Source organism: Cavia porcellus, unplaced genomic scaffold, assembly GCF_034190915.1.
Source record: "Cavia porcellus strain 051 isolate PalLab524CR breed Dunkin Hartley unplaced genomic scaffold, mCavPor4.1 scaffold_26, whole genome shotgun sequence".
Lineage (NCBI taxonomy): Eukaryota > Metazoa > Chordata > Mammalia > Rodentia > Caviidae > Cavia > Cavia porcellus.
In genome coordinates, this window is record NW_026947509.1 from 3156882 (window position 1) to 3227118 (window position 70237).

The 70237-nt window shown below is 47.4% G+C and overlaps 2 protein-coding genes across 16 annotated transcripts; one reads left to right on the plus strand and one right to left on the minus strand.

Annotated features, from left to right (window-relative positions):
- The first annotated feature begins 4918 nt into the window (after positions 1–4918).
- On the plus strand, positions 4919–30308 carry Tmem63a (transmembrane protein 63A). Of its 14 annotated transcripts, XM_063236656.1 has the most exons (25): positions 5558–5676; positions 7743–7894; positions 8290–8488; positions 10475–10554; positions 12714–12780; positions 13631–13668; positions 14626–14768; positions 15496–15547; positions 15806–15914; positions 16528–16598; positions 17962–18042; positions 18226–18349; positions 18422–18555; positions 19072–19209; positions 20424–20577; positions 21852–21884; positions 22423–22529; positions 22645–22731; positions 23314–23376; positions 25381–25543; positions 26440–26545; positions 27528–27695; positions 28151–28266; positions 28544–28606; positions 29528–30308. In XM_063236656.1, the coding sequence occupies exons 3-25, from the start codon at positions 8303–8305 to the stop codon at positions 29705–29707; spliced, it is 2463 nt and encodes an 820-aa protein (XP_063092726.1). In that variant the 5' UTR covers positions 5558–5676; positions 7743–7894; positions 8290–8302; the 3' UTR covers positions 29708–30308. The 14 variants fall into 14 exon arrangements, with proteins under 14 accessions (XP_063092725.1, XP_063092730.1, XP_063092724.1 ...); XM_063236655.1 differs by lacking the exons at positions 5558–5676; positions 7743–7894 and adding an exon at positions 4919–5002; XM_063236660.1 differs by lacking the exon at positions 7743–7894 and having other exon boundaries at positions 5454–5676; positions 28485–28606.
- A 1120-nt stretch (positions 30309–31428) lies between these two features.
- Ephx1 (epoxide hydrolase 1) lies at positions 31429–56006 on the minus strand. Of its 2 annotated transcripts, none has more exons than XM_003461369.5 (9): positions 55801–56006; positions 41413–41600; positions 39797–39977; positions 35089–35316; positions 34594–34723; positions 34173–34381; positions 32711–32819; positions 32070–32195; positions 31429–31836 (listed from the first exon to the last, which is right to left on the minus strand). In XM_003461369.5, exons 2-9 carry the CDS (start codon positions 41593–41595, stop codon positions 31635–31637), a joined length of 1368 nt encoding a protein of 455 aa, XP_003461417.1. In that variant the 5' UTR covers positions 41596–41600; positions 55801–56006; the 3' UTR covers positions 31429–31634. The 2 variants fall into 2 exon arrangements, with proteins under 2 accessions (XP_003461417.1, XP_013006908.1); XM_013151454.2 differs by lacking the exon at positions 55801–56006 and adding an exon at positions 44901–45102.
- Positions 56007–70237: the final 14231 nt, after the last annotated feature.

Consider the following 70237-nt stretch of genomic DNA (forward strand, 5'->3'; position numbering starts at 1 on the left):
TCATTCTTTCTTTCCCATGTACTCTGGCCTCCGTGATGAATTCATTTTCTGATTTATCTGCAGTCTTTTGAATGATTTCAGAAACAAAAGGTCCATTTTTACTATGAATAGAGCTCAGTAGTTCAAAGCTAGAAATAATGTAAGCAGACATTTAATTATGTGTCACTTTCTCAGTTCCAGTAGGATATGCCTCTACCCACTCAAAGAAGGTGCCTACAAAGACTAAAAAGAATTGAAAAGTGCAGGTTGTTTTTAGCATCTAAGTGAAGTTGATTTGCCAGTCTTCAAGGGAGCTTTTCTCTCTACTGTCCTCTTTTCTGAGGTGGCTTGCATCTTTGTTTAGTCCTTCGCACAGTATTTTTAGGGTGTGGCCTTTTAGGTAGTGATGTACCAACTCTAGCTGTTGAACTCCATATGATGTGTGTTATGCCTTAGCATAAAGTTTGTCTGCATTTTGCTTGTATTTAGAGATTCTGCCTGAAACTGAGATTAAGGGTGATGGACTAATTAATCTTGCAGAAGAAATTTCAAGGCAGCCTAATGTTAAGGGCATGGCATGACTACTGTCAGAGGCTTCTAGTCATATTTATGTTGAGAATCAAGAGCAAAGAGCTCAGAACAATGATTTAAAATGTTTTGAGTTTGGCCAGAAAGGAAGCTCCAATAAAGTTGCAGTCTGCAAAGATGGAACAGAGGAAAAAGTAGTCACTGAAAAGATTATCAAGAAAAAGCCAAATATTTCTGAAAAAGACAACAGAGAAGATGGCCTGAGGACATTACAAGAACCGGAAAGATTCCAGCCTTTGCAGCCTCAAATTGCAAAGGTGGAAGACTTTGCTTTGAGACAGAACCCCAGATCACCTTGTTCCAGAACGGTAATGACCTAGAGAACTTGTTTCTTGGGATTGTGTTCAGAGTGCTCAAATGATCCAGTCACTCAACCCCCACAGCCAAGAAAAAAGAAAGCCTGGCTACTGCTCCAGCTGGCAGCAGACATGGCATCATCCACATGGTGTTGGTTTAGGCGTGTACAGAATGCAAGAGTTGTGGGGTCAGGAGGTTCCTGTCCAGTTTTCAGAAGAAGACCTGGGAGGCCGGGCAGTGTGCCCCTGAAAGGGAAGTGTGTGAAGCTATGAGTGTGAAGAAAACGTGCAGTGGAGACCCCAGAAACTTGGAGAAGCAAGAAACATAGGTCATTGAGAAAACCTGAGAAAAAATAAGGAAGCAGAGGGAGCCCATATGGGAGTTACAACCACCAGCGGTGCTATAGCGGCAAAGTCATCCAAGCTCTTTGGGGTTCACATCTTACCACAGATGGCCTCAGATACTGGACATAGAACTATAGAATTTAATGTTTGCCCTGCTGGGTTTTGGATTTGCTTTGATACTGTTCCTTTCTATTCCCATTTGGACCTTTTAGAATTGTAACATTTACCTTGTGCCAGTGTGTGTTAGAAGTGTTTAACTTTCTTTCCATTTGTATAGGGGCTCGTAGGTAAGTTACCCTGAGTAAACTTCAAACTTGGACTTTTCAGCAATGCTGAAACTGTTAGGACCTTGGAAACTCTTAAGAGATGTACTAAATGTCTTTTGCATAAAGAGGCATGCACAAATCTTTGAGGACCCAAGGGTGGAAGGTTATGACTTGTATCTAGACGTGCCCCTCCCAAGACTTTCAGCAGTCATGGGTGGGGTTTTTCAGAGGTGGCTGGATCTAGGGTGTGTGACCCTGGAATTAATTTGTGGTTCAATGCTAGGATTAAGAGTGCAAGGATTAAGGATGTGAGTGTTACCCACCCTTAGGAATAAGGGACAGAAATAGTTTTGTCATATATTGACTTCTGTCTTCTGCTGTGCCATGAACTATTTCCCCTCTGTGATGTTCTTCTGCCATGCCACCTTGCCTTGGTGCCAGCCAATTGTGGATTAAACCTCTACAAATTATGAACCAAAATAAACCTTTCCGCCTTTAACTTTGGGTGTTGGGCATTTTGTTTCAGCAATGAGAAAAGTAACCATGATGATCCCCTTCTATCAGCTGCACACAGAGGTTCTATGGGGAAATCATTTGGCTCTGAAAGATGGAAAAGAGGCCTCTTTATTCATCATCTGTCTGTGTGTCTTTTCTCTTCCTTCCTTCCTAGTCCCTTTAATGTCACACATACATTTTTTCAGACAGTGCCCTTCTTCCTTGCAATATGCACATTTGTCATGCTCTAGGAATTCTCCTTTACATTTGCCTGAGCTATGTCCTTTTTCTCCCTTATAGTGTCCTTTCAAGGTCTTGAAGATTGTAGTCAATCTATCTCACTTTTCCCTTGCTCGCTTTCTTACTTTTTGAGGCAGGATCTCACCACATAGTTCAGGCTGGCTTTGAGCTACCTGTTCAAGGGTGGCCTCAAAGTCTTAACAATCCTCCTGCCTCTGCCTCCAACTGCTGGGGTTACAGGCATATGACACTATGACTGGAACATTACATATTTTAAAGGCAGTATTTACCAAGTGAGTTGGACTCTTTCCTCTCCCTCCTTCTTGTTTTTGAAGCATTCTATGAGTGTTAGGGGAACATTGCTTTACAAGGGTTGTGTTAATCATCATCATATTCCCTGCATCTTCTGGATCAATAACTGTTTGCTTCCAATCTCTGGTAAATGCTTTCTAGAAACACTAAAGAGCCTTCATCTGCCTTTTGTTAATGTTCTTGTTTCTTATTCAAACCTCTCATCTTAGATACACCTTTCCTAAATCTTGGCAGAATGTACTGCCTATAATAATTCAATAGTTATTCCTACAATGCTGGAGTCCTCAATCAGGATCTACAGATGGGACAGCCTATATAGGATCAAGGTTTCTTGTAAATTTCTGTTTAGAAGTTCCATGCCTCCTCAATGGTCTTGTCTGTCACTAGCTTTCTCTCTTCAGAAAAGCCGGCCACTTCACTGTCCAGGTAGAGCAGTGAGAGGTAAAAATGGAAACAAATCATTTTCCATGGACCATCCCTAGATGAAAAATCAAATTCTTCTGGCTTAACAAGTCAGAGGTTGTGAGTTGAGGATAAGTCCAGTAATGTCTACCAGTGGGTCATCCTTGTTCAGATCTCTGCTTGAATTCTGCCTTGGATGATAGGAAGTTCTCTGGCCAAACTTGAGCGTCTTATTAGATCCTAAAGGGACAAACCATTCCTGCCCTGAAAATCCAGGGGCCCTTTATCTTCCCCAGGGCCAGGAGGTGAAATTGCCTCTACATTCACTGGGTGTGGGTTAAGAGCTCTGAAAAAGTTAATTTCCTATGGGCAGGGCATGGTGGCACACTCCTGTAATCCCAGTACTCAGGATGCTGAGACAGGAGGATCACTGCAGGTTTGATACAGCTTAGGCTACAAAGTGAGCCCAATGCCAGCCTGAACCACACAGTGAGACCTTGTCTCAAGAAGACCAAATAAATAAATATATAAAAAGTTAATTTCCTTTTCATTTGGAGTTTTATCATCTGGAAGCGGGGGGAATCCTTCCTTTTTCTCTGAACCAGCACTTTACCTGCTGCACCTTCCTTTCTAGGGTCTTCATGATTCAAAACCACGAACGTCTGAACATAAAGAATTTCATCCTTATTTATCTGATTTTCACACAATGACAGCAACGCAAAGTGGTGTAGTAATTTAAAGAACCATTGGATGGCGACCTCTCCCCAGAGTCTAACACATACTTAGGCCATGCAGTGTCACAACAGTACATTGTATCACCTTTTCTTTGTCATAGTATTCTGGTGATTATTTGTTGAGTTACTCAGTATGCAGCCAGGAGGCTCCTAGATGGTACTGAAGTTCAGAAATAAAGGCAGTTATAAAACGAAAAAGATCAAAGAAACCAAACAAACTAAAGGAGCCTTCCAAAACGACAAACCAAGTCCCTAGAATTTTTTTTCTACCTCTGAATCTCTTCTCACACTAGTCAGTACCCAAAATGACCTGTAGTAAATTCAGATAACCCTCAAGTGATCCCAAATAATCTTCATTCCAAAGAAACCACTGAATGACCCAAGGGAAGATCTAAATGGCTATTCCTTTATCCCCATCACACGGTGGAAAAAAAGTAGGTCTCTGGAGTGTGAAACCAGCCAGACACCATCGGCTCCGTAGACAACCTTTTCCTTTCACCAATAACAGTGTTTAGAGCCAGGTGTGATGACACACATCTGTAATCCCAGCACTTGCAAGGCTGAGTATCACTGCAGTGAGTTTAGGCCAGCCTGGGCTAAACAGTGAGACTCTCTCTCCAAACAAAAGCCAAAAGTGTTTACTGAAACTGATGCCACAAACTGGAAAGGGACAATTCCCAGGGTAAAAGGCTGTCCCCTGCAGCTACTTTAATGTTCCTATAGTCGGTCCTTTTTCCCAAGTGCCTGCCTCCTCCCTAGATGGAACCAGAAAATGAAGACATTCAGAAGCCAGGACTCACTTACCCGTGGGTGGCTGCACCAAAATTGTTACCAGCCACCAAGGTTTGATCAGACTTGGCCAAATCAAAGGGACCAATTGGGTGAAAAAAGGAACAGACTTTATTCAAAACTGGCTTCAAGGAGATGAGAGGCCTCATCAGAAACCCACCATTTCCCCATGTGTATTGGCTCTTTTAGAGCAGGAGTAAAACATGAAAGACCACACGTGGAAGAGAAGTCAGAAACCCGGGGGTGCGCTGAGAACAGAATGCAGAGACCCGAGCTGGGCACCCAGAACACGTTCCGGTCTGCTCCGAGGTACACGGCCTGTGCGCCACGTTCTAACCCTAAACCAGTTCCCAAGTGTGCTAGCCACTTCAGTTTGCCTCGCGACTGCTTCTGCGGTCGAGCTCTACTGGAAACTGAGGACTGGCCTAGACAGATCTCACAGCCTGAAACCGGAAAATGCTGGCGGCCCCGCCTGGGACTCCGCCCGCGCGCTGCGCCTGCGCGCCCGCCCCGTCCGAACTTGGCCGCGCGCGACTGCACAAGTGCGCTTTCACGGGTAGGAAAGCCTCCCGCTGGGGCGCCCCGGAGCGACCGGGGTTGGGGGTCGGGGTCGGGGTCGGGGTCGGCGGATGACCGTACTTCCGGGCCCGCGCTCTGCTCTGGGCCGCGGTGCGGTGCGAATGGGGTCTCTCCAGTTCGAGAGGCGCACTCCTCGCTTCTGGGGCGCGGGCAGGGAAAGCTTGCCGCCAGCGTCTGGAGTCGCGCCTCTGTTCGCGGGTGTCCCCTGAGCGTCCACAGCTCCAGGGCTCAGAGGCGCTGGCAGAGGCTTGGGAGTTCCAAATGGGCACGGTATTATAAATGACTAAGTTATTCAGAGGAGCAGGTCAGGCCGTGCAGGCACAAGGACGCCTGGTGGGTACCAGCCCTTCTTGGTGGGACTTAACAGACTGCCTTAGCAAGGGACACACACCTCCTTCCTGCCCCGCCTGTCCCCCCTTCAGCTCAGCCTGCTCCACCTTCAGTCTGAGATAGAAACCAGACCTCCTGTTGCTTTCACGACTTCTCTGCTCAGGGCTGGAACCCAGCCATCCCCCAGAGAGGACATGGGGCGGGGCCTGCGTAGTCAGATGTCCCAGTGTAAACAGGGCCCAGTGCTTGACGCCATCTCACAAGGGGGCCATGGCAGCATCCTCGCACTTGTTTCATCGAGGGCACCAAGGCACATACTGGGTAAGTGTTGGGTCTCTGTGGAGTGAAACAACTGCACAGTGTGCTCTCACACTCACCCTCAGGGTCTTGTTTAGGCCCAGGGCTGACTTACACAGAGGTGACAGTTCTGGATCCCTAGAGCTTGCTGTGCAAACTTATCCTGATTGTGGCTTAGCAGACTTAAAAAGAGGAAGTTGATATTAGGCTGTTTTGGGGGCCTTTTCAAAGATTTTCTTTGTGATACTGAGTATGGAACCCCGGCCTTTCATGTGCTAGGCAGGCTACACCCCCAGGCCCTGATTGCTGGCCTAGCCCCTACACCTCTCTTCTAGCAGGGCTGGCCCTGCAGATGTGCCCCACCTGCCCTCTCACAGGGGCAGACCGAGGACCTCCCTTCAGAGCAGGGACAGGGATGTTTCTTTCACCAGGATCTGACTTCTTGCCTTTCTCAGCCAAGATTTGAGCTGGAAGACCCTGAGGAACTTTGGGCTGCAAGCTGTACCCTCACCTTTTTCCTCACCCAAAGAGGGCACAGGGTAGGCCAACTGGGTAAGGGGACCCAAAGGCCCACCTGGAACTGCAGGCCAGGCTGGATGCTTGCTGACTGACTGTTAATTCTTAGCAAATTTTGATTACTACACACACTAAGTGTAGCAATACCTTGGAGGTACGACTAGGCAGCAGATGAAGGGAAACAGCCTCCCCCCTGACTGTCCTAAACCCAAACACAAAGCAACACAGCACTGCCTACCACACCTTCCCCCCCCCCCCGCACCGAGCAAGCTCCCCTTTCCAGAGACCAAAGACCAGGTTGCTCCATGAGCATCCTATGAGGGTGGTTGTTCTCCACTCCACTGTGCAAGCCATCTTTGTTCTGCTGTGTTCTGTCTCTGCTTCTAGGGCTCGAAGGAATTAGGGTGTAGAAGCAGCCCGGAAACTGTGTGAGGCCTTGCTTGGGCACAGCCACAGTGCAGGGTGTGGGGCCCTTGGAGAAGGGAAAAGGTTGGGCCTCTGGGTGCTGGGCTTGGAGCACAGCGGATGGGGGACCTGCTCTGGGAGTTTAGGGGAGAGCCAAGGCAGAAAGGAACCTCTAGGGCAAAACCAGAACATTTGGTCAGAGATGTTTGGTCAGGGTGAGGACGGAGGATGTCTTAACCTAGAACCCCTTTTAGCCTGAGGAAGGTGGCTCCAGTGACAGGCTGAGGCCATCGAGTTAGGGAAGCTGAAAGGATGTGGGTGGCAGCAGAGCCTGGTGCTGTGGCTGAAGGTACAGGCTGCCATTGCTGTCACTGGAGACAACTCACTCCGGCAACTTCTCCAACAACCTGTCCTTGGTCCTCCCATGACTGGTCGGTGTGGGATCAGGAAAGGGGGGCAGGAGTGTCCTGACATTGCTGGGGTGGGTTGTCCCCTGAGGTGGTGCCCTGGGCGTGGTCTAAAGAAAGGGGGAGACCAAGAATTTCTGTCCTAGAGGTGACTGCTGGGAGCTGCCCAAGTCTGGTTCCATGGTCATGCCCCACCACGTGACAGTGACTTGGCTTCCTGGGCAGCCCTGCTGTGCTCTGGCTGCAACCCTCATCTCTGCACATCCTGTGTGTGGGGGTATGGGATCTTCAGCTGGGCAAGTGCAGAGTCAGTAGGAGTTAGGCCACACCAGGAATATGAGATCGCGTCTCTGGGAATCCCGGGCCTCTGCTTTGGCTCCCCACACTTTTCTTCCTCACCCCTGAGGGAAAGAACAAACTTAACAAGAAATCTGGGTTAATCAGGCTTGGGAGGTGGAGTTAAAGGAGAGGGGCTGCACATTCCCCTGGTTCCTCAGCCACAGCATGGAGGCAGGGGAGAACCTGGGCTCTGAGTCCCAGCCAGGGGATAGACACTACAGGGCCAGAAGGACAGTCCAGCACCCAGCCTGAGACAAAGTTTGTTCCAGATATGCTGACCCTCTGAGAAGAAAGGCACCAGAATGAGGGGCTGAAGTGGGTTCTGCCTGCCCTTTGTGCCCCCCAACTGCTTCTGTTTTCTACCCTCTGGGTGCCCCCTTCCCTGCCGGGCTCTCAGTGAATTTGCTGTGCTATCCATGGCAGGAGGAAGAGGTGTCCTAGGCAAAGAGCTGTTGGAGACAAGCCTTGCTTCAAGCAGCTGCATATGGTGGACAGGTCCCTGGTCCCAGCGTGCCTGTGGGCCCCTCTCCCAGACCCAGCTGTGGCGTTCTCAGAACAGCAACATCTTGCCTGAGGTTTGGGTGGGCCTCCAGTGATCTGAGTCTGTTCCCTGGGCCCCTGGGGCTCCCACAGGAAGTTGTTTCCCTGTGGCAGCAGTCCTGAGGCTACAGCAACCTCAGCTTCTCTCAGTCAGGAGCCCCACCAACTCTGTACTTCCCTTTCTCACCCGCACTGGGGTGTCCCTGTGCTGTCCTGGGTGGGCCATTGCTTGATCCATCTGAGCATCTCAGCTCTTTTCATAATGAGGATACTGTCCCCTCATTCTGCCAGCACATGGAGTCCAGTGCTCAGCTCTTCCCCAGTTCTGTGCTTCTGGATCCTGCACCCCACAGCCCAGAAGTCACCAACTCTTGACTGGGGAAACGGAGAAGTTTTGCGTGCTGACTACCTGTCTCATCTTGTTCTGCAGAGGGGGAGGTGCAATGATTGAATCCCCATTCCTGGAGCTGTGGTGGCCCAAGACTGTGTCCCTCCGGGAGCGACTGGGCCTCAGGAACAAACCCAATGACTCCTACTGCTACAACTCTGCCAAAAATAGCACCGTGCTCCAGGGGGTCACCTTCGGAGGCATCCCCACTGTCCTGCTCATCGATGTCTGCTGCTTCCTGGTGAGACCCTTGTGAAGACATCCCCTCTTGTCTGTGTGTTTGAAACCAGCACCTCTGGGGCACTCTGGTGGGAGGTCAGACACAGCTCTACTGCTGATAAGCAAGTCTCTCACCGAGCCATATGGTAGCTGTGTCTGCCCTGGAAAGTAGAGGCACAGTGACAGTCCTTCCCTCAGAGAGTGTCAGAGTTTCGGCAGGTTGTGCGTGTAGAACCAGAGCTGCTTTTGTTGTATGCCTCTTAACTGCAGAGTGACTGCCTGCTTTCTCCAAAGCTGAGGAGGTGAGTCCAAGGGAGACAATGGGTGTGGACGGATCAGAGCGGGATGCTATTCCCATGTGGTCACCTCTTGTTTTCACCACACCACTAGCCTGCTGGTGGCCAGATGGGGAGAAGGTTAGTCCACTGTAATGTGTGGTAAATGTGGTGGTGTCTGTTTGGATGTGTTTTATTTTGCTGTTTTAGATAGATAGAAAGAGTCTGACTTTGATGCCTACGCTGGGCTTTAGCTCCTGGACTCAAGCCATCATCCTCTCTCAGCCTCAGCCTCAGCCTCCACAGCAGCTGAACCTATAGACATGTGCCACCACACCTGGCCTTGTAGGGGTGACTTTATTTTTTTTTTTTCTTTTGCTTTTGCTTTTGTTGTTTGGGATTGACCTGGCTACACACTTACCAAGCATGAGCTTTGCTATTAAGAGCATTAAAGGGCTTACTGTAGACCCAGCTCAGGCACCTATGGAGCAGCCTTGTGTTTGTCCACCCTGAGACTTGCGGCCTTCTAAAACATTGGCCACCTCTAGAGTCTCCTGAGAAGACCCTGTGGGGCACAGGACTTTGGTACTATTCAGGCCCTTTGCATTGCATTCAGAAAAACAAGACCTACCTTTAAACTTCATTTCTGGGCCAGAAGCTCAGCTCTGTGGTAGCACCCTGCCTACCACATGGGAGATCCTGGTTTCCACACCCAGTCCTGCAAACTTAGTAAACAAATCAGGTAGTCTCCAGTTTCAGTTTAGAGCTGGCAGGGTTGATAAGGAACATGTCCAGCTGTACTTGTTGAACCTTGAGGGAAGGAGCAGGGAGACTGGGGAGTGGTGAACAATAGTCTAGAGCCAACAGAGGCAGAGACTTCAGGCCCCTCCTGCTTCTGGGGACATAGGCCTGCTGCTCTTTCCCAGCTGCTGAGTGGACACAGGCCAGAGCACCAGGAACTTGCAGTGTTTTATTTCACACATCTTCTGTGCTGTCATTTGCACAGTACTTTAAAGAAAACTAAACTCAGCCTGAAAGCCAGTCATCTCTGCTCTGCTAGGAGGTTGAGTACCTGGTTCTGTATTGAAAATGAAGCTCTGAACTGAGCATGGTCGCACATACCAGAGATCCCAACACTTGGAAGGCTGAGGCAGGAAGATCATCAAGAGTTTGAGGCCAGCCTGGGCTACAAGACTTGTGTAGTCTGAACTGCGTAGTGAGACCCTGTCTCAGAAAAACTCAAATAATAACAATAATGAATAATCATAATAAGATGAAGCTCTAAAACTGGGATTGTTGGTGTGCACTTATAGTTCCACCTGAGGCAAGAGGATCTCTTGAGATCAAGAGTTTAGGCCACCCTGGGCAATAAAATGACCCATTAATTTAAAAAAAAGCTCTGTGTGAGGAGAAGAGCGACTGCTTAAGGCCAGATCTTGCTTTCCCACTTGAGGTACTGTATAGGTCAGGCTTGCCACCAGGCCTCATGGCACCTGTCCTGACTTAAAGCAAAGGGCAAGTTCACACGTGTGCCCTGGGATACTCCCATGCTAAGTGCCACAACTTGGGAGACAGTGAAAAAGGCAAGGGGAGGATTGGCCCACTGAGCTGTGTGGTCTGAGGAGACCCCCATTACCTCTCTGGGCCCAGGTGATTTCCTTTGGTTTGGGTAGGTGGACTTTGCCTTTCAACCTATGCAGTGCATTTCTACTTGATTTCTTTACTGCTTTTAGTTGTTAATCTTGGCGTTTTCCATCATAAGAAGAAGATTCTGGGATTATGGCCGCATTGCCCTGGTATCAGAAGCAGACAGGTAAAAAGACATCCTAGACTGACTGTGTGCATGTGTGGGAATGTGTCAGAATGCCCAGGCAGGACCTGTGTGGGAGGGTGCATCTCCAGGTGAACCTCCCTCCCTGCCCATCTGCCGTGGTTGCCTCCTCTAAAGACAGAGTGCCTTGCACACTTTCCTGTGCCCCATTCAGTGGAGGAAACAGCTCCCAGGGCCTTGGTGAGCTGCTGAGGTGCATGAGGGCCACCACTCTCATGGAGTTGACTTGGAGTCACTGACTGGGCGGAGGTCTCTGCTCTGAGATTTGTAGAACCCTGGGGCTATGACCTAGGACCATGGCACCCCTGTTGGGACATTTGATGCTTTCTGATGCCACCAAGCCAAGCAAGGCACAGGCTGTCATGGGAAAGGGCTTGTGAGACTAGGAGGCCCTGAGCTTCGTCAGACTCCAGGCTCATCACGTTTGGTGTGGCTGTTCACCTGTGTGTAAATGCTTCAAAAATTACGATTCCTCCTGTTTTATGCTGTTGCAAGCAGGATGGTGGAGCCAGAGGCAGGAGAAAAGCACAAACTGCCTAGCATAGGCAGCTCTACTTCACAAGGTGCTTTTATAGGGTGTTCAGAGGAAAGGATCTGATTAAAGTACCACTGTTTAAAGTGTCACAGTGCATCAGCTCACAAATGAGGGTTCTGCCATATCTGTCTCTGAAGTGGGGCTCATCTTATTATCAGTAGTGGTCATATTTTAATTACAGGATTGTTTTCTTGTCAGTGGTTCATGAAATCATATGCCTGACAAGCGTTGATATCTTAGGCTTGATAATATACAGAGTATTTTTAAGTGGACTTACTCTGTTCACAGAGCCTGATGGGTGTCTTGTATTATTAATTTTCCTTTCTGTCGTCTGGGTCAGAAGAGGGTAATTTGCAAGTGGGCTGCTTCCCTTGGATACCACAGCCATTTCTCAGGCTGCTTCTCTGAAATCCAACTGTTTATCATCCATGGTCACCACAATAGGATAAAATAGTCCTTGTCCTATTTTGACTTACCGTGTTGGAAAATATGCTGTGAACAGCCTTGTTTTGAAGCCCAGGCCTAATCCCAGCCCAGAGGCCAAAGATATCAGCTTGAAGTATCTTCTGATGTCTTTGGACCTGTTGCTGCCCTGTGTGGAAGTTTTACTCCACTTGGATCTCTTTTCCTAAAGCAATTAATCTTTTTAATATTTAAATTTGAAAGAAATCATTAATTTGGACTTTATCAACACTTAAAACTTCTGTTCCTTGAAAGACACTATTTAAAAAAAAAAAAGAAAGAAAAGGAAAAAGCCCAGGCGTGGTGGCAGTCACCTGTATTACCAGGATTTTAGAGGCTGAAGTACAAGGATCACATCAAGTCCAAGGCCATCCTGGGTTACGTAAGCTCAGTGCCAGCCCAAGCTATTCAGCAAGACCCTGTCTCAAGAAAACCAAAACCAACCCAAGAGAGAAAAAAAAAATATATATATATGACACAAACTGAAAGAAAAATTTCACAACATACAAAAAAATAAATAAACCTCGCAGCTGGATGTGCTGGTGCAGGCGTGTAATCCCAAAATTCAGAAGGCAGAGCAGGAGGATTTTGGTGAGTTTGTGCACAGCCTGGACTACATAGCAAGTTCAAGGCCAGCCTGAACTATGTAGCAAGACCATGTCTAAAAACAGCAGCAACAACAACAAAAACAAAAAAACTAAACTTGCAATTCAATAGTAAACCAAATAATACAACTTGTCAGATAATTAGAAGCTTATTTTTATATTTACTCTTTAGTTTTCTCTTTCTTTTTTCAGCATATATGTCTGTGATACATAAAAATATCTATCACGGGGAACTGGTGCATCTCAGTATTGCATCTTCACCCGTTTACTTCCTCTTCCCTGCCTTCTGTCTCCCCTCGCCCCCAAAGCCCCTTCCCAGCTCTCAGATAGCTCCCGCTTTCCTATCATGTGTCTAGTATATTGCTCTTTAAATTACTTATACTTTATTTCTCATGCAGTCATTTGTTTTTTTGTCCCAGTCGCTGAGATTTGATAAAATTGATCCTGAGTTCTCAGATTAGGCAGAAAAATACTGGACTAATTTTTCCAACTTCATTTTTTCACATTTGTTGGTCACTTTTTTTGTTTTGTGTCTCTAGTAAGCACAAATTGCAGAGATTGTCGTCATCTTCCTCCTCAGAGCAGCAAGACTTTGAAAATGAGCTGGTTGGTAACCAGGGTGCAGTGGGGCGTGGCTGGGCCGGGGATGGGTGGTGGTTGGTGGTGTACCCTGTGACATTGGAGTGACCAGAACTGGACAGTGTTCCCCTTCACATCAACAAAGGCCCCTGAACGTGACAAGGACCCAGGAGAGACCCAGCCAGTGTACCTGGCATTCAGAGACGTCATGACTCATAGGCAGAGAGGGCTGGGAGATCCAGCCTCCCCCATGTATGTGTCTTATCCTTGTGGCTTTGCCTTGTCCTGTCTGCTATAGCCTGGCTTAGCCCTCTCCCCAGCACCAGGTACCCACCCAGTAGGTGCTTAGTCATTGTTGGATCCAAATTGAGATACTTGAATGATGAACAGGTATTTTCTTTCCCAACAGGATAAACAGGCTAGCTTTAGAGAGTAGAAACTTTATAAGATGTGAAGGTCAGTAAGACCTACACTCACCCTTCTGTTTCACTAAGGGCATCATCTTAATTGCAAGGCATCATCCAGTTGATTAAGCTTGTTTCCTCTCCTTATCCCCGCTTTAGTCTGGTCCTTTAGAAACAATGGGACAGCAGCCCCCATCTCCAGAGCACACTTAGCTTCAGCAACTCTGGATCCTAGTTTCATGATTGGAAGCCTCACATTATCAGAATATAGAGGTTCAGAGAAAGGTCCAAGCACAGGGCATGCTTTGCCAAGGCCCAGGGTCAACAGGCTCTGGTATCTGGACAAGTGACAGCTTGCCAATAAAGGATGGAAATACTATGTTTATCTAGCAGGAGGCTAGTGGTTAGTTCATTTCAAAGCCAACTGCCTCTCAGGTTCCAGCTACTGGATTCTAATCTCCCTTTGTCTGCAGGGATGCTGCCCATGGCTGATGGCCATCTTCCGTCTACAGTGAGTACCTGGAGCAGTGACTGTGGGTGGGCGGGTTCGGTTGGGCTGCCTTGTCCATGCACTTGTCCATTCAAGCAGACAAAGCCAAGAAGTGTGCTCCTCAGGCATTATGTGGAAACAGAATAAAAGTGACTGTTAATTAGCCACATGAGAGGGTGGCTAATTTAAGTGAGAAGATGCTACATAGCTCTGTCCTGAAGGGAAGTAGCAGGCAGGACTTCCATTCCCAGGCACATTTCTGAGCATCTTCTTGGCCAGGCACAGCATTGAGTGTCTGCTCACTTCTTTAGCCTGCTAGACAGTGAGGGAGGTAGGCAGTTTGAACAGAGGCAGGAGAAGGGGCTACTCTCTTGTCTCACCTCTTGCACAGCAGGGAAGCCACATGTAGAAAGGATGAAGGAGCATAGCCCCTTCCCCTCTAGCAGGGGCTGTGTGAGACATGAGTATCCACACCCTGGTGGACACAGCACTTCCTCACACAACACTTCATAGATAGGGAGCTTGGAGCAGGCCACCTCCATCTCTGGGGCCATGGCGAGGACCTGGAAGGAAGCAGGAATAATTAGGAACACTGACATTTGAATGACTAGAGCACAGACTTACCTGCAGGGGAGATGGAAAGAAGGTGGCCACAGGCCTCATACCTGAGCTGTATTCCAAAGGCAGTTCTCCCTGCTCTGTTCCTCTAGAATTAAGAAGGGTTGTGGGCTGCCCATCTCCAAGCACCCAGATCTTTACGGTCACACAGATGTACCAAGTGCCAGAAGGTAGCAAGTGGCCCATCCTGAGCCTCCAGGATGGTCTAGGGACCGTGAGTGTGGACAGTCTTTCTGGATCTTTATTTCTAAAAAAATCAAAAAAGGAGAAATGATAGCCCACAGTCTCCTAGGATTGCTGTGAAGTTTAGATCAAATAATCTTGCCTGCTATAACAATTTCTTCTGTGTATATTGACTAGTGATGACCAAATCCTGGAGTGGTGTGGGCAAGATGCTATCCACTACCTGTCCTTCCAGAGGCATCTCATCTTCCTGCTGGTGGCAGTCAGTGCCTTATCCCTGTGCATCATCCTGCCTGTGAACCTCTCAGGAGACCTGCTGGGTAATGGTCCATCCTCATATCTGTGTATTGGAAGGGGGCAATGGAGGCTCATTGTAGTAAAGTGGAGCCCCTGAGTTAAGCCCCGTTCCAGTTGGGAGACAGTCTTGGGATGACTGACAAGGTCCTTGTCACTGAGTAAAGATCTGGAGGAGAATGAGCTCCAAACCCAGGATTACAACTGGGACCCCAAGACCACTTTCTGGTTATATCTAAACAGGATTTCTAAAACCCAGAGGTTGAAGTAGTTTCAGATGGTGGTTTATGTTTTCCTATTCTCACCCAACTCAGAGAGCCACAGTTTCTGGGCCAGGAGGATGTCTGTGATGCTCAGTTAACATCAGTGTGTGGAATTGTATCTCCCCACTTCCCAGTGCCACTGCAAACTCATTTGCATGCCTAGTGATTACATAGCTTAACAGCTTAGGATATTTTGAGTTTTATCAAAGCAAAAAAAAAAAAAAAAAGAAAAGAAAAGAAAAGAAAAAAAACCTCCAATGTAGAAGAATGTGAGTGGCAAGTATGCCTTAGTGTGACAAGTTGAAAAGTTCTCAAGGAGCACCCTGGAGCCCAACAGTGGCCCTACATGCACCTCCAAAAGGATCATGAGTGTCAAATGTCCTCACTAGTCTGGGCACTGTCTTCCACCTCCCCAGAGCTCTCTCAGCCAACACAGTTGTGCTCCTTCCCCATCATGGCCCTAGAACTTCATTTCTGTGCTTTTCCACAGACAAAGACCCCTACAGTTTTGGAAGGACAACCATAGCAAACCTGGAGACCAAGTGAGTGTGGGTCCTGGTAGAGTATTGTGGAGGGGAGAATCGACAAGGAAACAGAGGTGGCAGATAGGTGCACAGGCCAGGATGGCCATACTGGTGTCTGGACACCTTCCCAGCCATTGGGCACCCAGTCTGTGGGCATTACAGAGGTCTTAGGGTACAGGAAGGCCAGTGGGTCCCGGCCTTTCTTTGGTATTCACTGAGCCTTTGTAGCCATCTGCTATAGTAGAACCATTGGTCCTGCCTCCTCTGTCCCCTCAGGAATGACCTCCTCTGGCTGCATGCTGTCCTTGCTGTCATCTACCTCTCCCTCACAGTGGCCTTCATGCGGCACCACACCCAGTCCATCAAGTACACAGAGGAGACCCTGGTGAGTTGGGGTAGGACTTCAGGGCCCTACACATGCTCAGCAGACCCTGTAGCCTGGTTTGCATATTGAGCTTCACTTGGCATCATCTTTTGTTTTTTAGTCATCTAATGGATTGTTTTAAGATTTGAACATTTGCCCCACATTCTGTAACTCACTCTTTGATCTGTGGGGTTATACTGGACTAAGGAAGTTTAGGTTAAGGGCCTGTGTCACCTCAGAGGTGCAGTGCTTGATCAGTGTGTCCAGCCTTCAATCTGCCCCAGCACAGCAGAAGAGAAGGGACACAGAGGCTGAGGCCAGCCCCTCTTTTTGTGTCATGTCTCCAACCCCAGTCTCCTCTGCTCTTCCTGGCAGCCCATTTGAGTCACTGTCACTCTCTAGGTGTTCCCTCACCTCCTGTCCCCCCAAAGGATTCTCACAGAGCTTTGGAGATGGAGTGTTTGTAGCTGACAAAGGCTGTAAATACAGTAACGTGCTGTATGTCCTGCAAGGCCATGGGGCAATAAATTGCAGGCTTCTATTTGATTTCTGGAGACTGCACCTGGAGGAAAACCTGGGCCACTTGCAAGGACTTGCCTCAGTGACTTTGTGACCAGATGTGTTTCTCTGGCAGGTGAGACGGACCCTGTTCATCACTGGACTCCCTAAAGATGCTAAAGAAGAGAATGTGGAAAGGCACTTCTGGTAATGGGACTAACAGAGTCTCAAGGTCTCACTCTCACTGTGCAGCAGTGAGTCCCACAGGGCAGGGACAATAGGTAGACTCCTGTGAGATCTGAAGGTATGTGGCTTCTGTACCTGAGTATCAAATAGCAGCCAGGTTCAGGTGCTGGCCAACTGACCAGCCAGGTAGCCTGTCTTTCACAGTCAGTGCTACTCAACATGATCTGTGCCAGAGGTTGGTTCAGTTATAGTGTGTGTAAACACATTGAGAATACATGGGTAAGAAAATGTTTCACTCATGTTCTGAGTATTTGCTCTGCACAAATAAAGAGCTAAGAACTGGACTACAGCCAGGAAAGACCTTGGCAGTCAGTGGGATGGTCCTCTTTCTTTCCAGCAGCTATCAGCTAAGGTTCTGGCTCTGTTTCCAGAGCTCCTTTCTAGCCACCCTGAATCCTGTCATCTGTCATCTGTTCTCCAATCCCCTCACTGGGACCTCATGTATGTGTGATCTCTCACTGAAATGTGAGCTTCACAAGGCTCAGATCTAAAAACGCCTACAAAGTACTACATGGAGACTGTCATGGTTCTGGAATTCCCAGGAATCTGTGTCCAGTTTTGTGTGTGGTATGGGCATTGCATGGTACCTGCTGACATGGACCTCAGAGCTGGGCTGCTTGGATTTTTTGGCTTCTGGCTCTGACATTCACCAACTGTGTGACCATGGGCCTTCATGGTCCCAAACCTTACAATTTATGATCAAGGTTGTATAAGGAAATGTATATAATAGTACCTAGCCAGTAGCCAGAGCATACGTACTTTGTTGATTCTCACAATGAACACAGACATTTTCTGGGCTGAGGGTCTCTTGCTGTCTTAGATTCTAAAAATCTCTGACCTTCAAACAGATAGATACTGAATCTGAACGAACAATAAATCTCTTCTTTTGAGTGGTTAGAGAGGATAATGAGCATGGAACTGAGGATAACACCCACAGCTAAGATCCATTGAATACCACTGTGCTAGACCTCAGCCGTGAGCAGTACATCTGATGGAAAGCTGACTGGGCATATATATGCTTCTCACTATATATGCATTTCCCCTCATGCTATTCAAAGATGCCTTTGGGGGATTGGAAATTAACTCAGAGGTAGAGAGCTAGCTTAGCAAGAGCAAGACCCTAGGATCCATTTCTACAGCCCTAAAAAAAAAAGTCTGTATTAAACTTCAAAATTCCCCCACTTGGGGAATAAGTAGAAGAGAAACAGAGGACACTGACAGCACAAAACAGACAGTGCAGTGTGTACATCCTCTCATGGAGGTGAGTGGGGTTTTTCTCCTGGGCTGCTTCATCCCACAGCTGCAATTTGCCATCCTGCCACAGGGATGCATACCCAACTTGTGAGGTGGCTGATGTCCAGCTGTGCTACAACGTGGCCAAGCTAATGTACCTGTGTGGGGAGAGGTAAGAGACAAGGCCCTGCCCTGAGTTTTCCCAGCTTCCTGACCAGGCTGGACTTCGCCATGGGAAGGAGGGAAATTAGAGCGGAGCGCTACACTGTGTTGAAGGCTGATAGCCAAAGTGATGTGGGCATCTACAGATTGTGACATGCAGTCTGCCCATTCATACCCTCTCCAACTTCCACAGAAAAAAGGCTGAGAAGAGCCTGGCCTACTACACGAACCTTCAAGAGAAGACAGGCCAGCTGGCCCTCATCAACCCCAAGCCATGTGGCCAGTTCTGCTGTTGTGAATTGTGGGGCTGCAAGAAGGTAAGCAACAAGGCCTTCTTCAGGTTTCCTGACCCACGGGACCATGTCACCCACAGCTGTGTCTCCTGGCAGGAGGATGCCATCGCCTACTACACACACCTATACAATAAGCTGCTGCAGAAGATCACGGAGGAGGAGTGCCAGGTCCAAGACCAACCCTTGGGAATGGCCTTTGTCACCTTCCGAGAAAAGTCTATGGCCACCTAGTGAGTGCAACCTGTCCAGCCTCCCTCACCTGACTGGCACCATGTGGATCATCCTGTAGGACTCAGGAGGGCTCCAAGGTTTCATTGTGGACACCCATAGGTGCTCTAGGTCCCCATGTTAGCACTCATTGGGGTTCCAGGGTCTTACTGTGAGGGCCCACAGTGCTCCAGGGCCTCAAGATATGCAAAATGAAGCTAAGGTCATGACTAGAAGAAGAAAGATTGTCACATCAGCCTCTTAGGGTGCAGTGTGTAAATGCACATGATTGGGAACTAGAGGCAGACAGACTGATGCACAACCTGGTTGCTGAACCTGCAGAGATATGACGTGTCTGTGGGAATGGTGGGGACAAAGCAGTCTGGCCTGTGAGCTAAGCGTGACCTCTCCTGCATATAATCGGCTTTGTAAAAAGAGCAGCAATGAAGCCAAGGCTGCACGTTCCCTGCCTGTGCCATTCCTATGCACAGGGCTGCAGCAGGCCCAGGCTCTGACTTCTCGTCTCTGCATCCTGGCAGCATCCTGAAGGATTTCAGAGCCTGCAAGTGTCAGAGCTGTCAGTGTAAAGGTGAACCCCAGCCGTCCACCTACAGCAGAGAGCTCCACGTCTCCAAGTGGAGGGTCAGCTTGGCTGCCTACCCCCAGGACATTTGCTGGTGAGAGTCAGTGTGGGCAGGATGGAGGGTGGCCTGACTCCTGCAGGGGCCAACAGTCACCTGGATACCAGGCGTGACTTTACATTCAGTGGAAATCTCCACAGAGCTTCCGGGGTGCTCTGGGTCAACCCGGGGTATTCAGAGCTTCTCTGAATGTTACTCCACCAGGCAGTACTGTCCAGGATAAACCCAGGGGGTACAGAGTATGTATATCACTTAGATTTCCTTGTACCATGTTAGCAAAGAAAGGAAATCAGGGGCTGGGGATTTACCTCAGTAGCATAAGCACCTGCCTTGCAAGCAGGTGGTCATGAGTTCGATCCCTGGTACCGATAAAAAGGAAAAAGACCAAAAAAAGAAAAGATAATAATAAGTGTCTCCCCACATATCCCAGTTTTAATATTTTAGCATGGAATTGGAATCCTCTTTTTTCTTGGTAGTATGAGGATGGAACACAAGCCAGGCCGATGCTCAACACCAAGCTACAGCCACAGCCATAGCCACATTCTCCTTTTAATACTTAGTGTTCAAAATCTTTCACCATTTTTAGGTACACCAGCCATGTCTCATGTGCTGAATGGCCACCTGTACCTGCCATATTTGACAGCATGCCCTTAAGGCAGGCTGGGGACCTGCCAGTGCTCTGAGCTGTGTCAAGGGCATGAGTGAGATTGGGCACAGCTGCCTGCCCATGCTGCCTTGGTTCCTCTCCACTGAATTTGAGCTCAGCACTGACTGGTTTGCTCATTGCTTCACAGGGTGTCCCAAGCATGGGACTGATGTATCCGTCAGTTCCTGGTGGAAATGTGGGGCCAAGGCTGGCTCTAGCTCTGCTCATGCCCCACTGTCCCTGCCTGTCTCCCCCTTGACCCTAGCCCATGGCCTATTGGGAGGAAAGTGATGGGAGGCACATGGCCCTGCAGATAGCCAGGAAATGGTATGCAGAAGCTGTCTGTTCAGTTTGGGTCTTGTGGCATCACTTTGGGGAGGCTGTGTGCTGGGCTGTAGCTGCCACCTACACATTGGCCTTGTGGTAGCACAAGGTCAGTGCAGAGGATGTACCTTTCCCCCTAAGTCCTGCATGAACCCCAGCCAGATGCCTGGGAAAGTCTTCTGGCCTGTGTGGATCAGACCTGACTACCTCAGCTCCAGTACAGCTGGTGCTGGTGGCCTGTTCCAGGGACAGAAGCTTGTGCGCCATTTCCTCTCTGCAGGCAGAACCTCTCCATCCAGGGCCCCCATTGGTGGTTACGGTGGTTCAGCATCAACTTCACCCTCTTCGTGGTGCTCTTTTTCCTGACCACACCCTCCATCATCCTGTCCACTATGGATAAGTTCAATGTTACCAAGCCCATCCACGCGCTGAACGTGAGTGACACTGGCAGGAAAAAGGCTTAGAGTTTGGGGAGGACGGGACAGAGGCCTACAGGACCCTGAACCAGAAGGCCCAAGCACTCAGCTCATCTGAACTTCTAAGGCAGAAGAAGGCATGACCATGTTTATTACCGTGCCTTAGAATAATGCAATATATACCTGCTCAATTGATGCAATCAAACTAAAAAGTAAGGATCTTTTGAGATGAACAAGGTATTTTAGTCCAATAAAATATTGAACATATATTAAACATTGAGGACAGTATACAGACACAAGGGGCTTATAATTACATCAGGTTATAAAATAGTCTCTGAGCAATGGGTCTAGTGACATTGCCAGTGACACCTGTATGCTAGCCACTAGGGAGAAGGGATGGGAAAGACTGAGAAGATGTTTCTTGATTGGGGAGGTATGGATGATTTCTTTTGTATTTCAGTTTCTGAGAATCTTCTTAGGAACTCATTTATTGTGCATAAATATTGAATGGTTTTCAAAGCACCTTAGAAGGCTAGGTATGGTGCTGTGCCCTTATAACCCTGCTACTCAGGAGGCTTAGGAGTTCTACACAGCACAGCAAGACTCCATCTCAGAAACAGAACTAAACAGGCTAAGGTGAATCAAGGAGACAACAACTACACCAAATGCAAATGAGCATATGTAGAAAGAGACATTGGTTTCTCTTCACAACCTTGTTGAAATGCCTCTGTGAATCAGTTATTCTTTCCCGTTACACTTGGTACTTTGGTAATGATCCTCCAGCAAGGCACCCTGGGGCCCGGGTCCTGACTCACAAATTCTTAGCCTGAGTTTTTATCCCAGAACTAGATTTAGAATACCTGTCACGTGACATCTCTGAGCCAGCGTGTAGTTGATACCCTTATCTGACTCACTATATAGTAAATATTGCTAAATTATGCATTAGCTGTGAGATTTCAGTTTGCAGCAAGAATGCCATCATTTCTGTGCCAATTCTTTGTTTTCCCCTAGCGTTAAGGGTTGAGCCAAGGGCCTTTGCACTGAGCTACGTCTCTAGTGCTGCTTATTTTTCATCTTGAGATGGGATGACCCAAAGTCAGTAAGTGCCCCATGTTGGACTCAGACTTGCAGTTCTCCTTCCGAATCCTCACAGAGCACTGAGATTCCAGTCTTGCACCACCACACCAGTAGGGAAAAGGTCTGCTTCTTCGCTCCCCTTTGTCTGTTTTATATGAGCTACATTCTTATTTCACATTTGTGATTCCAGTTTGTCTTTCTGTAAAACAAAGCAGGAATTTAGACTGGTGGCGGAGCTCAGTGGTAAAGTATGTGGTTTTCGTTTTTTGTGTTTTAAGTTTTGTTTTGTGGTGCTTGACATCAAACCTAGGGTCATAAGCATGCTAGGCAAGTCTACCTCAGAGTTAGCTCCCGCTCCAGTTTAGCTTTCAAAGAGAATATATTGTTATGTGAACTAAGTTAATCAAATCACAAAATGACAATATCAGCTAGAACCAGCATAAACATGATTGGGGGCCACAGAGTGCAGAAAAGTACAGCTGGCCTACTGGCATGGAGAGGAGCCTGGCCAAAGCATGCAGTTGACCCTAGATATTAGCCATTGGTTTCCTATAAGAAGTAAAGACTCCTGCCCAATCTGGTCTGTCACGTAAGTGCAGCGCACTGTACCCGAAAGAGCTTTCTTTGATTTAAAGAGCTATATAGTACCATAAAGTGCTATTGTTTTTTCAGCTGACATTTGATGTCTGTGCCCGCGTGATGCTGAGCCCTGGCCTAACAGACCACAGCCTCAGTGCCATGCTCCACAGACCCCCCACTCTCTCTCTGCTGGGCCTTGTCTTCCAGAACCCAATCATCAGCCAGTTCTTCCCAACCCTCCTCCTCTGGTCCTTCGCAGCCCTGCTGCCCACCATTGTGTACTACTCAACGCTGCTGGAGTGTCACTGGACAAAGTGAGTGCTGAGCCTGGAGGACTCTGGACTACAGCTGGGGCCTTGAGCGCAAGACAGGCCTCACTAGGCACCTGGAGCATTTGGGACTGTGAGTGCTCACTCTGGCTTCCTGCAGGTCGGGGGAAAACTGGAACATGATGACCAAGGTCTACATATTCTTGATCTTCATGGTGCTGATCCTGCCCTCCCTTGGCCTCACCAGGTATATCCCACCATCTCCTGCTCTAGGTTCAGAATCAGGGCCACATCTGTAGAGCACTGCTACCAAGGGAGTGCAAATGGTTTTGCAAACAGGTCTGGGGCCTGTAGTAACCAGCGGGAGTGCAGTTGTGCTGACCTATGGATTGTCCTAGAAATATGATCTTTCTTGAGGTAGGGAGCTAGCTTACACAAGTTTATTGAAGACCTCTCCTACACACACACACACACACACACACGCAGAGTTTCGTAGTGTGTAATCATAGTTATGTTTAACTCAAGAAGGACAATTCCCTGAAAGCTGCCCTGTGAATCACACTATGTAAGTGACATCAGAGAAAACAATGGTAGATTTCAAAATTCAGCCTCTTTTCATAGTGGAACAAAAGCGAATATGTTGCGATCACATGGTGTATTAGAAATAGACTCTGAGACTTGATTTCGCCCAGCATCAGAGCATTTCTCTACCATGCACCAACCCCTGTGTTCCATCCTTAGCACCACAGAAGTAAGAGAGGGCAGAGGGAAAGTCCAGGAAGATAGAAAAGAAAGAAATAAACTCTTAGAAGATTCGCTTGCTTTTCAGCCTGGATTTTTTCTTCCGGTGGCTCTTCGACAACACTTCCTCAGAGGGATCCATAAGGTTGGAGTAAGTATAAGCCAAGTCGGGTCCTGGAGCCCTTCTTGGTTACATACCATGGTGGTTGTGCTTCAGACCAAGCTTTCTGATCGGACATCATGCACCAAAGCTACCCTATTCCAGAGGAGCCAAATGCACATGGGCCATTTTTAGGACAAACCTCAATTACCGACACTGTCAAGTCTTTGAAACTTAACAAGCACAGCCACAGAGGTGAGAAGTGCCTGGGCTCAGGGATGCCAGGTAGTCTTGAAGCAGAAGAGTCATTGAACATGGCTGCAGAACAGCTAGCTATCTGGTCTAGTGATTATTTTTGTGAGGAGGATGGCTCCTGTGTGCACTCATTAGTGTTTGTAAGATTATACCTTGCCCACATCGTGGCAGTAGCATTTGCTTAAGAAGCCACTGTGCTAAGTAGTTCAAACAATTTTTTCCCTTTAAACATTACAGTAGGCTATCAAGTAGCCAGTGATATCATCTCCATTTAGAGACAGAGTGACTGAGGCTCGGAGATGATGAGTGACTCATCAAGGATTACCCAGCTACAGAGCTAGCTTGCTTAATTTTTTCCACATTTCTGGTCCCAAACCAAGTTGGACAAGAATCAAATCAAACTTCCCATTGGGTCAATGTTGAACCTAACTAACCATTGAATATGATTGGGTTCTTGTCCAAATCAGTTTACAGTCAGAATCTTTGAAAGATTTACGTTGTGAACTAGTATGCCACTATAGTTAAGAAGCAGAAATACATAAGTACAGCTTAAAATCCAGCCTTCACAGAGGCTAGAGGTCAGGACTGGTTTTCCAAGGACACAGTTACAGGGCAGTCTCAATGCCTACTGTGCCAATGTGTGGATTTTTGTAAATGAGTTCTTAACTGGGGAGACTGAAGGCTGAGGAGCTGGAATCACAGCCCAATACACATGTTCTCAACCAGCTCTTTTGCAGGTGGACAGTGACATCCTGATTAACAGATCCAAAGGCCAGCCCTCCTTGTTTTCTGTAATCTGTCAGCCTCCTGAGAATCTGCCCAGTGGACAGTCAGCCTGGGCTCCTCATTCCTAGCCTTCTAGGGATACTTTGAGTCTCACAGGTCTAGATATTACTCCCTGAGGGCTCAGCCCTGGGTCTTTGGGTTTATCGCTGTCAGTGACTGCAGCTGTACTGTGACACCAGTGCCACTGAGCTACTGCATTACAATATGTCAACAAGGAGCCATAGATGCAGTGGCAGAGTCCATGCTTAGTGTGTGCCAAACCTGAATTTGATGCCAGCAGCCAACACATGCAGACCACATCCATTGTGTCACCCTACCTGCCCCTGATGACTGTCCTGCCTCTGACTCAGATGGAGCCCTGCCAAGACACTGCAGATGTCCTTCCCCAAATGCCAGCTTTCTGTCCAGGCATGATCCTCCAACCATGCCTCCTTCCACAATATCTAGTTGCTCTGTGGAGAGCCTTGCAGTTGACAGGGTCCCCTTCCTTTCCCTCCACACCACACCCTGTCCATCAGCAAAACCCACAGCTCTGTCTCTGAGGCTATCCAAACCCTGCCCACACCTCTCCACCTCCACCACACCTCTGCCTGGGGAACTCAGGCCAGCATGAAGCCAACTGAATGATCTCCTGCCCTCAACTCTCACTTCAGTGTATTCCCTTGCTCCAAGAGGAACCCCAACCTTTCACACTCAGTGCCACCTTCCCCATCTGCCTCAGTGTGTTCCGTGAAAGGGCCAGCCATGCCACTCCTCAGATGTGCCATTGTCTACACCCATGTTCCCTGGGGCCTTGAGAGCTTTCTTTGTGTCCCTGCTGTCACCTCATAAGGGAGGCTCCCCTGACCCCATATGGACACTTGAGTGCCACCTGCCTTCTGGGTTGCTCTGAGCTGTGGCCATGCACAGTGTGTGTGTGTCTGTGTCCCTCAGAGTATGTGTAGAAGCACAGTCTTTCAGGTGTGTGCCTCTCCTCAGTGGAGGAAGAGGCTCACACACTGGCCCTGTCACCAGGTGTGTCTTCCTGCCAGACCAGGGGGCCTTCTTCGTGAACTATGTGATCGCCTCAGCCTTCATCGGCAATGGTATGGAGCTGCTGCGGCTGCCAGGTCTCATCGTCTACACCTTCCGCATGGTTATGGCCAGCACGGCTGCTGATCGCAGGAACATCAAGCAGGTGACGCCTCTGACTCCTTCCGATCCCCAAGCCGCTCAGCTCTACACAGCTCAAGTTTTGCCCATCCCTGCTTCTTGCACCTAGACCAGGGCCATCTCTGCTGGAAGCTTCTCAACAACATGGCTCCTTCACGAGGGATGGAGGAGAGAGCTTGGGGCTTTTGCATTGTGACCAGTTTGGCTACATCCATACATGCAGACACCTAGGGTCCCCAGTTTCTGGGCCACACTGGTGCTCACTGATAGAACATTGCTTAGGAAGCACCAGGCCCTGGGTTCCATCCCCAGCATGAAGAAAGGACAAGCCTTTCCATGGAACACATCCATTTGCATGTGTTCTTAGCAGAGCCAGGTATCAAAGGCATTTTGAATTGGTAACATTTGTTCCAGCACTCCCTAAATTAGAGGGCATGGGGGCCTCTTACTCCCTCTGCCTTGGTAGGTGCCGTGAGAGAGGCACGTTTAATCCATTTACTCTTCAGGGCCCCCTTAGGAGACCAGCAGCACTAGTGTTCCTGTTTCACAGAGGCACAAAATAAACCGGTTGAGGACACATGGCCAGAAGAGGATGAGCTGGTGTTTCGTGTGATGCCAAGTCCAGGAATCTCTCTACAGCTGTCCCTAGTCTAGCTCTGCCTCAAGGCAGCTGACTCCAATCCCTGTGCCCTGGAGACCTGAGTGGGCACACTGTGCCCTGTCCTAGACATATGACTGTGTACAGTGTCCCCTCCTAGACGCCTCTCTGAACATTCTGCCACCTTGGGAGAGGCCTGAGTATCTGCTACCTGCCTGTGCTCTGGGCACAGACTTGAGAATCTGCCATGGGCTGGCCAGGGGCCCCAATGCCTCCCCAGAGGGTGGCTGAGGGTCTCTTGCCTCACAACCTCCTGCTCCCAGAACCAGGCCTACCAGTTCGAGTTTGGAGCCAGGTACGCTTGGATGCTGTGCATCTTCACTGTCGTCATGGCCTACAGCATCACCTGCCCCATTATCGTGCCGTTCGGTGAGTGGCCCTCGTGCGTATGCACACAGACAGCTGCCTCCACCCGCTCTCAGGGATAGCTTCATGGTTCAGCAGACCCTTGTGGCCACTGCAACCACTGCTGCTAGGGAAACATATGGCACTAAACCTTACCTTCTGCCTGAGCGAACTCTGTCTGTGGCCTTAAAGTGTGATCTCCCTTAGTGCTTCTGTGGGCTAGCACTGTTACTGGGTCATTGCTGGCTTTGTGTGCATGCTAGGGTTCCACCTGAGCACTCCACACATGCTCATTAAGCCCCCTGCTGTGGAGCTCCACCAGCCCCTGCCTGCAAGCTTGCACCCTACACCAGCACTGTCTTGCTGCTGCTGCTGGTTCTACCTCAGCCAGCAGGGCTGAGGCAGCGCAGTGGTGCATTGCTGAGCACATGCCAGGCCCTGGGCTCAATCCCCCCAGGCCTGGAAAAACCAGAAAGCCATCACCTACCTTTATGCCCTGCTTGGTCAGAGCCTTGGGCTCCTTACAATATGAGGAGACCGAAGTGTGGGAAGTGAGTGCTGAGGGCTGGCTCAGTATGGGAGGCAAGCAGGTCTGGGCCAGGTACTGTATGGTCCAGGGCAGAAACACAGGAGCTCCCATTCCCTCAGAGTCAGGGAGAAGTGAAGAAGGAGGTGAGGAGAGAGGGAGAACAGCCAGCAGTCACGATACACTTTTGTCTAATTTAGCCTCAGACTTTGCTCAGCACTCCCAACCCCTAACTCCATGCAGACTAGCTGCCCTCCAAGAGCAGGCAGCCACCCACTCACAACCCACCTTCACAGGTCCTCCCCAGGGAAGGCAGGGGTCCTTGGGTGTGGTGTGGCACTTCCCTCCTACCTCTGCCTCTTGCACACACACCCCACCCACTGGGAGCTCAGACTCAGCTGGTGCTGTTGTTCTAGTGTCAGGTGGGCTCTCTGTTAAGAGGGTGAGTTCAGTCCACCCACTCACAGCCCACCTTCACAGGCCTCATCTACATCCTACTCAAGCACATGGTGGACCGGCACAACCTCTACTTCGTGTATCTGCCGGCCAAGCTGGAGAAGAGGCTACACTTCGCTGCCGTGAACCAGGCCTTGGCTGCACCCATCCTCTGCCTCTTCTGGCTCTTCTTCTTCTCCTTCCTGCGCCTGGGTGCGTGCCCTTATGAACAGGTTCAGCCCTCTGTCTCATAGTCCCACATCCACCGTGGCAGCCAGTCATCAAGTACTATGGCGCCCAGGCAAGGGCTGGGTGTGTGGTGTCCACGACCAGCACGCCAGCAGGTCCTCCCCAGACATGTACCAGGCTGAAGACAGCTCTCGGGACCGAGCCAAAGAAGGGAAGCTGGTCTAGATTGCTTTTAAGGGTGCTGGGTAGTCCTTGACTTCACTGTCTACAGTGTGAAGGGGATGGAAGAGGCAGAGGGCCAAGGACACTCAAGAAAACACAAAAAAGCAGAAGACCTGTGAGTCCCCTCCACTCCCAGCTGTAGGGACCCTATTCTGACTGCTAGATGAGGCTGGGCAGGGCTAGGGCTTGTCGGGGAGGGCTCACTCCCACAGCAGATAGCCCCACCCCAGCCCCAAGACCAGCATCTCTCTCCTCAGGTCTGCAGGCCCCTGCTACCCTGTTCACCCTCCTGGTCGTGCTGCTCACCATCCTGGCCTGCATGGCCTACACCTGCTTTGGCTGCTTCCAGCACCTCATCCCTCTGTACTACAAGGTACAGGATCCAAGGAGACCATGGTGTCCCCACCCCTTCCTGAGTCAAAACAAACAGCAGCAGCCCTCTCCAGATCTGCCCCTCCCTGGGAAAGGCAAGGGTACTTGGATGTGATGTGGCACTTCCCTCCCTGTCTTGCTCACTCACTCCAGCCCAGCTGGGAACTCAGAACCAGCTGGTGCTATTGTTCTGATGTCAAATTGTCCCTCTGCTTGGAGAGTGTGAGTTCAGGGAGATCACTTACTTTCATGGTGCACCTCTTCGCTGTTATCTACAGACAGAAGAATCTGCAATCCAGGAAAGAAGTGATGCAGAGGCCCAGGAGTCTCCACCATTCACAGTAAGCCGTGCTGCTTGCCCACTGCTTGCTGCCCTTGCTGCTCTGGGGGTAAAAGTCTCACGTGTCTGCCCATCCTTTGCTAAAAGAGAGGACCTCTGATCACAGAGCAGGCAGGCATGTTTCTGAATTAGTATCAATGGAGAAGGAATCCCCTCCTCTGAATCTTTTTTTTTTTTTTCCTTCAGCACTGGGCATCAAATTCAGGCCTTGAACATGCTGGCTTAGTGCTGCACCCCTCAGCCCCAACCTGGATATCTTAACCTTGTCATTCTTTGACGAGGTGACTAGTCTCTCCACTGTGTGCCCACTCTGAGGCCAGCCTCTACTAGCTTCTTTTTCTGCACTCCTGATGCTTGTGAGTTGAGGCTTTATCAGCATCCACTCAGTTGCCCTGTGGGGCCCTCAATGGTGCCAGAATGCTCCAAACAAACTCCTTGCTTTTCCCTGCCTCTGGCCTCTGGGGTCCTGGTCCTGGGAAGTGGGTACTAGAGTCACGGGATGTGAAGCTAGGATGGGACTGGCCTTCTCTGCAGTGTTGGGCACACTCATCAGTGCCCATCCTGGGCAAGCCCAAGAGGACAAGATTCTGGATCCCCAGTCCAGGGAAAGGCAGGACAAAGGAAGAGTTTAAACCCCTCTAGGAGGAGCATGGCAGGCTCAGGGCCCAGCCAAGGCAGCTGCCACAGGGATTGGGAGGAAATACCATTTACAAGGCCAGTGTAGACAGACTTATTCCCTGTGTAAAGTGAAAGATTCTACAATCCTGTGCTTGGAATTGGAGGAAGCTTCTCTGTTGCGTTGCCTTCTGTGTGATCACAAGGACTAGGACCAGGTTGTGGTGTGTTTTCTGTGTCTCTTGGGCATTTGAGAAGTTCTGTGGGTGGCATATGTTGGGTAGCACTAACTCCCATTTGCTGGCAGCCCTATGTGCCCCGGATCCTGAGTAGTCTGGCTTCAGAGAGGACAGCCTTGATAAACCTGCAGCAGCAGCAGACCTATGGCACCATCAGTGATATCAGTGGGAACCTTCCCATCCAAGACATGGCCCACACCCCAGAGGAAAGTGTGATTCCTTCTACCACCGTGGCAAGCCATATGTGAAGTCACTGTCTTCAGAGCAGAGCTGGCTGAGTCCCAGAGTAGGACCAGCCTGCCAGCGGACCAGTGCAGGAAGTGAACCCCCTTCCTGGACTCCCACTTCCAGGTCTACCACTTGGACAGTCTCCAGAACCTGAAGTTCTATCCTTGCAACAGCAGTAGACCTATGGCACCATCTACCATGTCTCTGGGAACCTCCCTAACCTGGGCACTGCCTGTAGCCCAGAAGAAAGTGCAGTTATCACTCCCTGTACTAGAGACTACCTGTGAAGACCTTATCTGCAGACCAACCAGGACTGGGCTTCCATTAGGGTTTGTGGAGGTGGGCCTGCCTCTTTCCCCCAAGCCCTGCCACTGTTCTTCAGCTCTGTGGCTGGGGCGGTCCTCCAGGTTCCAAAGCAACATCATGTGTTAGAAGTTTATGTCCCAAATTGGTCTTGAAAAATGATGTTGGCCAAAGGGAATATCAGGTGTCCTCCCACAGCAGTGGTCAGTGCCTGTGCAATCTGACCATGGCCTATGTCCCATCACTGAGGGCTCTGTCATGGGACCTGGGTCACCCTGCTGCAGGGTGAAAAGTATTAATAAAGTACCTTTGGCTGAGGCTGGTAGTCAACTGTGTTCTACCCTAGGCAGTGCTGGGTTAAAGTTGGAGATGGTGTGGGCCTGGCTAGATTAGAAGGCAATCGCCACTATGGACTTTTGTCCAAAAGTCTCCCTGTGGCCTGCAGAGGGTGGGGGTGATGAAGGCACAGGGCCAGAGTCTGGTCTGGGTATGGAAAGGCACAGTACTTTCATGTAGCCCACGGTCCACCTGACTCCATGTCCCTGCCCATATATACCCCACACCCCACATACTTGGCCCCTGGTCCCTCCAGCCTTCCTAGCTGCCAGCTGCTCCAAGCTGGATAGGGGAGGAGAAAATGGTGCTACCTTTTTGAGGTCACTGGACTGGGTGGGACCCCAGCACAGACAGTTATCCCCTGGAAGGGGTGCCCCATTGGGTGGCCTATGGCATCACATGCCATTTGGCTCCCAAGGCTGAGAAATGACATCATTTATTGTCCAAACGTGGCTTAACGAGGTGGGGTGAGCCTGCACCCCCAAGGCTTAGGGTTCAAGTTTAAGGGTAGCTGCCCCAAGAACAGTAGCTGGGGAGGTCACACTCTACCCTGCTGGTCACTCTTCATCTGTGTCACAAATGTGTGGATGTCCTGGGTCAATAGCTCAGGCTTCTTCAGGGCAGAGAAGTGACTCCTGGCCAGGCCAGGGACTCAACTGTCCAGGACAGAATCACAGGCTGCCATTGCCTGAGGTCCAACTTTGCTCAACCCCACACCCCTACCTCTCTCCAAGGGAAGGGGCTTAGGTCCTGTGCCCCATCAGCCACCCACTGACAGCCCACCTCTGAGCCTCATCTACGTCCTGCTCAGGCACATGATGGACTGGCACAACCTTTACTTTGTCTACATCCTGGCCAAGCTGGATAGGTGGCTGAGGCCGAGGCGTATGTGGGATGGGAAAGGGACAGGGGAATCACAAGGCCCCACTCTCCACCCAGACTCTGGATCCTTGTCAGGCCACACCCTGCAGCCCTGTGGCCTGACCCTAGATCCCTCCTGCTACCGTGGCCCCGCTGCTCCTAGTCAGACAGTGGAGGCTATGAAGGCACCCCCTTCCACTTAGGGTCCCCAGAAAATGCAAAACCCTGGTGCAGACAACTGTTCCTAGGAAGGGGAGCACTGCATTTCATTTGTCTCCAGCAGTTCTGAAAAGTAACATTTATCATCCAAGCATGTGGCTTCACAGGGAAATGGGGTGAGGTTAGAGTGGGCCTGAGCCCCCAGGCTTATGGTTGGGGTTCAGATCAGCAACCCCAAAAGCAAGCAAGACAGGTGGTGGCTATGGAGGCCACACTCTATCCAGTAGGTCACTGTCGCTCCACCAAAGTCACAAACTTGCGGATGTCCTGAGCCAGCAGCTTGGGCTCCTCCAGGGCAGCGAAGTGGCCTCCACGGTCCATGTAGGAGTAGGAGAGGAGCTTGGGGTACTTGGTCCTTATCAACCTCTCAGGGGCATGTAGTAACTCACAGGGGAAGGCAGCAAAGCCAGTGGGCACGAAGACCTTCATCCTAGAAGGACATGGGGCCACAGAGGAGTCTGAGAGTCACATGCAGCCACACAAAAAAGGCCAACTGGGGCTGCCATTGGCGGTCTGCCCTCCATTAGCTCCATCTTTCTGGGCACCTCTTTTTCCTGGCAGGAGCTGGGCCACCTGTGGGCACCAGCCTTTGCTACTTTCCCAGATCCCCCAGCTCTGTCCAAGTTATAACCCTGGCTACCCCACACTGCCAGTCACACTCACGTCTCATGCTTCTGGGTCATTATACCCTGACCCAAATTCTCCTTGTAGTAGCGCTGGGAAGGTATTATGGTTCCTGTTGTCCAGTAGAGCATGATGTTGGTTAACAGATCATCCAGGGAGAACTTCCTGGGAAGCACAGTGGGAAGCCAGGCTGAGGCAGGAACAGCACACAACAGGCAGAGTACTACACAGTCTCATGCCTGGAGTATCGAGCCCAGGAATGATGAGGCTAGCCAGATGCTGCAGGAGCCTCCCTCTCCAGAGCCACTGGCTCTAGGTGTGACAAAGCCTAAGTCAGGCAGGGAGTTGGAGTCAGGCACTGCAGAGGCTGCAGCCTGCCCATCCTCCTTCTAATGGGCCCCTCACAGCACACAGCTGGGCTACCAGGGGCTTGGGGAAAGAGGCCCAGACCTCAGGGGGCACTACCCGTGGGTACCCTGTACTGCTACTATTCCTCATTGCCCATGCTGTGAGGCTTGGAGCAGGTCACCAGATTCGAGCGCCTCCACACCTCCATATGTGACCATGATAGCCAAGGAGTTAAGGTTTGTAGGAAAGCCCATGACACTGGTGGCCACCCTACCAAAAGCACCAGGGGAAGAGGATGAAAAGGAGGTTGAGGGGTGGACGAGGGGCTTCACCTCTCCAGGCCTCCATCCTCCAGATCCCGGAATTCTGGATTGGTCCAGGTGGAAAACTTCTCCAGGATATAAGCAGCCAGTCCCACTGGAGAGTCATTCAGAGCACAGCCTGTGTGGGAAGACGCACAGCAAGACTCAGGCATGCAGATCACCTGCCCTAACTCAGCTTCGCACACCCTGCTTCTCAGCCTCCAGCCTCTGCGCCTGAGGTGAACCAAGATAATCCTTCCCAGATCTGGTGATGTCTCACACAGTACAGGCTTAGCTTTGTTCAGACTGAAAGAACTACCACTCTGAGATCTTGTGAGAACTGAGTAGGAAACATATAGGAATTGGGCCTTTACTTTATTTAACAGTGATGGAAATTAAACCCAGGGTCTCATCCATGTAAAGTACTTTACCACTGAGTCACAACTCTGCCAAGCCCCCAATGCTGGTTATAAAGAAGAGGGTCATTTTTTTTCTTTGTTGGGGAGGGGGGGTGAGGTTTTTGTTTTTTCAGGGAGGAATGAGAATTTACAGGTGATTTTCCCCTCTGCTCTATGCTTCTTGTATTTTAAAATGTTTTACAATGAATATATACTTTATAACTGGAACAAAAAAATATTTTATAAGGTGCTACTGTGCTCATGAGCTGCCTCATGTGAGAGACTCTAGGATTTTCCATGAAAACTAGGAAAGACTTTGGCATGGGCACAATGTCTTCAGGAACTGGCCAGTAAGACCTAGAGCTGAGCCAGTGGGCACTTCTGGGATCATCTGTTCCTCTAGCTCTCTGTCTTCCCTTGTCTTTACAGCTGTCAGTTATATATAACCCTGGGAGTGATACAAATGATTCCTGTCCACAGAAGAACAACTGAGCTTTATCCACTGGATATGGATTACTTTGTGGATGTGGATGAGTTCTGCCTCCATTAGCAAATTAAACTGTTTTCTTACTTGCCTCTGAATATTTACTGTTTTGTAACATTTTACCAATTAGTTTATGAGTTCATGAGTTCAATAAGATCTTGGATGTGTTCATTTTATATATGCATAAGAATCAGTTTTTAGCTTTTTGAAAAACTGGGTTTCAACAGGATCCTGGTGGCAGAAGTAGTTGCCGGGCCTCCTCACTGTTGTAAAGAAGTCCTGTAGTCCCTGGCCATACATTCCCTTTGTCCTATCCCCACAAGCTGTGCAGAGCCAGGTTTCTCTGCCCCCTGCTGCCTCCTTCCCTGTTATTCTTAATGCTCAGCATAACACAGGCTGGGAGTGGGGGTGAGGGGTCAGGAATCAAAGCCACTGCAAATCCTGTATCAGCTGAACAGCTGGATTAGCCTGGAACTGGATGGCCACATGCAAACTCACTTCTCCAGGGGAATGCCATTAGGGGTTTAAAGCTCTCAGAGTCTCTTACAGGGGTTTTCACCTGTGAGCAGTTTCTTGCAGACCATGAAGTCCCCCACCCCTGGGTGCTCACCTACAGTGTCCGGCTTGGTGGCTTGGATGTGCATGTAGCCACTCTCCCTCAAGATGCTGTAGAAAACCTTTTCCTTCAAAGGGTAGATCCGTTCTATATCTTTCTCAGTATAGCCAAGAAGCCTCCCAAAACGCTGACCCAGGAGAAGGCTCAGAGTGTAGGTATTTCTCACAATAAATGCCATATTCAGGTGCAGGCCTTTCACGTGGCTGAGGGCACAGAGCAGCAGATGAGGTTGGGCTTGCATTGAGGGAGATGGTCAGACACAGGTGAGAGCAGAGTCCAGTGGGGGCAGCCTTTCTGCTTTCCCCACCTGGACGGCCTTTGGTACATGGGGCCAGGTCAATTGCTGCCTGGCAGTGCCATTGCAAGCAGCTGTGCCCAGCAGCGTATCCTCTTGGTGTTACTGATGGGACCTCACCTGGGTACCAGTTGGGCCATGTTGGTGCAGACCAGGGACCCCCAGTCTCCTCCCTGAATGTAGAACTCTTGGAAGCCCAGCCGCAGCATCAGCTTGTAAAAGATCCTGGCTGTGGCCACTGTGTCCAGGCCTGGTTGTAAGAAGAGAAAAATGGAGTCATAGGGAAGTCACTCACAGAGTATGGGGTGCCCCATTAACTCCTCAGACTCTATTCCTCCACTGGTGAGGTCAGCTCCCCACAGGCAAAAGACCCAGCATGACACTACATGGTAAGCACCTGCCTCAGATTAGGCAGTGAGCAGACAGTACTGCTCTGCAGGCCTCCAGTAGCCTTGCTGGCCTGGAAAGGCCTCAGGCCAGATCCCAGACAAGCTGGCCCTTCAGCACAAGAATGCCTCTCAGGTGCCTCCTGTCTCATCGTCCCCAAGAGCCAGGTGGGAAGTCCAGGCCATGCTTGGTAGGACAGGATGTCCTGAGACTCTGGCAGATTCTTACCCTTCTTGCTGGATGCCTCTGAGAAGCCGTATCCAGGGATGGAGGGACAGATGACTTCAAACACATGTTCATCACTTAAACCGTGGCTCTTGGGGTCCGTCAGGAGCGGGATGATCTTATAAAACTCATAGAAGGAGCCGGGCCAGCCATGAACCATCAGCAAGGGTTTTGAGGTATAGCCTGGGGGCAGCTGTGGGGGCTTTACGTGGACAAAATGGATATCTAGCCCTGGGGACAGAATGCAATCAGAATGGCACAGGCACTAGATGCTGCTGAACTCAGTGCCCCATAGGACTGGCCATAGTCACCTCAGCTGACACTGAATTCCCACCATGCTATGTCCTCAGACATCAAGACCTCCACTACACACACACATACAAGGAAGCACAACCAGCCTGTGTCCACAGGTAGGCTCCCAAGACAAAATAGTCTCTGGCTCACAGTACAACTGCATATTTTATTTATTTTTTTCACTGGTATTTTTGAGACAGTGTCTCACTATGTAGTCCAGACTGACCTTGGCCTTGCAGTAATCATCCAGTTTTCAGTCTCCTGAGTATTCCCGTGGTATGTGATGTGGTTGCCCCACCCTCACCTTTAGAGCTGCATAATTTAAAAATTGGGTGGGGAAAGTGAGAGGTCTGGAGATTCAGCAATAGAGTTAATCATTTAGATTATAGTTTAACAGTAACTATACTAGAATACAATGTAGTCGCTGGAAGTAACAGTGTAGATGTATACTTAGAAGTGAAAATAGTTTATTGCTACATGGTAAAAGCAAATTACCAAATCAGATCCATTGTATGATCCAGTTTTTCCAGTTATATATTTGCATATTTTATGTGGGTGCTCCTCAACTTACATGATAAACTCATCTTAAACTGAAAATTCCTGGGCCTGGGATTTAGCTCAGGGGCACAAATGCCTGCAGGGCAGGTACAAGGTTGTGAGTTCGATCCCTGGTACAAAACAAAACAAAACAAAACAAAACAAAACAAAAAACTAGCAAACAAACAAAAAACTGAAAATGTCTTAAGTTTAAAATACATTTAAGGGGAGGGAATGGCAGGAAAATTAAGAGTTCGGCACCTTCCAGCTCCATGCTCACCCTGTGCTCTCCGCTCCCCTCGCTCCTTTGGGCCTCCTGTCTGCCATGCCCTGAAGCCATCATTGCCTTGTCCTCCAACAAGTGGCTGGTCCTTCAAGGCAGCCCTGTTGTTGAGCTTTGTGAGGCTGTCAGAACACTCCATGGCCCTGACACAGGGGTCTGCATGCACCACTGGCTATGACCTGTACGGTGCAACTGGACTCCAGGCACACTGATCACCCTCCCCATCCTCTACCCCGGCATCTGGAAACCCCTCCACACTACCCTGCTCCTCTGAGGTACTACTGTACATCTTGCACATAGGAGAATCAGGAGTATTTGTCCTTCTGCAACTGGCTTATTTCACTTAGCATAACATCCTCAAGATTACCCACGCTGTGACATCTTACAGGATTTCCTCCTTTTTTTTAGGCTGATAATCTTGGTCTGTAGATTCAATACAATATTATTCAGATTTCCTTAGTTTTAATCAGGATACTTTTTTATCCAGGGACCCATCCAGGATACCATAGTACATTTATCTGTCATGTCTCCTCAGGCTCCTTCTAGCTTTAAATTTATTTTTTTTAAAAAAGTAGACAACATAACTTTCTTTCAATAAAAATAGAGGTCTATATTTGTATTATTTTAGAACATAATTTTTTTTCCACTTTACAACATATTCTGGGTGTCCTTCTATGTTGCTAAATTTACTCCTATGCTAAGTTTATTTTGGTGGGTAATTTTGTCTCTTTTGGAGCATAGTGTATGATGTTATTTTTAATTCAAATTCTGCCACATTGTTGAGTTTAAATTTAGGGGGAAACACACACACACTTGCTTACGTAGACATGGGCTGACTGGTCACATTCATAAGGAATGCAGAAAGAAGCTGTCTCTGAGCAAAAGCAAGGATGAGAGAGAGTCTTGCTCTCCACTATATTCCCTCTGTACTCTAAAATGTTTCAATATTTACATGTAAAATTAGGGCATTTTTTATATTATCATTCTCTTTTAGTGTTGGGGATAGAACTCAGGGCCTTACACAGTAGTCCAGTGGGCAAGGCTTGTGACCTCCAGGAAGGAAACAGGAAACACCACTGCTCTCCCCTCCCGCCTGGAGGAGGTATATGCTACAAAGTGATTGTGGACCTGGAAGCAAGACCCTATTCTCCCTGTTATCCCCAGTGGAACAGCTGGGACCAGAAGGACAAGAAAGCAGGAACCGTCTCAAGAGAGGGAAGGAGGAAAGAAAGAAGGACAGGAAGAAAGAAAGAAAGAAAGAAAGAAAGAAAGAAAGAAAGAAAGAAAGAAAGAAAGAAAGAAAGAAAGAAAGAAAGAAAGAAGAAAGAGAAAGAAAGAAAGAAAGAAAGAAAGAAAGAAATGGAGGGGAAGGGAAGGAAAAACAGAGGGAGGCAGGCAGGCAGAAGAATCATTCCAAACTTGTGTGTGCTCCTGTCCTGCTTCAGGCTCCATTTCTCTCTAGCCCAATGATGGTGAACCTTTTTTAAAGCTTTCAATGACAGCCCAAGGTGGCACGCATGCCATAGGTTTGCCACCACTGCCCTAGCCCCTCTGTGTTCCCCCTTAGACCCAGCCTTCCCTATCAGAGGACAGAGGCACTTGCTGACAGATCTCTGGACCAGCACTTCTGCTTCCTGTCCCGTCACCTTCCATCCCTGAGAACAGGTTCGTCACTGCTCATCACACTCAAGCCTTGGAGACAGAGGAGCAGCCCCAGGCAGCACTAGGACCACTGGGCATGCTCTGTACCTCCACAAGCTGGGGGAGGTTTGCATGGATAAAAGAGAAAACAAAGATTAAACTCCAAATAGGCATGGAAAAACAAATACTGTGTCAACCAAAGACTGAGAGAAAATATTTGTAAATATTGTACCTGAAAAGGGGTTAATATCCAGAATATAGACAGAATGCCTAAAACGCAGGAGGAGAATCACAAATATTCATGAGGACACAACAGAGGAGGGCTTAGATGTGTAAGAGATCATTGAAGGTTGCCAACTTAGGCAACATCTTGGGTTTAAGAAAAAACAGATATGCTACAACACAGATGAAGACTGAGGATGGCACACTAACAGAAGTTAGTCAGATACAAAGGACAAACACTCTGTGATTCCATTGATGGGGAACTTAGAAAGAATGGTTGTTAAAGGTGGGGAGAGGGGACTATGGAGCAATTGTCCACGGCACTGAGTTTCCATTTTTGATGATAAGAAAGTTTAAGAGATGGCTGGAAGTAATGGTTTCATGAAAATGAACCATCTGTCTACTTAATGCCACAGAACTGTACACTTCATAATGGTCATGATGGTAAATTTTATGTTAGATATACTTTACCACAATTATATGACTGTAAAAATGAAAGGTATGGGTCTGATTTTCTTAAATATTTCCAACTTTGATTCCAAGTCTTTCTGCAGTTAGAAAATGCTTTCTCATCATGGCAAGTATTAGCTCATCCCAAATGATGCTGTCACCTTCTCAAGAAAACCTCAAGATACACATTGAGACACCAAGAGTCAGCTGCGACACGTGGTCTGGAGCTGCAGACAGTACTCTTTTTTTTTTTCCCGTACCAGGGATCGAACTCATGACCTTGACTTGCCAAGCAGGCACTTATGCCACTGAGTTCCAGACAGTATATTTTCATGGGACTGGCCAGCTGAACACCTTTGTACAGTGACATCCTGGACTCAAGACTTTCAAAAGGCTGAGGGTCAAGTCTCCCTCCATCCTTCCTACAAAGCACCACCACCTCACAGGACAAAGCCTACATCTCTCTGGCTTTTGAAATTGAGTGTGGTGGTGTAATCTCTAATCCCAGTACTTAGGAGGCTGAGGCAGGAAGATTTCCATGGGTTCAAGACCAGCCTTGGGTACATACATAGTGAGTTCAAAGCCATCTTGAATTATACAGTGACTGTCTCAAAAACAAAAAACCCAACCCTGCAAAAAAAAAAAAGTATCTCAGGCTTTTAAATTATTTCTGTTTTCTCCTGGGTAATGTGAGAAAGTCTTTTCTATCAAAGGGGCTATTTAAGATAAATTCCATTTATACAAATCTTGGTTTTTATAAAATCCCATTTTTGTAAAATGTGCATGTGCTTGTCTCACCATTCCTTTGAAAGACATTTTAAAACAAAGAGCCACACACCAATCTACCTGTTATAAATCTTTGTGCATAACAAAGAGATTTCTGAGTCACAGGATCTGTTCTGCCAGCCACTAGCCACCTTAAGAACTAGTCAATCAGGTTAGAATGTAAGACTAGGCCCTCACCCAAGGGGCACAGCCTAATGTGTCGGGAAATAACAACTCCACAGGTTACTTGTGTGTGTGCTGGCTGGCTTTGTTCAGTTAAGTCATACACTCCTCTGCAGAAGTAAAGTTTGCCTTAATAAGAAACGTTTCAAAAGTGTGATTATTTTTGCCCTGTTTGCGACACCAGAAAATCGGACAGAAACAGTATGTCTAAAGCCTGAGGACACTGTCTGTGCATTCCAGCAAAGTTGCACCTCCCAACTGCACCCCAGACACCTGCAGCAGCCCCCTCATGCCAAAGGCTCCCCATGGACCTCCCCGCGAGTTCAGAAAACACACCTTCGATCTTCGTCTTGAAGTGAGGGTACTTGTTGAGGATCTCCACCTGCTTCCTCCAGTCAAATTCATTTCGCCAGTAGGACAAAACCTTCTTCAGGTACTTGGAGTTGAAGCCATAGTGGAATCGGCTGCCCTCCAAAGGCGGGGTTGGGCGGAATCTATCGATTCTCTGGTATAAGTCCTGCAGTAACACCAGGGCCCAAGAAGAGAGGGCAGGCAGAGCATAAGAGAAGTGGGTTCCACCACAGAATGAAGCCTGAAGATGCTGCGCCATGCCAATGGCAAAGCAAAGCTCCCACATCACCAGCAACTCGCAAGGCAGATGAGTTTTGTCTTGAACTTGTTGACCTTCCTGCCTTAGGCTTCCTAAGTACTTGAGATCATAGACATGTACCAGCCAGTGGTTTAGCTCAGTGGCCTAAGCACTTGCCTGGCAAGTGCGAGATTGTGAGTTTGATCCCTGGTACAAAAAAAAAAATTCATAGACATGTACCAACGCACCTGGCCATTTCACATTCACTTTCCATTATTCATTTTTCTTTGTTTTTCCTTTTAGTGTTGGGGGTAAGACCAAAGTAATTCACCACCCCCAAGCATTCTGAAAATCTCAAACTTTAAGAGTTTGAGTGATCGGGCTGGGGATTTAGCTCAGTGGCATAAGCACCTGCCTTGCAAGCAGGCGATCATGAGTTCGATTCCTGGTACTAGTAAAAATACAAAAAAAAAAAAAAAAAAAAGATAGGGGCTGGGGATTTAGCTCAGCGGCATAAGCGCATGCCTTGCAAGCAGGCAGTCGTGAGTTCGATCCCTGGTACCGATAAAAACGAAAAAGACAAAAGATTTTTAAAAAGTAAAAGAGTTTGATCCTTATTGCTCTGCCACCACCCATAACAATGAGGAACAGGGCTTGTTTGCCATTAACTGATGCAGCCCCTGTTTTTAAATCCCTTCCTCAGAATTCTCATGGCCTTTTACCATCACATTTTATATTTCACCACTCATCTTGTTCACCATCCTGTCTCACCTACTGGACAATGAGCTACTGGAAGAGAGGCCCCTGTTTTCTTCTAACACATGATAGATGCTCAAGGAGTACAGGATAAGAAATGCACAGGGCTATAGCAGTCCTGCCCACTCTGCTCCAGCCTCATCCTTCAGGAGATCTCAGGCACTCAGGACTTCCCCCTCTCCCCTCCTGACTGCAGTAGCCAGGAGTTGGACCTGAGTTCAAATCCTTCTCCTGTGTCAGCTTGATCCCTAGAACAAACTGCTTTGCCTCTCTGAGCTTCCCTTCCACTGCTGAGAAGGCGACAGGATTGCTGCAGCTAGACACAAAGTGCTAACACACAGCGCTGCCAAGCAGGCCCGCCCTGCCTGTCACCGCTGCCCACGGGCTGGAACCACCACCCTGGCTCAGGAAGCCACTGCCTGTCACCCGCCCGGCTTCACAAGATTCCCAATGCCTGCGCCTTGGCACCTCACAACCTTGCCAGCTGGCCACAGTGGGCCTTGGAAGGGGAAAGGAGTAGAAAGGGTAGGGGACAGAGGGAATCCAAAAAAGGGCTGTCCCTTCGCTCTGTCCCACTGACCGCAACCTTAAGGGGGAGGCGCCTTACATTGATCTCCTCCTCGGAGGTTTCCACCTTGAAAGGGCGGATGCTCTCATCCTCCCTGGCTGTGGGCTTTGCCCCTGGGCCCCACCAACCATCTCCAAGTGGCAAAGTCTCCTCCTTGTCCCGGGAGACAAACCAGTAGATGAGGAAGCCCAGCACAGACGCAAGGAGAATTTCCAGCCACATGACGCCTGTGGGATGAAGGAGAAGCCATTAGCAAAAGAGATGACTCACCCAGGAACTGATGTCCCAGCTGGATGGAGACACCAGCTCCCCACAGGCTCTTCACGGGTGCCAGTCCTACCCAGTCTAAAGAAACTGTGGTGGTGCACACCTGTAATCCCCACACCTAGGAGGCTGAGGCAGGAGGATCACTGTAAACCTGGGGCTACAAAATTAATTTAAGAGCCAAGAATATAGCTCAGCGGCATAAGCACCTTCCTGGCAAGCACAAGGTCCTGAGTCTGATTCCCAGTACAAAAAAAAAAAAAAAAAAACACCTTTGACAAAGTGAGTTCAAGGCCAACATGAACTGCATAGTGAAATCATGTCTCAAGAAGACAAGAAAGGATACGGAAAGAGAGGGGAGGGGAAGGAAAAAGAACACCAGGACTGGTGGTGCATGTCTGTAATCCCAGGACTCAGGAGGCTGCGGCAGGAGGACTGCAGTGACTGCTGCGAATTTGAGGGCAGCCTGGACTACAGAGAGTTCAAAGCTATCCTGGACTACACAGTGAGACCCTGTCTCCAAAGGAAGGAAAGAAGAAAAGGAAGGAAGGAAGGGAAGAAGAAAGGGAGGGAGGGAGACAGGAATGGAAGGAGGGAAGAAGGAAGGGAAGGAAGAAGGAAAGAGGGAAGGAGAGGAAAGAGAGGAGAGGGGAGGGGAGGGGAGGGGAGGGGAGGGGAGGGAAGGGAAGGGAAGGGAAGGGAAGGGAAGGGAAGGGAAGGGAAGAAAGAAGAGAAAATAAGTCGCCAGAATAAAAATGGTGTCATATGGGTCAACCTTCCAAAAAAAAAAAAAATAAACCTGGGAGATTATGAAACAGGGTTCTTCAATGATTACCTCATAGCAGCTATCACAGGACTGCCAGGACAAAGCCCATCTGCAAGGGTTCCTGCCCTGCAACTCCATTCCAACTTCAACTGGCACCAGTCTGGTTACGAATCACCTGGGATTACTATTTGAACATAACTGATGTAATCTTCTTTGTTTTTGTCTATAAAAACCTTTCTCATGGTAGTACACACATGTAATCCCAGCACTGAGGAGGCTGGGACAAGAAGATCACCATGAGTTTGAGGTTCCGCTATATAGTAAGTTCAAGGCCAGCCTAAACTGCATGGCAAGACCTTGTCTCAAAAAAAAAAAAAAAAAAAAAAAAAAAACCTTCTCTTGCTCATATGCCCACAGTTTGCTATGCCACAACAGAACAAGAGACAAAAGCACCATGGCCCTAATAAGCCATGCAAACTGCTACCACACTGGGCAGGGCTGGGGATAGTACTGGGCTGCTCTCAGGCCTTCGCTCCAGAGGCTGGGGGTAGGCGTGGGGCCTTCTCTCCATACCTATAGGCCAGAACCAGCTTATCCCAGAGGAGCAGGGAGAGGGGCAGGGTAGCAGACTGCATTCTGGGAAAGAGGTCTATAGAATACATGCACACAGGGGAAGGTGATCTCATGCTGGGACATTAAACTCAGCTGTCAGGGAGCCCAACACTGGCTGCATATCTTAGCTGTGTCCCTTTAACAGCTTTACTAAAATATAATTCATGTACAATTCACCTGTTATAAAGTACAATTATGTGCAACCACAACGATAGCGAACTGGAGGCCCACCTCTGAGAGAAACCCACCTCCTGTCACTGCCTCTCCTCCGCTGCCCTTTGCCCCCCAGCACCCCAAGAAGTGACTAATCAGTCTGTATTGCAACCAAATTGTTTACTGCATTTCTTGGAAACTCAGCTGTGCTTAAATCCTCATTTCTCTGGTTCTGTGCCTTTTTTCTTAAGGAAGAAAAAAGAACATGATCTCTGAAGATCAATACCCAGCATCCTGGTCCGGCTCCCCTCCTCCATCTTCTTAGGGAAGTTCCACCAGTATGTTCAAGTCTAGAGACTTTGCATGAGGAAAAGGAGCTTCCCCAAGGCAGCTTTCCCAAGGCAGGTCAGGACCTCACTGGAGTGGAAATCACAGAGTTGGCCAGGAGGGCCCAACATCAACCTGACCACGATGGGTACTCAAAGCCTGAGGAGGTCCCTGATAGGAAACCACTATCAGCCCACGTTCAGGCAGGATGGGTGCTCAGGATCCTGCTGGGATGTGCAGAGCCCTGGGCTTGACACTGCCACACCTGCCCTTTAAAATAAGAACTAGGCACTGGGGGCTGTTCCTGGGAAATGAGGATCCACAAAGGACCAAAAATGGAGGCACCTAGGGTCCAGACAGGACATCAGCATGCACTAAGCCTTTCAGTGCAGCGAAGAACAACCGGAAAACTACTGTTGCTGGCCATATTCGTTTTGTTGGGTTTTGTTTTGTTTTGGGGAGTGGGGTACCGGGGATTGAACTCACAATCTTGAGCTTGCCAAGCAGGTGCTTATGCCACTAAGCTAAATCCCTGGCTTAGTTACTTTTCTTATTGCTGAGACAGAGTGCCTAATATCCAAAGTTAAAGGAGGAAAGGTTTACTTAGCTCAGTCTGTAGAGATTGCAGATCATAACTGGCTCCAAGGCAGGGTGGCACATGGCAGACAGGCATCACCGAACAGAAATAGTCCACAGGAGAAAAAAGGTAGCAAAGCAAGCAAGGGGCAAGACTCTTTCTGGCCCTTACACTATGTACCCAAGCTACTGAGATTAGGAGGGTCAAATCAACCAGTGGACTGATTTAGTAATCACTCACCCTTGATCCTAACACCTTTAATCCTAGTATTGTACCATGAATCAGTCACACACTCTAGATTCGGCCCCCTATGACTTCATGAGGCTTTGTGGGGACATCTACACACAGCCATAACACTAGGAGAGGCCCTTCAACACCTTTTCTCTCTCTCACAAGATACACAAGCAATCCTCATGGGCTGAGGCTCAGACCCTTTCCAGCTGCTCCCTGCCCAGAGTCCTGGTCACTCCACACTAGAGTCCCATGACAGCAACCCAAGCCCCTCTCAAAGCCACAAGGACTTTTCAGAATCCATCACAGTGGACTTCCTGGAAACCACTGCCTGCAAACACAGCCTTGAATGTCCTGATTACTCCTTGGTGATGGTGGCACTCTGAAGTTCATGCATGGCATGCTGATGGTACTATAATAGACCTCAGTGGCGAAGGTAGGAACTACATTCAACCTGATCACTGTGCCGAATCCCAGAACCCAGCTTCCCGCACAGGAGAGGCTTTCCACCAAGACCTGTGCCAACTGCATAGGCACTAGAAACAAGATCAATTTTCATAATGCTATTTAGATAGACAGAAGCATAGAGTGACCAACCTTTCACCTGAAAGTCCAATCTGCCCTTTTCACTTGGTTTCAGCAGCAAGAGGCCGGAGATCCCAGCCCCACTTTCCCTTTCTAGGAAGAATAACTTCACTGCCCTAACCTATACAAGAGGGCTTGGTGTCCTTCCCTTTGATCACTTCAGCAGGAAGTTCAGGTGTGGAGTCCCTGGGAAAGGCAGCAACTACAGGCATGGCCCACCCACCACTTACCTTTTATAACGCCCTGGCCTGATGACTCAGCTGATGTGATGTGTGCAATGTGGTTATTTCTATGGACTTCAAACAGTAAACTGAACCTGACCCCAGACACATCATGGTTATTGATCCACACCAGGGCCCGTTTGGACCAAGGGAATTTAGGAGAAAAGATACTTGTATGGCCCATCCACCACTGTCAAGGGCAGTACAATAGTTCCCCAATGTGAGAGCAAGTTATCAGCAGTCAACTGTCAGTTTTCAAAAATACATAATTCAAGCCAAGCATGATAGTACAAGCCTGTAATCTCCGCACTCAGAAGGCTGAGACTGGAGGATCGCCATGAATTCAAGGCCAGCGTAGGCTATGAAGACTCCAGCCTTCACAGGAGGCTGGAGTCAAACCTTTGTCAAGGAACCAAAGGTTTGTATTCAAATAGTCCTCAGGTAGGATAGAAGAATAAAAAAGTAAAAAGGAGACAAGGAAATCAAGATTATAAAATTGTACATTTAAGAAAAACTACAAGACCAGAGATACAGCTCAGTGGCATTAAGTGCCTGCCTGGCAAGCACAAGGTCCCAAGTGTGATTCCAGGTACCAAAAAAAAAAAAAAAAAAAAAAAAAACAAAGAAAAAAGAAAAATTACAGCTTTAATACAAGCATTTTCCCTTTCAGGAAATTAACTCAAAAAGAAAAATTACTAAAGGCCCTTTTTATTTCATTATATACTAATATATTGTAGTGTAAATTAGGAAATTAGGACTGTTCTTTTTACCTGTAAATTGACCTTTTCTCCAGCCCAGGAAACAGCTGCGCGGGGGACAGTATATCTCAATTTCAAAGCCATACAGACGGCTTGCACTGTAAGCCTTACAGCGAGCATACACATCCTAGGCCCTACTCCAGCTGTAAGGCCTGCTCATTTCTTTGAGCACTCAAACTCTGCTCTTGAGTGTGTCCTGTATCTCTATCTCTAATAAACCTTTTCATGTCTCTTTTACTCACATGTCCTGAAAACTTCTAAGATGAGTCAGCAAACCTGCAAACTTAGTTTAAAAGCATAGGATATTTCAGCCTCAGGGGCCTCACAGACTCAACTTGCTAACAGTCCGAAATTGTAAATATGACCCCAAAACACAGGAGCAGCAAAGCTAGCAACCTTATCACAGTGTGGTATCACAAATGCTCAACCATACTATTCTTGTGACTCTTTCACTATGTGTAATTTATAAACTAAATTTCATCACCAGTATGTCTAAGAAACAAATGTGTATATCAGGCTGGGAACTGCCCCTGGTTTAAGGCACCCATAGTGTGGTGGGAGGCGTTTCTTGGAGCAAGCCTTTCTCAGGGAAGGGCGGATATTTGTAGCTAAAGTGGAGGGCAAAGTAACATTCACAGAGAAATTCATAAACTCTTATCTTTTACTCTGTAATTGAAATAACAAGAACACAGTATCAGTACTTTGCTCAGGACCTTGCCTTGGAGCCACAAGTTTCAGATAACATCTACTCAGTCTTTAATCTGTCCCCAGGGTTTTAGCCCTTTGTTTAACAGCAGGTGTTCAGTGCACACAGGAGGAGTGTTCAGACCAGCCTGAAACAACAGCAGGACAACTGCAGGAACCCAGGGAGCCACAGTTCATGAACCCTGACTTTCCTTTTCACTTAGCTAAGGCAGTAAGTAGAGCAAGGGTCTTGTCCCAGATCATAACACAACTGTGCAGCAAACAACACATTCCCTGTCCTGCCCCACCTCAACCTCTCGAACCACTTCCAGCAGAACCTTCACCCAGCTCCCAGGCAGACCACCTGTCTGAAGGGAAGGGATGCTGGGGGCTGGGGGCTAGGCATCCAGCCAATTACAGCAGCGGGCAAGGATGCTGAGCAGAGAGCAGGGAACTTATCCAACCAATCAAAGCAGTACCTGCACTATTCACAGGGCCCTGTTCACACAACATTTCGCCACACGGTGTGTGCTTCCCAGCAGGAGGGGCAAGTAAGCTTGCTTCTGGTGCAAGAGAGTTGATGCTCTGGAGAGGGCTGAGTGTGTCTATACACTCAGCTCAGACCCACGTTGCCCTCTGACGATGGCCTATGAGGCGGCGTGACCATATGGCTCTGGACCCATGGCTCTCTGACTCCACCAGAAATGGGAGATGAACCTGCAACTCCTAGGTGCCTGGGCCAAATTTTACCAGCTCTCTGATCCCATGAGAGCACCAAAGAAGCCCCAGCCCTCTCAAAGTCTGCAGGCTGCAGTCCCAACACAGCCCACACATCAGGCAGGACTCTTTAGCCTGAAGTCTCACAAGGAAAAATGGGCCACCAGAGCCTGCTCTTCCTTTTGAGCCTGAATCCACATGGTAGGGCTCCCTCCCCAAACATTTGCATTGCACAAATGACAAAACTAACGCTGAGTCACTGCCCAAGGTCAGACAGTAAGTAGGAGGCAGGGTTCAAACACAGGCCCACAGAGGCCCTACACACTCTGTGCCCTTCCAGGCCATCTGCATTCCTCAGGACAAGTGATTCAGAAAACTGTTCTTCTGAGGCAGAGATTGTATCCGTTTCGATTTTACCTCCCCTAGGGCCTCTCCATATAAGGGGCCTGACCTGGGACTGGCACAGGGCAGGGTGGCTGGAGGCTCCTGTGGAGTAGGGAACTCTACTGAGGTCACATGGACTCACTAGCCAGTGGGCCTGGGGTCTCCCTACCCATAAGAACTCTACCTTGGCCACTATACCACAAGGACTATTGCTGCCTGGCATGTGGCAGGAGGGCTGGGTCAGGGGACATCTGAGGGCTCAGAAGTATCGGGCCATGGGGTTGGACTACTCAAGTCACTTCCCCTTCTCTCTTGGGTGCTTCTGCCTCTGCTTCCCCCAACACCACCAGCACAATGCTGTGCACACAACTATGCTGAATGACTATGCAGCTACACCTGGAGCCACAAGCCCAGCACTTCTGGTTGGTCTCTTGCCTGCCAGGGAGGACTCAAGTCAAATATCAGCCTCTAAGTAGGAGGCGCACGTAGAGGTCGCCATCAAAGCCTTTTGTTGGTGGAAGGAAAAATTTATCCAGGGAGCTAATGGTCTCTGCCTGGTTTCCCACTGAAAAGTGCACTCTAGGGACCTACTGTCTCTACTATATTTGATCAGGGCTAAGGGAACAGCCAAATGGGCATTCCCTGAGGTCATTTGGAGGCAGCAGTTTGGGTAAAGTTATCTGAAAATTTCAGAAGCTTGTGAGTTTTAACTTCTGAGTACCCTGAGCAGCGACTGGGTGTCCTGCTCTGTCCTCCCAGGACACTGCCTCTCAGTGTCCTATTAGTCACACTACCCACTTATTACTCACTTGGTTATCAGACCAATATTTGTGTGGTCCAAGGCTTATGCTCCAGTAGCCCTCATTTCACTTAATAATGCAAAAGTAGATGTGGCACCTGGACATGCCGAGGAGATATAAAGTGCTTCCTTTAAGTGAAAACGTGAAAGTTCTTGACTTAATAAGAAAAGAAAAAAAGCATACATTGAGATTGCTGAGCTCTAAATGTCAGAATACATCTTCAATCCATGAACTTGTGAAGAAGAAAACAGAAACTCATAGGGCTGGGGATTTAGCTCAGCAGCTCACCTGCGTGGCAAGTGTGAGGTTGTGAGTTCAATCTCCGGTACCACCAAAAAAGAAAGAAAGAAAGAAAGAAAGAAAGAAAGAAAGAAAGAAAGAAAGAAAGAAAGAAAGAAAGAAAGAAAGAAAGAAAGAAAGAAAGAAAGAAATTCATGCTAGTTTTGTTGCCACACCTCGAACTGCAGAAGTTATGGCCTTGGTGTGTGGTAAGGGGTCAGTGAAGGTGGGAAAGGCACTGAAGTCTTTCTTCAGCTTCAGCATCTCCTTGGGCTCTTGCAAAGCATCCCCTACACACCCTGTAGGGGTCCTAGAAAAAGGAGACTTGAAGAAGAAATGGGGCAGGTACACGGACTCCACCCCAGAGGGCTTCATCCTGAGCCTGATGTGCTATGAGCACAACCTCTCCCAGCCAGCAAGGTGTCCCTTGGTAGCCCTGCATACTGACTGCTCAGCCAGTGTGACTCCCAGTCCAGAAGCTAGTGCAGGTGACCAAAGTCCGGTGGGAGGATGCTCTCCCATCCCCTAAGTGAGGACAGCACCTCGTAGAGTTTATAATAAGGTGCTGCTCACCTGCTTTCCTCTTTGAAAGGTTAAAATTCCCAGCTTTGCCACTCATCAATGAGGGATTCGGGGTCTGTCCCATTTGTAAAATCAGCAAAATACAACTGACCTCCGTGATGGTGGTTCTTTCCCTTCCCCAAACCCCTTTCATGGTGCAGAGCTCAGAGGAGCCCTTGCCCTGTCTGACTGTTCTGCCTGCACCCCAGGGCCCCCTTGCCACCTATGTGTCCAGAAATAGGCTAGAAGTGAGAGAATGGAGTAGGATACCAGTCTGGGAGCACCTGCTGTCCTCAGGCCTTGTTGAAGGCCAGGATGTGCAAGGATAAAGGAACCCACAGGGCTATGGGCATCTGTTGAGGTTTTCCCTCCTCCCATCTGTCTCTCCCAAGAAGCTGCATTCTCAGCATTAAAGGAGCATACATATCATTAAGCCTGCATCCCTCAAGGACAGTCCCTGGTCTCTCTTCTGCTTCCCTGCATCCCACAGATGACCAGCTGTGCTCCATCTCATGTCAGAAACATAGAGGCAGGCGGCATGGACTGGAGCCTCTGAAACCTGAGCACCCTTCCTGCTTTCTATCAATCTGCCTCAGGTAAACTGTCACAGCAACAGAAAGATGACTAAAACACTAGTGAAAACCCAGAAATAAGACCAAACACAGTGAGGGTTCCTGCTACATTACACTAGCACCTGAAACCAAAGCACAATGGCCTTGTCCAAGGCCAAAAGTTCCAGAAACATGTTTTATTTATTTTCTTGCTTTCCCTATCACATAAAAGTTATGATTCAAAGGGCAGACAGAATACAAAAGGCAGTATCTGGAGGTACTGTCAAACTTTGTACCTTGGGTTTTATTGTTGTTGTTTTGTGTACTGGATACTGAACCCAGGGCCTTCATCCCGAGCTATATCTCCAGGCTTTTTTATTTTTTTATTTTTGAAACACTGTCTCACTCAGCTGCCTGGGGGGGCTTGAATTTAGATCTCCCTACCTCAGACTCCCAGAGTGCTGGAATTATAGACATATACCACCACATCCAGCTTGAAAAAAAATTTTTTTCTAGCCAAAAATGCACTATCTTCTCAATCACTAAGTAGTTGTGCATTTTTTTTAAATATAAAGCGCCCTAAGGGCAAGAAATTCTCCCTTGTAATTCTATTTCAACAGAAGTCAAATGCCTGTACAACACTAGAGCTTCCCAGATATTGAAGCCACTGCCTGTATGTCTGCTGCCCAAGACAATTCTGCTAGGAATGCCCAGGGACAAAAGTTTATCAGAAACCTGTGAATACTTGATAGTAAGCATGTGACAAGAAACTGAAACTACAGGTTGCTCTGCCCAGGTCAGTATCTAAGCAGAGCCTGGTCATCGCTCTGCAGAGCCTGCTGCATGCCTATCTCAGGCTTCAGCACCCACCTCCAGCCAGTTTCCTGGATGTCTCCAGGTCTCCTCCAATCCATCTAACAGGCACCATGGTCTGTGTCCCTAGGTTTCCTTATCTCAGATCTGTTCCAGCTTCCAGGAGCCTCCTTGAGGTCCTTTTCCTTCATCCCAAGAAACAACCCTAAAAGCTCCACCTGAATTCATCCCGTCTCATGCCAAGGCTCAAGATCCTTGCCTGGAACAGGGGCCCCACCCTGCACTCTGCAACCCAGGCCTGATTCCATCATACCATTACCCTTGAAGAAATTCCCAATGCCCTTGGAACAACGCAACCTGGCTAAAGATACTTCCAAGGTCTTGATCTGCTGGCCACCTCTTGAGCCCTGGGTCTAGACCACAGTGCCACCACCCTCCTTCCTGCAGGATCAGCCTCAGCTCCCACTTCCTTCCGCAGACTTGATCCAGCTTCCTTCCTAACCCAGTGCCTTGAACTCTGTCACTCTCCATGTCACAGAGATAGTCCTAATGGGACCAAGTTTGCTCCACTCTCTGCTGGGTCTCCAAGCCCAGCATTTATTGGACACTCAATAAACAATGAATTAATGACTTTGAGAATTTATTTGGATGAAAGTGGAGAGAATTAACAGCACTTTTTTTTTGCGGGGGGGGACTTTTTGAGACAGGGTCTTGCTATGCAATTTAGGCTGGCCTTGGCCTCACTTTGTAGCCCAGGCTGGCCTCAAACTTGCAGTGATCCTCCTGCCTTAGCTTCCTGAGTGCTGGGATTACAAGAGGGCGCCACCACACACCCGGTTAACAGCACTTTTTAGCTCAGCAGCATAAGCACCTGCCTTGCAAGCAGGCAGTCGTGAGTTCGATCCCCGGTACCGATAAAAAAAATAACAATAACAGCACTTTTGAACAAGAAGATGGCTCAATGCTTCTTGACAAGTGACTAACTTATGCAGTCGAGCATGTAAGCTGTAGGCAGAGAGCGCACAGGTGCCCTATGGTATATGCAGGTCTTCTCAGGAGAAGCCTAGGGAGCCAGGATTCTGTCTGCATTGAAAAAATGGAATGGGGCTACACAGGTGAGACTCAGGATCAGAGTAGGCCCCCACCGTGTCCTAGGAGGGACTCCTCACCTTTCAACCCAGGCCTGTGGTCAGAAAGTACTGGTGAAAGTGCAAGAAAGCACCAGCTAAGGATGACTCAGCCTTTTTCTAATCTTGGTCACGTGCACTGCAGAGCTAGTTGCCTATATCTGTTTGGAATAAAGCCCAGGAGAATGCACAGCCCCAACACAGGGTCTGTGTGTGGGGGTATATTGTACTGGCTCTGTCTCCTAGGACCCTACAGCATTTCCTGAGGTGATGCAGACTCAGGAGCAGCAGAACCTTGGGCTCCTTCTGGGGATCGTCTGCTCCTTTGCACTGAAACTATGGGGCAGACAGTGAGGGGAAATAGCGTCACAATGCTGGCTCAGCAACTGAGCCCTCCCAGCCTCTTCCCTCCTCCCAGGGAATGGCAGGGAAGGGCTCCTGTCAAGGAAAAGCAGATGGCTTTAAGCCACAGCTTCCTGCTGCCCACTCTTGTGTGCAGTGTCCAGCAAAGCCCTCAAGATTCTCTGATGGCTGAACCCCGGTCACTGTCTCATTCAGGCAAGTGGCAAGTTGGACCAGGAGAGTTGGGCCAGGAGGGGCTGTTCCTGCCAGTATAGGGGCTGTGGTGGGCTCCACACTAGGCCCAAGGCCTTGCTTATCTCTGTGCATGATCTACAGCACAGCCCAGAACAGGTAGAAGCAATCAAAAAGGAAAAGAAATAGACAAAACAAAGATGTGGGACCAGGGATTTAGCTCAGTGGCACAGTGCCTACCTGGAAAGCACAAGGTCCTAAGTTCAATTCCCAGTACCAAAAAAACCAAAAAGTAACACTTTCTTCCCATGTCATATATCAAAGCAGAATCCCCATATGTATTACAAGCTGAGGTGAGGGGATATACAAAGAGGTATACAAAGGTAAAATCAGGGCAGAGACCCTTGGACAGAAGGGCTGCATGACAGGTACCCACTAGAGTCTCCCCAATCCTGCCTACACCCAGCAGGGAAAGCACACACTCGTGCCAAGCCCTCCCCTTGCCAGCTGTAACCTCAGGACAGGCACTGCTCCTCTAGGCCTCGGTGCCCACCACCACTGACCCTAGCCCCTTAGAGAGGGGCACTACTTCCAAACTGTGTTTAAAGGCCACACAACTCATCTATCAATCTCTGTCCACTGAAGATAAAGTCAGCACAGTCCAGAAAAATAAGTTTATACCTATTTTGGACTAAACAGAATTGTGACTCAGGAAGACCCAAATCACGGAGTCTTGGAAATGCATGTGAGGTGTTACTGGATGGGGTGTCCCCGGTTGCCACTTGTTAGCCAGTAGTAAGACTTGGTGGCCCTGCAGAAGTCAGCTCTCCTGTGAGGAAGGAGTTTGGGTACCCTCTGAGCATAGGAAGAGTCCAGGAAGGCAGCAGCACACAAATGAGGGCAGATCTGTGCCCATGTGAGAGGCTCAGCAGTACAGGTATCTGAGGTCTTCCCACTCCATTTTAAGGGCCCTAAGCCAGAGCTTATCAATTTTTGTTTTTTGTGGTGCTTAGAAGTAGAACCCAGGACTACCCATATGCTAGGCAAAAGCCTTTACAGTAAGCTACACCCAAACCTATTTTTCTTTTTCTTGACACTACAATGCAGGTTTTAAATCTTATTGTATTTGGAGGGCAGAATCATGTGCTAGTGCTTGGAGTTTCATCTCATATCCTATCGAATCTCACTCTGCCAATTAAAATAAGGCTGCTGGGTTTTCCACTGGTTTTAAATTACAGGAGGAGGGGCAAATGAAACAGTCTACCCTTTGTAAGGAGGGAGCAGGGCCACCTGTGGGATTTCAACCATTGGCAGTCTGTGGGAGCAGACATTCAAGTTAGGAGCTGAACAATAATAGCGGCAAGCTTTTCATGGCCCCCTGAACCTTCAGAAGGCCATGGTGACATGACAAAGAAAACCTCAAGTGCTTCTGGCTGGATTAGGGTCCATTCCGGGAATCCCTGGGCTGGTGGAGAAAGCTGCTGTGGCAGTATCTAGATCATAAAAGTATAATAAAAAAAATCCCCAAAGCTAAAAGTACTGATGGACAAACATACTGTGGGCAAGGCTGAGATGAAGATGCTTGCAGCTCCTTGTCCCCTCCCAGGGCCTGAAGTCTGGGAGAGGGTTGCTCTACCCTATGGAGCATTTTCCGGGCCTGCTCCTGGCTTCCTTGCAAGGACACTGGTACAGCAAGGCCCCCAGGCAGGAAAGCTGGGATGAGGGAAGGTGCGCCCACCCCGTAACAGGTGGTAAGAGAAACCACTAAGGAACACATCCATTCTCCTGAGAGGACTCAGCACTGAAACCAAGCCACTTATCATGCCTCCCAGTAAGCAGAGGCTTCCCCAGTCCTCCCAGAACCAGAAGCGGGAAGTCAGCTGCTTCTGCACCAGGCTGTTCGTTCTCAGGAGAGCCCAGCCTAGGCCTGGCCACTGTGGGGCTCTTCAGGAGCACCCTGCGGCTATCAACAGATTTCTGCTCCCACCACACCTTCCAGTAGCCTTCCAGTCCCAGAGCCACAGCCAGGTGGAGACACAGAGCCCTCCTGGGAATCCCCAAGAAAACCCAGGGTAGCCAGGGTGACTCAGAAGCAAAGAACTCCTTCCGATTAAAGACATCAAAAGATGAAGCTCAGAAAGGCTAAATCATCTTGAAGTGCACCCACACTTTCTGTCTGTTCACCACCCCAAATGCTAAGCAGCAAAACTTCTGCTGTTACAGGACTAAAGACCCTCTATGTGTGACCAGGAAATCTCCTTGAAGGTGTGCTTGTCTCTGAGAGACAGGAGGCTCTGCTGTGCAGGTCAGAGGCAGAGGCCAGAGGCCCTGTTGAACGCTGGGGAAACACAGGGCAGCTGTGTCAGCCTTGCTGCTGGGAAAGAAGGAAGGGCCATATCCCTCCTCTCCAAAGCAAACATGCAGCCAGGTTGCACAATCCTGAAGTCAGCTGTGTAACCTGGAAAGAGCCACCCTGCTTTCCCTGGGGCCCCCACCACTACCCCTCAGCCAGGGGCCCACGAAAACAAGACAGCACCATCTCACAGAGCCGGGGTTCTTGAAATGATGCTGAGATTTGCCTCTACTGTCTCGCTATGCAGCTATGTTCCTTAAGGTCCTTTCTTCCCAGACACTGCAGAGAGAGAGGAGTCCTTTCACAGTTTACCCAGAAAGCAGCTGCAAGTCTGGACCCTAGGCTTGGGACAAGCTTGTTATTCCAGCAGGCTCAAACAGGAGATCTTTTTGAGTTCAAGGCCACCTTGGGATACACAGTGAGTTCAAAGCCAACCTCAACTACAAAGCAAGATCCTGACTCAGAAACAAACAAACCAACAAACCTAAGACTTTAAAGGAGCCTAACCCTAACCTCTCAAGTACACTCCTGCCTTGGGGCCTTGGCACTTGGCATCCAGTGGAGCCTATTCTTTAACCTAAGGTGCCCGATTTCTCCCTCTCTCTCTTTTGGTAGCAGGAATCAAATTCAGGACCTTGTACTTGCCCTGCAGGCGCTTATGCCGCTGAGCTACATCCCCGGCCTTGCCTGTTCTTTCTTCAGTGCTGGGTTTCTCTCCAGAGCACACTTTATCCTGTAATACAACTCATATTTTACAAAACCGGTGATTGCCGTCTCTAAAAGCCCCTGCAGGGGAATGAGTTCAGGGAGATCATCACGTGGTTAGCAGCTGGGTTCAGGGTCAGGACCAGAGTCACAAAGGTCCAGAGGAAAACATGTCTCGCCCATACCGACACGGCCTTGGAGCAGCGCGGTGCTTGTAGCGCCGAGCACTGGCGAGGACACGGGAGCAAGGGCGGCTGCGGAACCGCACCCCAGGAACGAGCCCGCGCCCACACCCCACTCCTACCAAGGAACGTCGGAGAGGCGCGGGCACAGGGGCGGAGCCTCCCCGCGGAGCCCGGGCCTCGCGGGCCGGGGACCCTGAGGAGCTGGAGCCGATCCGCCCACACCCGCGGCCCCGAGCTCACCGTCTCGGCCCGCCGGCTTCAGTCTCGGTCTCGGCGGCGCGGCGTGCAGTCCGGGCTCACGCCGCTCCTCAACTACTCCAGGTCGAGATCCGGTCCCGATCGTGGTCCCGTCCAGCCCGATCCCGGTTCTGCACCCTCCCAGCCCGGCCGCCCCGCTCGCGAGGGGCCTGGACTTCTGGACTCACAAACCAGAACTAAAAGTGGCCGCAAGGACGGCTCGTGATCCCCCTCTCTGGCGACTCCTTGTGTTGCATTTCACTAACGCGTCGCCATCCGCAACTGACAAAACAAGTTTTTTTGTTTGTTTTGTTTTTGTGGTGCTTTGTTTGTTGTTTGGTTTTTTTGTTTTATAACCGGGGGTCAAACTCACAACCTCGCACTTGCTAGGCAGGCGCTTAGGCCGCTGAGCTAAACTTCTAGCCCCAGATGTTTATGTTTGAATGTGGTGTCTGGGACTCACTCTAAGTGCTAGGAAGTCAGGTCTTCACCACAGAGGACCAGTGCTGGTGGGAAGGAGCATCCTGGCAGCCCGCTACTCCCTCAGGGTCCTTCCAGTCACCATGCTGGACCCCAGCCTTTGCTGGCCGTGGCCCAAGAGCCCGGCCTCTGCCGTGCTCCGCTCTCTGTCCTGTCCCCTGGAATTGTAAGCCGAGATAAACCTTCCAAGTTGGTTATCTCAGGTATTTGTTATAGTAATGAAAAGCTAACACCAGGTGTGAAAAATAATGTACAGGAGGCACTTTGGGGTAAAAATTATAGATCTAGTCCTAATTCACCAAAAAGGAAATGGCCCATCTACCAAAAATACACAGTATGAATCTAGTTGTGAGGAAACATCACATAAATTAAGAAATATTTGCAAAATAGCTGACCTACTCTTCAAAAATGTCAAAATTGGGTTTGAGGGTGTGGTCCAACAGCAGAGCACATACTTAGCCTGAGTCACGCCTTGATACCACCTACATACATCCTGATACCACCTACATACACATGGCACACATAAAGGCAATGTCAGATACACGCGCCTTGCAAAGACAAAGGAAGCTGGGAAACTATTCCCAACTCAAGATTAAGGAGTCAAGAAACTAACAGCAGTGCACTTTTATACTAAATTCTGACCAGAAAGGGATTTTATAAAGACTATTATTAGGGCTGAGCATGGTGGCACACGTGTATAATCCCAACACTCAGGAGGCTGAGGCAGGAGGATCACTGAGAGTTTGAGGCCAGCCTGGTATCAAAGCGAGCCTGAACTGCAGAATGAGACCCTGTTCCAAAAAGATAAGTATAGATGTAGATGATATAGATAGTATTGGGACAATTGAGGAAATGTGAAGATCTGTAGTTTAAATAATAATACTATATTAATGCTAAATATCCTAATTTTGAAAACTGAGTGAACTTTGCTTCTTAAGCAAATAGCTATTATCTTGGACAGTACTCACTAAAGTATTTAAGGAATAATGGGATTGATAGGATTATTTCCAAAAGATGAGAAGTATAAAACAAAAAGAGGCTTTTATTCTGAGAACATGGAGAGAGATGACCGGCACCCCCCACCGCTGGCATCCGGCGATCTCTCCAGCAGACACGTGACATGGGGGGTATGTAAGTAGCCTCGGTTTGGGGTGGAATCTAAGGAGGGCATTAGGGATGCACAGGTAGCCCATTGGTCCTAGGTTTGGTGCCATAGGCAAATTCCCAGGGGCAGGGAAGACCGCGTCACAGGTAAATTCCTAGGGCCAGGCGAGATAGAGGCTTCCTGGTTCCAGTTGAGGTTTTCCTGGCTACAGTGTCCTGTCTGGACCAAAAGCCTTGCAGGGATACCATGTATGAAATCTACTCAAGTGTTTTAGTGTTTGCCTATATTTGTGTATGGGGGGGATGGATTATAAAATAAACACAACACAATGTTAATAAACAGTGTTTCTAAGTAAAGAGTATGTGGAAGTTTTGCTACAACTCATTGTAAGTTTGAAATTAAAAGTTTAAAAAACTGAGCAAAATGTGTGTTATGCTCTATGCTTATGGCCTAGTAACCATGTATCTGGAGCACGGACCACATTGTTATAAATTACTTATAAATTAACTGACCCCGTCGTCATGCTGTTCTGTATACATTGTTCCCCCCACCCCAGTAACCTGTTTGCTGTGTCAACTTTTGTTCCCCTTGTAAGAGACAAATGATGCCGTGTCCACCATTGTTCCCTTTATGAGAGACAAATGTTCCTGGAATTGGCAGACCCGGGGCTATGAATTGGCTAACCACCCACTGTGAAATGCCTCTGACCTCAAGCAAAGGGGAACAAATGCCCAGCTTGTTTCTGTTTCTCATCCCTATGTACTTCATTAAGCTAATCATAAATGAACTATAAAAATCAGTCAAAATTCTAACTCAGTTGCACAGCTTTGCAAATTCCATCTGCACTGTGTCGCTGGGCCAGCCTCATTCTCAAATGCTGGGATTATAGGCGTGAGCCACCACACTTGGCATTTTTGAGTGGGGTGGTTCTGGTTGCATGTTTTTGCCTTTTGTCTTGAGATCTGGCCCACAGCAAGAGGTGTGTCTCCTCTAAGGTCACAAGACATCTGATCCTCTGTGCCACCTTTCTTGAGGGCCTATGCTTGTCTGACTGCCTAATTATATTTTTAACTAGCTCAGCTGCCTGTAACAAAATGGTACTTTTTGTATGTCAGAAGTAGTTTGAATTTTGTGCAGGCCCATATCTATATGCTAGTCCCTGATAACTCCCTAACATCCCCAGGGGCTATGGATATGTGATTAAAATGGAGGTTAGCCTAAATTCTGGTTGCCTAGAGGCAAGTAGGGGTGGGACAAAGCAGGAAGTCTGCCGCGTGACAGAGGCAAGGTGAAGAAAGGCAACATCCTGTACGGTCATGATCTAAGAAACAGGGCAGCCTCTGGAAGCCAGAGAAGTCCAAAGCCTCCTCCCTGAGCCTCCAAGGTGATCTGAGTTTGCCACACCTCAACTTCAACTGTGCGGAGACTCATCTCCAGTATCTGGCTCCATGACAGTAAAACTTGTCATGTTCAAAAGAAAAAAAAGCCGGGCATGGTGCTCAGGCCTGTAATCCCAGTATTTAGGAGGCTGAGGCAGGAGGGTCACTGTGAGTTCGAGACCAGCCTGGGCTACAAAATGAGCTCAAGGCCAGCCTGAACTGCATAGACAGACCCTGTCTCAAAACAAACAAACAAACAAAAACCAAAAAACAAAAACTTGTCTTGTTTTAAGGCACTAAATTTGTTAAGCAACAATACAAAATGAATTCATTTCCAGAAAGCCAAAATGGCATTTACATACAAAGACAAACTGCAACAGAAAGAAAATGTTTCCAATACATTTAACAAAGGATATTCTAAATATAGAAAAAAGTCCTATTTTTTAAATTTGATGAGCATACAGAATTACCATGCATGTGAAGAAACTGAAGCACAAGGCTAAGAAGCTGGTCCCAGGGTCCCATAGTTCCAACACAAAGGTTGAAATTTAAAATTCAACTGGACAACAAGCATTTGAAGAGACATAATATTAACTCGGGTTTCAGAAAGAGATACAGGAGTTGCTGGTGGTGCCACACACTGGCAGGGACAGCCTGGTCTAACCCCACACACCTAGTGACTAGCAGGAGCCGCCCAGGGACACTGGCCTCAGGTGAGTGCTGAGCACATCATAAGTGTGGCAGACAACACATGGCAGGTATCCTGAGAGCACAGTGTCTAGTTTTAATACATGCGTTCACCACAGTGAAGATGGTGAAGGTACCCATCACCCAAGCTTCAGGCCCCACCACAGTCCTTTCTACCATATCTCTTTCCTTCCCTAAGAAGGCCATTGGGTTGTTGTCACTGCACTGTGGATTTATTTATAATTTTTAAAACTTTGTACAGATTAAATCATTCAATATATACTGTTATATCTAGTTTCTTTCATTCAGCATATTTTGAGACTCATCTATCTTATTATGTTTATCAAGAGTAGTTCAGGGCCAGGGATTCGGCTCAATGGTATATGAACCTGCCTGACAAGCAGGAGATCATGAGTTTGATTGCCAGTACCAAAAAAAAAAGACGAAGAAACAAAGAAAGGTAAAGTAGTTCATTCCTTTTTATTGCCAAGTAGTATTAAAGTATGGATATATCATAACATTTATCCAAAAACCTGCTAAAGCTTCTGCTTGTTTCTAGTTTGGGGTTATTACAAATAAAGCTGCTATGAACATTCATGTGCAATCTTTGGACCTGTTTTTTCTTTCTTTTTCTTTTTTTGTCTTTTTGAGACAGGGTCTCACTATGCAATTCAGGCTGGCCTTGGGCTCACTTTGTAGCCCAGGCTGGTCTCAAACTTGCTATGATTCTCCTGCCTCAGCCTCCCAAATGCTGGGATTACAGGTGTGTGCCATCACACCTGGCTTGACCTGTTTTCTTTGGGGTAAACCCAGGAGGAAAATAACTGAAGTATTCAGTAGATGTATGTAGGTATGACTTAAAAACTATCCAAATGTTTCCCAAAGTGGTTGCACTATTTTACATTCCCACCAGCAGGGTACCAGTGTTCTGTTTTACTCCATATTTTTGTCAACCCTCAGTATGGTCATCTTTTACATTTTAGTCATTTTGATTCTTTTCTTTTTTCTTTTTATCGGTACCAGGGATTGAACTCATGACCGCCTGCTTGCAAGGCAGGCGCTTATGCTGCTGAGCTAAATCCCCAGCCCCAAGTACATAAGATTTTATGGTAATCATGATTCCCCATTACATTGCTTTAAAGCTTTATAATGTTTTCATTCATTAGTTGGAATGGTTTTATAATGGTTTGTTTGACTTTATTATCTGTGATGGTATGAACAACTATTTTGAAGAAAACAAGACATTATAATAGCCAGTGCTGATTTAATATCATCTTGCTCTGAAGTCCTACCATGCTTTTGTTCTTCTGTTTCCATTGGTTCTATCATGTTGTATCTTATTGGATTTTATTATGTGTGATAGCATGAACAAATTTTCTATGGAAAATGAGATAACAGAGTAGCCATTGTTCGTTTTCTGTTATTTGGTTCTGAATGCCCTGTAATACTTTCATTCTCTTGAATGGTTTTATACTATTTTGTTATGTTTGATACTATGGTATATGAAGTTATGCTCAACTATTTCAAAGAAAGAGACATTATGGTAGCTACTGTTAATTACGGGTTATCTTGTGGTGAAATACTGTGTTGCTTACATTGTTCTGTTCTGATCTGCTTTTGTTATGTCCTCTTTTATCTTAATCTCTTTAAAATAAAAAAATAAAAACAATATATTTTAATTAAGATGTATTATGGTTCCGGGAGAACATGGTGGACAAATAACAGCAGCCACGGAGGCTCTCTGAGATTCCCAGTTTAGAATCCAGGAGCGGTGCCGTGTGAGGAGTCCTACGTGTGAGGGGAAATGTACCCTGCCAACCCAGGAACGAACTAAGCTGAGAGAAACCAACTGGAAATGCAATCCTGATGCTATAACAGGAACAGATAAAATCTCAGTGCAGAAGCTGGATCCTCCACCATTGGAGCCATGATTTGAATTTCCTGCTGCTGATACTGCGTCTCAATCCGCACGGCAAGGAGAGAGACTTGCGAAAGCTGAGAGCTGGAATCGGAGAACCAAAGGGCGTTGAGAGCGGGACTGGCAGGGAGACCTACATCGACCTGCGGTGAGTGAGAGAAATGGGGAACCTTTCATACACTAGGAGGCTCCAACAGAGGACATTCTGGGAAAGGGCAGACTAGCCAAAACAGGGCCCTGCAGTGACTTTAGTCGCATATTCCCCTCTCAAGTGGGAATGGTGGGGAGCGCTTGGCCTGGTGACACTGCGGACTAAGATCCAGTAGGCTAGCCCAAATCAGGTTCCTGCGCCTGGCGGTGCACCCTAGCAGTGAAGCATTCAGTAGGTTGACCTAGAGGGGCGGGCCTAGCAGACGCTGCCCAGGTCTGGGTCTCCCTATACACTGCAGTGGGCGTGAACACCTAGCTAGTGTGATTCAAACAAACTGTAACTGACAAAGAGAAAAAAAAAAAACTGGGCCTCCTACAGATGCTTGCATGGAAGGAACAAAAAGTATGGGAAAAGGGAGCAACAAGAAAGGGTCCTCAGTCCCCAATCCTGAGAACACTGATCCAGGAAAGGTAAATGCAAAAGAGAATGAAGACAGAAAACATGCAATATCAAACACGGCACCTATAGGCATACAGCGGTATCTCCAGAGCCTCATAGACGAGTTCAAAAATGAAGTATTTAATGAAATAAAGCAAGAAATAAGTAGAATAGTTAGAGAAATGCTAAGCACCACCCAAGAAAAAACAGATGGTGGAATGGAAGAACAGAAAAAAAGGGGAGAATTGTTTGATGGAGAAAATAGAGAAAACATAGTATACATGAAGCAGGTTCAAAGAGATTACCAGGAAACTAAAAACTATTGAAAGCTGGCATAACAGCTTGAAAGAAACTAAGGATAGATTATCAGAACTGGAGGACAGATTTGTAAGATGGGAGCATGAAATGAAAAACTTCTTAAAAATAACAAGAAAACAAACAGCAATAATACAAAGACTAGAAGATGATAACAGGATCGATAACTTAAGAATTAAGAACATAAAAGAAGAAGTAGGGACTCAAACAAATGAACTACAAAAGCTATTCACAGAAATAATCCAGAATTTCCCTAATTTAGCAAAAGGTAGAGATACTCAGATGTATGAGGCATACAGGACCCCAAGCCACCTACAACCCAAACAGAGCTACACCCAGGCATATAATAATCAAAATTCCAGAAATCCAATATAAAAACAGAATATTAAAAGCCGTCAAAGACAAGAAACAGATCATTTACAAGGGAACACCCATCAGAATTACAGCAGACTTCTTGGCACAAACCATCAAATCACGAAGAGTGTGGGGGGAAATAATTCAAGCTTTGAAAGATAATAACTTCCAACCAAGATTGATATATCCTACACAACTGTCCCTAGAAATTGATGGAAAAACAAGGCGCTTCCAGGATAAAGAGGAACTAGGGGAATTTGCAATCACCTATTCAAGTCTACAGAGATTACTGCAGGATATTCTAAAAAAGAAAAATGCCAAGATTCCAGAAACGTGGCAGAGAGGCCACAATGAATGGAGCAAAAAGCGAAATGAAGAGGACAAACTGACAATTAATGACAGAAAAAGAGCTCAACAGAAATGAGGCAGGGAAGATTAGATGGTAGGAACAGCCATTTTGGAGAAAACAAGACATCATAATAGGTAGTGCTGATTTAATATCCTCTTGTTTTGAGGTCCCATCAAGCTTTTGTTCTTCTGTCTCTATCGGTTCTAACGTGTTGTATCTCATTGGATTTTATTATATGTGATAATATAAACAAAAACTTTTATAGACAAGGAGATTATACAGAAACCATTGTTCATTTTCTGTTAGTTGATTCTAAATACCCTGTAATACTGTCATTCTCTTGAACGGTTTTACATTATCTTGATGTTTGATGCTACAGTATATGAAGTTATACCCAAAGATTTTAAGTGAAGAGACACTATGGTAACTACTATTATGTAGAGATTATCTTGTGGTGAAACACTGTTTTGCTTAAATGGCTATGTTTTGACCTGCACTGCTTTGTTGTTATGCCCTCTTTTTTCATCTCAATCTCCTTTTTATTATCTACTTTCTCATTTTTATCCTTTTAATTAAGGGAAAAATAAATAAAAAATAGCAGGGTATATTATAGTAACCCACTTTGATTTCCTATTAACTTGATTTGAAACTCTGTATTGCTCTCACCATCTTGTTTTGACTGATTTTCCTCTATTCTGTTATGCTTGATAGTACCAAGTTTGAAAGTATAGGCAACAACTATGAAGACAGTAAGATTCATTATGACGCCCATTCTGGTTGACTATTATCTTCTTTTGAAGTCCTCTAATGTCTCCAATATTTTGGTTTTATTGGTCTTATTCTTTACTGTTTTGTTCAATTTTATTATAACTGATGATATAGGCAATTTTTTTTAAGATAACAAGAGGCATTATGGTAACCATTGTTGATCATCTTGCGTTTTGTTTTTACATTATGTATTACATCCATCCTTTTGATTTGACTGACTCTGTCCTGGTATGTCACATTTGGTTTTACTTTCTTCAAAAAAAAAAAAAAAGTAATAAGAACTGTGGGAGCAATAAAACCCAAAATGTGTAATTGTCATTGTACAAAAGAAAGGAAAAGAAAGTTCTCTAAAAGATATAACTGCATATATATTTAAGTGTATAAGACAGATAATCATATTACTGAGTTTTGTTGGATCATTGAACAAAACTGCTTGCAGTCTCGCTGTTTGAAAGTCCCCTCTATATGCTTTAATTTTGTAACTTCAACAAGTATTTCTAAGATGACAATATGTAATTAGTGATTTCCTACTGTTTCTTTTTTCTGAAATTCTGTATAACTTGTACCCGTTTGTTTTTTTTCTTTTTTCTCCTGAAATAAAAACTTTTTTTAAAATTTTATTTAAGGAGAAAAGAAAAAAAAAACAGTGAAAGGGTACAAGTTATACAGATTTACAGAAGAAAAAAATGAACAGTAGGAAATCACTAGTTAATGGATTACATATTGCCATCTTAGAAATAATTGTTCAAGTCACAAGATTAAAGCTTGTAGAGTGGACATTCCAACAATGATACTGCAAACAGTTCTGTTCAATGATCCAATAAAACTCTGTGATATCATTTTCTATCTTATACACTTAAATACACATGCAGTTATATAGTTTAGAGCACTTTCTTTTCCTCTCTTTTGTACAATGACTATTACACATTTTGGGTTCCATTGCTCCCACGGTTCTTATTGCGTTTTTGGAAGAGAGTAAACCCAAATGTGACATAACAGAACAGAATCGGTCAAGTCAAAAGGGTGGACATAATAGATAATATAAAAAGATAATACAAGGTGATCAACAATGGTTACCATAATGCCTCCCGCTATCTCTAATAGAATTGCCTATATCATTAGTTATAATACAATTGAACAAAACAGTAAAGAGCAAAACTGACAAAACCAAACCATTGGAGACATTGTAGGTCTTCAAAAGTAGATAAAAGTCAACGAGAATGGGCATTATAATGAATCTCATTATCTTCTCAGCTGATGCCTAAACTTTCGAACCTGATACTATCCATCAAAACAGAATAGGGGAACATCAGTCAAAAACAAGATGGTGAGAGTAATACAGGGCTTCAAATCGAGATAATAGAAAGTCAAAGTGGGTTACTATATTATATCCTGCTATTTTTTTCCTTTAATTAAACGGATAAAAATAAAAAAGTAAATAATGGAGTGGAGATTGAGAAAAAAGAGGGCATAACAGCGAAACAGCGCAGATCAAAACATAACCATTTAAGCAGAATAGTGTTTCACCACCAGATAATTCCGACCCAAAAGTAGTTACCATATTGACTCTTTCCTTGAAGTCCTTGAGTACAACTTCGTATACTGTAACATTAAGTATATCAAAACAATGTAAAACCATTTAAGAGAATGACAGCATTACAGAGTATTTAGAATCGACTAACAGAAAGTGAACAATGGTTTCTGTATAATCTCCTTGTCTTTAAAAGATTTTTGCTTATACTATCGTACATAATAAAATCCAATAAGACACAACCTGTTTAGACCATTGGAGACAAAACAAAAGCTAGATGAGACTTCAAAACAAGATACTAAATCAGTATTACCTATTAAGATGTCATTTTCTCCAAAATAGCTGTTCCTATCATCCAACCTTCTCTGTCTCTTTTCTGTTGAGCTCTTTTTCTGTCAGTAGCTGTCAGTTTGTCTTCTTCATTTTGTTCTCTGCTCCATTCGTTGTGGCCTCCCCACCACTATTTCTGGGTTCTTTGTATTTTTCTTTTTTTAGAATATCCTGCAATACTTTCTGTAGAGTTGAATTGGTGGTTGCAAATTCCCCCAGTTCCTCTTTATCCTGGAAGCACCTTGTTTTTCCGTCAATATCCAGGGACAGTTGTGCAGGATATCTCAATCTTCGCTGGAGATTATTATCTTTCAAAGCTTGAATTATTTCCCTCCATGCTCTTCGTGATTTGATGGTTTGTGCAGAGAAATCTGCTGTAATTTGATGGGTGTTCCCTTGTAAGTGGTCTGTTTCTTGTCTCTTACAGCTTTTAATATTCTGTTCTTGTATTGAATTTCTGGAATTTTTATTATTATATGCCTGGGTGTTGCTCTGTTTGGGTTTAGGTAGCTGGGCCCCTGTATGCCTCATACATCTGAATTATCTTTACCTTTTGCTAAATTAGGAAAATTTTCCTGGATTATTTCTGTGAGTAGCTTTTGTAGTTCACTTGTTTGTGTTCCTACTTCTTCTTTTATGTTCTTAATCCTTAAGTTATGGCTCCTCTTATCATCTTCTTGTCTTTGTATTATTGCTGTTTGTTTCTTTGTTATTTTTAAGAAGTTTTTCATTTCATTCTCCCATATTACAAGTCTGCCCTCCAGTTCAGATAGTCTGTCCTTAGTTTCTTTCAAGCTGTTATGCCAGTCTTGTATAGACTTCTTAATTTCTTGATAGTCCCTTTGAACCTGCTTCACGTACTCTATGCTTTCTCTGTTTTCTCCATCAAACAATTCTCCCTCTTTTTCTGTTCTTCCATTCCACCATCTGTTTTTTCCTGGGTAGTGCTTAGCATTTCTCTAACTATTCTGCATACTTCTAGCTTCAGGTCGTTGATAACTTCATTCCTGAATTGGTCTATGAGGCTCTCTGTATGGCGCTTAATGTCTATTGGTGCAGTGTCCGCTATTGCCTGTTTCTCAGAATTGGAGGCCGAGGAGCCTTTCTTGTTGCTGCCTTTTCCCATATTCTCTGTTCCTTATATATATGCAAGCTTACATAGGAGGCCCAGCTTTCCTGCCTGTCAGCCACAGCCTGATCGAATTGCGCTGGCTAGGTGTCCCACCCACCGCTGCGCACCAGGGAATTACGGACGAGGCAGCCTACGCGGGAGTCGCCCCTCTGGGCCACAGTCAGGCTCTGGGATCTGGGTTGGGCTAGCCTACCGAGTCCGCCAGCAGCGTCACACAGGCCAGGCACTTTTCACCAATCCCGCCCGAGAGGGGAATGTGTGGCTGGAGTCGCCACCGCGCCCTGCTCCCGCAGGACTGCCCGAGCCCAGATAGTCCTCCGCTGGAGTCAAACTGTGGTAGAGTGTCAGTTTGTCTCACTCACCTCACCACAAGTCAGTGCACGCCTCCCTGTCCATCCTGTTTTCGACTCCGTTCGCAGACTCCCGTTCACAGAGCTTCTGCGCGTCTCTCTCCTTTCCGAGCCGATGTATAGGCAGCCAGCCACCGAGCGGCGGGAAACCCAAATCACGGCTTCCAATGGCGCGGGGTCCGGGCTCCACACCGAGTCTTTTCTGTTCCTATTTTAGCTCAGGACTGCATTCCAAGTTGGGTTCTCTCAGCCCAGTTCGTTCCTGAGTCAGTAGAGCATATCTCTACCGGCTTATGTCTCCTTAGTCCGCACCATTCCTGACTTCTGAGCCGAGCCTTTCAGAGAGCCTCCGGTAGTTGCTGTTATCTGTCCACCATGTTCTCCCGGAAGCCTGAAATAAAATTTTTTAAAAGAGATGTATTATGGTCTTTGTGATTTTAATTTGTATTTCCTTAATGATGTTGAACATTTTTTTCTCATGATTACTTGCCATCTGTGAGGTTTCCATTCAAATCTTTTATTTTTAAAATTGGGTTGTTTTGTTATGAAACAGTGAAAGTTCTTGACGTATTCTGGATACATGTCATTTACCAAATATATACTTTATAGGGAATTTTTTTCTATGTGGATTATCATCTCATTCTCTGAATGGTATATTCAGAAGTGTAAATTGTGTATAAAGGTACATACCTCTGACTCCAGCACTCAAAGGCTGAGGTAGGAGGACACAAGTTCAAGGTCAGCCTGGGTTACATAGTGAGTTGTTCCAGACCTGCCTGAACTACCTATCTCAAAAACAAACAAACAAATAAACAAACCGCACACAAAAAATCAAAACAAATAAAAAAACAGAAGTGAAGATTTTAATTTTGAGGTCCAATTTACCAATTCTTTTCCTCTTATGGATTACATTGGTATCCAACTCTTTTGGTAATAGACTTCCTTCTGTTTTTCTTTTACAAGTTTTGTGGTTTCACAGTTTGAGATAAAAATTTACATTTAGAGAAGGAAGAAGAGGGCAGGGAAAGGAGGAAAAGCAAAGAAAGGGAAGGAAAGGGAAGGTAAAATAAAGCAGGAAGGAAAAGGCATAATTGATCTTGTTCTTGACATCTGTAAATCTTTACAACTTCCAAGTGACAAACAGTGCCTTTGTTATTCATGGTGAGCCGCCAGTATCACACCTGAATTCTGGTTGGGGGGGGGGGGGGCTGGCCATGCCGGGAAGATCAATCATGTGATTGGAGAGTTCAGGCTTTAAACTGCGATTCTCAGCCCAACCTGAGGGTGGGGTAGAGACTCAGTTCAGTCACACAGCCAGTGATTCAATCATGCCTACATAATGAAACCCTAGTGAAAACTCAGGGCTACTGCAGCTTGGGTGAGCATCTCTGGTTGGTCAGTACATGCCAATGCCTTTGGGAGGGTAACTTGTCCTGAGGACATGGAAGCTCATCATTGGGAACATCTGAGAGTACAGTGTGCCTCTCATCACTTGGCCGGTCCTGATTTGTATCCTCCACAGTAAAACTATGCATACAGTGATTTCCTAAGATCTACAAATGAGTTGAGTCAGCTACTAGAGGTGAGGAGAGAATGCAAATACCCAAGTTTGCAACCAGCTGGCCAAAAATCCAGTACCCTCGTAACCCTGGGGCTCAGCCTGTGTGTAAAGGAGTCTTGTGAAGACTGTGCCCTTAGACTGTAAAGTCTGTTAACCCCAAACGAACTTAACAGTGTCAGAATTGCACTGGCTTGCAACTTGAAGTCATGAACTTTTTTGCTGACTCCTTCAGTTCTTTTTCTGGGGGTACGGGGAATTGAACTCAGAACCTCGCCACTTGCCAGGCGGGTGCTACACCACTGAGCTATACCCCTGGCCGTGCTTCTTTCAGTTCTGTCAACGTCTGCTCCTTTATAAATTTTTGGGGTATGCTGGAGATGGTGCCCAGAGCCACACATGCTAGCCAGGTGCTTTACCACTGAGATACAACCCTATCCTTGCTGATCACATTTAGGACTGTTTTCTTGACAAGCTAAAGACCCCTCACATACACACCTCCAAGACTGGTAATGAACCTGAAGATTTTGCAATGAGCTACACATCTGGGCCTTTACTTTTTGAGACAGGGTCTCACCTAATTACTCATGCTGAGTTGGACCAGCCTCCCAGTCTGTGATTACAGGCACATGCCACCACGTCAATTTTTTTTTTTTTTTTTTTTTTTTTTACCAGAAGCGAACTCACGACCACGCACTTGCAAGGCAGGCACTTAGGCTGCTGAGCTAAATCCCCAGCTTGCCACCACATCAACTTATTTCTTACCTTTAGTTCCTGTTTCCTTGGTTTTTTTTTTTTTTTTTTTTTTGATAGGCTCTTACTATGCAGTTCAGGCTGGTTTTGCATTCCCAGCGATATTCCTGCCTCAGCCTCCTGAATGCTGGGATTACAGATATGTGTCATCACAACCAGCTCTCTTCCCCTCATTCAGACCCTAGAGAACAGTCTAAGCCCAGGTGACCACTTGTGTTGCCTCCACTCCTGAATGCTTCCATTTCCTTGCTGTGCCATTCCTCTCCCGTTGAATTCTACACAATCCTCCTTAGATACATCAGCTGGTAGTGGCTTCTCATTTTCCTTAACCCATGAATGGATTTGTTTTGTGTTCAGCCCTGAAGGCCATTTGCACTTGGTATGGAATCTGGAATTGGCAGTCCTTTCAGCTTTCACAGAATGTGCTACTTCTTTCTGCCTCCATGATTTCTGATATCATTATTCAAATGATTGTTTCTATATATGTTTTTTCTAGCTGCTTCCATTGTCACTTTAGTTTTCACCAGTTTCTCCAAGGGCCAGCCTGGGACCTGGGTGAGGCTTCATCTTTGGTAACTGGAGTAGCCTGGATCCATACCCACATGGCTGGGGTGACCACAGGTGTTCATAATCTGCTTTAAGAGGTCTTTTGTTTGGTGACTGAGTTCTGTTCTCTCCCCAGTACTTCCTGGTTCCTTCTCCGTTTTCTGGCAATGATCTGCTGCCGTGCTCCCGTCCAAACTCAATAAGAGAGAAGCAACGAGGGCTGCTCCAGCCTCTTGCAAACACAAATGTCTACCAGGGTTTCCAGTTCAGGTACTCGACATGGGCACCTCCTTAGG

Coding starts and splice junctions, on each gene's coding strand:
- Ephx1 (XM_003461369.5), bottom strand. CDS start 41,595: ATGTGGCTGGAAATTCTCCTTGCGTCTGTGCTGGGCTTCCTCATCTAC. Junction 39,978..41,412: donor CCTCCGAGGAGGAGATCAAT/GTAAGGCGCCTC, acceptor GTGTTACTGCAG/GACTTATACCAGAGAATCGA. Junction 34,724..35,088: donor AGAGGCATCCAGCAAGAAGG/GTAAGAATCTGC, acceptor TCTTACAACCAG/GCCTGGACACAGTGGCCACA.
- Tmem63a (XM_063236655.1), top strand. CDS start 8,303: ATGATTGAATCCCCATTCCTGGAGCTGTGGTGGCCCAAGACTGTGTCC. Junction 10,555..12,713: donor CTGGTATCAGAAGCAGACAG/GTAAAAAGACAT, acceptor TTGTGTCTCTAG/TAAGCACAAATTGCAGAGAT. Junction 18,043..18,225: donor ATGTACCTGTGTGGGGAGAG/GTAAGAGACAAG, acceptor CAACTTCCACAG/AAAAAAGGCTGAGAAGAGCC.